Source organism: Nyctereutes procyonoides, unplaced genomic scaffold (genome assembly GCF_905146905.1).
Source record: "Nyctereutes procyonoides isolate TBG_1078 unplaced genomic scaffold, NYPRO_anot_genome, whole genome shotgun sequence".
Taxonomy (NCBI): Eukaryota; Metazoa; Chordata; class Mammalia; order Carnivora; family Canidae; genus Nyctereutes; species Nyctereutes procyonoides.
The window spans coordinates 66267118-66337916 of NW_026575126.1; the positions used below are offsets into that span (position 1 = coordinate 66267118).

A 70799-nucleotide genomic window follows, 5' to 3' on the forward strand; every position below is an offset into this window, starting at 1 on the left:
CATCTGCCAGGGTCCCACCTTCCTTTGTGTACAGGGGCTCTGCAGGTAGTAAATAAAGTGACAAGTAGAGCAAGTGTATTTTGTTATAAGCAGAAATAGCTATTTATGCAGACCAAAGGATTCTTTTTTTTAAATACATTTTTAAAGTTTTTATTTATTTATTCATGAGAATACACAGAGAGGAGAGAGAGAGAGAAAGAGAGAGGCAGAGACACAGGCAGAGGAAGAAGCAGGCTCCATGCAGGGAGCTCGACGTGGGATTCAATCCCGGGTCTCCAGGATCACACCCTGGGCTGTAGGCGGTGCTAAACCGCTGAGCCATGGGGGCTGCCCAGACCAAAGGATTCTTAACTTGAATTCCAGTGAGGTGTTTTGTTTTTTTTTTTAAGATTTTTATTTATTTGAGAAAGAGAGTGAAGAAGAGAGAGAGCAAGAACACGAGCTGGGGTCAGGGAAGGAGCAAAGGGAGAAGCAGACTCCCTGCTGAGTCAGGAGCCCAATACAGGGCTGGATCCCAGGACCCTGAAATCATGACCTGAGCCAAAGGCAGACACTTAACTGACTGAGCCACCTAGGTGTCCTAGTGTTTTAAAGATTTATTGGGGGGGGGGGGCAGAAGGAGAGAGAATCTCAGGTAGACTCAGCGCTGAGTACAGAGCTTGATATAAGGTTCAATCCCAGGACCCTGAGGTCACGACCTGAGCTGAAAACACGAGTCAAATCCTCAACCTTCTGTGCCACCCAAATGCCCTTTGAATGCCAGTGTTTTAAGAGTATTTGGAACCTGGACTTTTATAACATAAATCTAATTTCTGTACTGTTGGCAACTACTCCAAGATTTTAAAACACTGTTCGAGGGATCCCTGGGTGGCGCAGCGGTTTGGTGCCTGCCTTTGGCCCGGGGCGTGATCCTGGAGACCCGGGATCGAATCCCACGTCGGGCTCCCGGTGCATGGAGCCTGCTTCTCCCTCTGCCTGTGTCTCTGCGCCTCTCTCTCTCTCTCTCTCTCTCTGTGACTATCATAAATAAATAAATTTAAAAAAAAAATTAAAAAAAAAAATAAATAAAACACTGTTCGAGCTAAGCAGAACATATTCGCATGACAGGTTTAGGCCAAGGGCCTCCAGTTTGCAGTATAACTGTTTTATGACTCAACATTTAGGTTCATTTCAGTTTTTGCTATTACAAACATTGCTGCAGTGGAAATGCCTAAATGAGGTTCATTACATACAAGTAGCTATGTTTTTCTAGAGCAGCTACATGGACTAGAATGCCTGGGCTAAAGAATATGTAGGCATTTTAATTTTAATAAATACTATTAAATTGCTCTTCAGCCACAAATGTCTGAGAGTGTCTGTCTCTCCAAACCCTTACCAACATTTAAAAGATGAGTTCCTTTAATATTTACCATTCTAATAGATGAAATGACATTTTATTTACTTGCTTAACAAACATTTTCTTAGGGATTCCTGTGTTCCAAGGTACTGTGCTAAGGACTTAAAAAAATTTAAGCATTTATAATTTAACCTTTATAGGAACTCAGTGAGATAAGGAGTATTATTATGCCACTTTTACAGATGAGGAAACAGAGGCACAGAAAAGTTAAATTTTCTTAGGGAACTGGAAAGTATTAGAGCCACAACTCAAACTCAGACCATTGGGCTAAGAATCAGTTGGTGTTCTCAATTACTGTGCTGGGCTATCTTAATTACCACTGTCCAGTTTCTAGTGATGAATAGCTTATGTATTTGTTAGCCAATAATCTTTCCTCTATTGTGAATTGCTTAAATTATCCTTTGCCATTTTTATTTGAGTTGTTTATGATTTTCTTGTTGCTTGGTAATACTTGTTTATGTATTTTATGTATTTCTTAAAGTACAGGCTAGTTGCTGCTTTTGGTTTAGGGAAACACACACACACACACGCACACACATACGCACACATGCACACACAAAGCAAACTCCAAGACAAGGATTGGATATGAGTGGTTTGTTTTTGGAGACATCCCCAAGAAATATGTTGAGAGATTGGTGAGAAAAGAGTAGAAAGCCAAGAAAGCAGATGTTGATGAGTAGAGGTGGGCATCTGGGGCTCAAGTCCCACCAGGGATCCTCTAAGAGACTCCATAGGCTGTGCCTCAGAATTATTACAATGAGGGACAAAGCAGCAGGGGTCTTCACCCAACCACTCCTGGGGCAGTGATTCCCTAGTCTTTCTGGCCTGCCAGAAAAGGCCAACGCAGCCCCTAGCAGAGTACCCTCTCGGGCAGAGACTCAGAAAACCATCAACGTACAGGAACCATCTGCAGGTGGCCTCTATGTGGGCTGTGGGAATATAGGCGGCACACCTACCATGTCTGTATGCTGTTGTAATAGAGAGACTCCCAAAAATAATGGCTTAGATAGGAAAGATGTCTATAATCCAGAGGTAGGTGGCAGTCCAGCAGCAGTAGGCAGTTCTGTTTCAGGAGATCCACAAGATCACACAAAGACCCAGATTCTTTCTATCCTGTTCTCCACCACTAGGCACAGATTCCCAAACTTTTTCTGTACATAGCACCCTTAAGTGCCTTATAAATTTTTCCACAGTGGCACCTGGATGGCTTTGTCAGTTAAGAATTTGGCTCAGTTCATGATCCCAGGGTCTTGGGATTGAGCCCCACATTGGGCTCCCTGCTCAGTGGGGAGCCTGTTTCTCTCTCTCTTCCTTGCTTGTGCTCTCTCTCAAATAAATAAATAAATAACATCTTTATTTTAAAATATTTTTTCCACAAAGCTCCTCAGCCAAAAGAAATATCCAACAGTCCCATATATTAAATGATGAGCTCTAAACAACTTAATAAATATTTATGTTTTTTTAAAAAGATTTTATTTTTTTTAATTTTTATTTATTTATGATAGAGAGAGAGAGAGAGAGAGAAAGAGGCAGAGACACAGGCAGAGGAAGAAACAGGCTCCATGCACCGGGAGCCTGACGTGGGATTCGATCCCGGGTCTCCAGGATCGCGCCCTGGGCCAAAGGCAGGCGCCAAACCGCTGCGCCACCCAGGGATCCCAGATTTTATTTATTTATTAATGAAAGACACACAGAAAGAAAGGCAGAGATGTAGGCAGAGGAGAAGCAGGCTCCAGGCAGGGAGCCTGATGTGGGACTCAATCCTGAGACCGCGGATCATGCCCTGAGCCAGGGGCAGATACTCAACCGCTGAGCCACTCAGGCGTTCCAAATATTTATGTTCTAACAACTTCATGCTCCTGGCACAGTTGATCAAACTTTAAAATCAGACTGGAAATCACCCTTCTCTATTTCTTCTAGATAGATTTCTCATATCTATCAATATAGATACTCCAGTAGCAATTGCTTTCTAAATCCATCTTCTCGGGATCCCTGGGTGGCGCAGCGGTTTGGCGCCTGCCTTTGGCCCACGGCACGATCCTGGAGACCCAGGATCGAGTCCCACGTCGGGCTCCTGGTGCATGGAGCCTGCTTCTCCCTCTGCCTGTGTCTCTGCCTCTCTTTCTCTCTGTGTGTGACTATCATAAATAAATTAAAAAAAAATAAAAAATAAATCCATCTTCTCAAAGATGCGCTATTGGGAATTTAATAGTCTAACATTGAAAATGTGAACTGGTTCAAGCTGTCATTTCATGCACAACATAGATGTAGCCTTACTTCCTCAAACTGTTAGCTATCGTTCAGCACCCCTATGAGTTCGCTGTGGTACCCCACGGCACCTTGTGCACACTTTGGAAACACAGCACTAGGGTGGTGTCCGTGCCCCAAGGTCACCACCTTTGAGCCCCCGAGAAAAGGGAAGAAGGAAAGGAAAGAAAGGCTGTTTATCCTTGAGAATAGAGCTTGTAAGTTACACTTAGCTTTTCTTGGTCAGATTCCACACACACACCCCCACCTTCCCGACCCCCCCCCACACACACACACACAGGAACTTAGTCACATGGCCAAAGGGGAGCTGAGAAATGTAGTCTCTGGCTGTGCTGCCATGTGTTCTACTAACACTTGGTAGGCTGTTATTACCAAAAGGAAAAATAGACATTCTCTATCACAGTCTGAATATTAAACCTTTGTCTCTGACATGAATTCCAAATATGTTCTTCTGTATGTCACATATGTGTTAACTTGGCTCATGGCATCTTTGTCATACAGAAATTTTAAATTCTGAAATACATTTATCAGGCTTTTCTTTTGTGGCTTTAAAAATATTTATTTATTTATTTATTTATTTATTTATTTATTTATTTATTTATTTATTTATTATAGACATAGAGAGAAAGAGAGAGGCAGAGACACAGGCAGAGGGAGAAGCAGGCTTCATGCAGGGAGCCCGACGTGAGACTCGATCCCGGGACTCCAGGATCGCACCCTGGGCCAAAGGCAGGCGCCAAACTGCTGAGCCACCCAGGGATCCCCTTTAAAAAATCTTATTTTTAAAGATTATATTTATTTATTTGACAGAGAGAGAGCACAAGCAGGGAGAGTGGCAGACAGAGCAAGGAACCCAATGTGAGACTCAATCCCAGGACCCTGGGATCGTGGCCAGGGCCAAAGCCAGACACCTAACCAACTAAGCCACTCAGGCACCCTTAAAAATCATATTTAATTTTAGTATATGTGCTGCCAAAGCGAGCACAAAAATCATATTTAAAAAGATATTCTTGGGCAGCCCAGGTGGCTCAGCAGTTTAGCGCCGACTTTAGCCCAGGGCCTGATCCTGGGGATCCTGGATTGAGTCCCACGTCAGTCTCCCTGCCTGGACCCTGCTTCTCCCTCTGCCTCTGCCTCTCTCTCTCTCTGTCTGTCTCTCATGAATAAATAAATAAAATATTTAAAAAATATATATTCTTTACTCCAAAATTACACATACATACACACAGATACACACGAATTGACAAATATATTCTCCAATGTTTTCTCCTAGTTGATTTATACTTTTATCTCTAATTCATCTGGAATTTCTCCCTGTGATGGCTGAGATAATTTCGGAAGGGAAGGGGGGACACTTAAAGTATGTAACCAAGGCATGATGTATTTATCAAACTTTTAACTGCCTTCTAACTCACATCCCAGCTTTACATGACACTCTTGTGCACATACATGGTTTGATGAACACAGCTTTCTCACTCAATATGTAAGCCAGACACCTCCAAGCTCTTTGGGTAGGCACAAACTACCCCCAGCTCTAGGGGTGGGACTTAATTTGTATCAACCAATCAGGGTAGTCCTGTCCTTTCTAATCACAATAATTTTTCAAAACAAAAGCCAGCCTCTGGAATGCTAGGGACCCAATTAGAATGAAGTGAGGATTCCAAAGCAGTGATGGTGCTTCCTCTCCTCTAGATTGAATAAAGATATTAAAGAGGAAGCCTGTAGCTTCACTTCTCCTATCTTGGGACTAGAAGGAAAGCCAGTCCAAGGATGAAGCCTACCCTCTGGGGAGGGCAGACCTGAGAGAGGCACAGAGAAATGAAGTCAGAGCCCTGAGCAAACTGTACCTGAAGCTTACACTACGTCTGGACTTCACAGTTAGAGGAGCCAAAAGTCCCTTTTATTTTTTTAAAGAGGTTATTTATTTATTTTAGAGAGAAACAGAGAGTGTGAGTAGGGGGAGGGGTGGAGGGAGAAGGGGTGAAAGAACCCCAAAGAGACTCTGCACCAAGCACAGTGCCTGACCCAGGCTCATTCCCAGGACCCTGAGAACATGACCCCAGGTGAAATCAAAAGTCAGATGCTTAACTGACTGAACCACCCAGGCTCCCCAGTTCCCTTTATTTTTTAAAACCATGTGGAGAGGGGGGAATCCCTGGGTGGCTCAGCGGTTTGACACCTGCCTTCGGCCCAGGGTGTGATCCAGAAGTCCTGGGATCAAGTCCCACATCAGGCTCCCTGCATGGAGCCTGCTTCTCCCACTGCCTGTGTCTCTGTCTCTGTTTCTCTTTCTCTCTCTGTGTCTCTCATGAATAAATAAATAAAATCTCAAAAAAAACCACACCATGTGGAGTTACATCTTCTGTAACTTGCAACTTAAAATATCCTAATCCTAACAAAAACATGTAGTCATTCAGCTTTTTCCCCCACCTCATATTTTTCTTTTTAAACTCCTTTACACTTTATGGAAATATATAAATAACAGTAAAGGAAAAGTCTCTATTTGCTATCTGAAGTACTACTTTATTATTGTGCATTTCTATAAACACATGAATTTTATATATTCATTTAAATGGCTTACATAGAATTGTAGTATCCAGTTTTTGAGTTTTGCTCCTTTTAGTCTATCATAAGTGCTTTTCTCTATCTAGACAGTATTAATTATTATCCAGGGATGCAATAAAATGAACTCAATATTGTTGGACATTTGTATGATTGTCTACTTTTTAATATTATAGTTTTGCAAGTAGCACATTCATAGCTTTTTGTTTTCAATTGAATTACTTTCTCAGGATAAAGCTCTCGGTAGTTTGTCAATTCCCAAAACTCAAGTGTTTCTGGCATTTTACTCTTTCCCTCTGATCTTCAAAACCTCCAAGCATGAACCTTGACACTTATATTTTATAAATAGCATAGAAGAAAGCACTGCTTAAGTGCTTAAATCAAAATTTGAATTCAAATGTGATAGAAGAATTGTATCGCCTGTGAAACATGTGGCAAAGAATTTATCCTTGGAGTGTTCCTAAACCCTCCTGTCAGCCCCTGAAACTGGACCTGTGCTATCAGTTTTTTACCTGCTGCAATATCGGTTGACAGGATCAACCACCTTTTATACCATGATCTCTTGTCCCCAAGGGAATGACTGAGGCAATACTTTGGAAATGTGATGCAGGACTTCATAGCCACTGTTGCAACAGACAAATAGCCCGAGGCTTGTTCACAATCAGTGATTTATTGGTCAGGAGGAATTTTACAATGGAGGAAAAAAGAACAATTTAAAAAGGGACATCACACAAGTATTTTCATTGGAAGGCAAGAATTGGATCTTTATTGGTTTACTATTATATCAGTAGCAACTATTTAATGCCTAGCTCATAACAGATGCTCAATAAAAACTGTTGCAGGAATGCAAGAAAAAGGATGAAATCTACCCACAGGAAGCCAATATCCTGGACATCACTAAAACATGGAGTCCTCCGACCAGTCCCTAGGGCCATGTGTTGCACCATTGACCTGCTTAGAACACAATGTAGCTTATACTTTTAAATTTCCACTTGGCCTTTGCTACTTTGATTGCTGTCCCTTAAAGCAACTATGTTCAGCTACCAGGTCAAGGGGAATTGCCAGAGCAGAACCTCCATGTCCTGATCACTCTGAATTGGTCTTGACCTGGTACACTGCTCAGCTCTCCTCACCAAAATGCTCTGTTACTGTGCTCACCAATACCGCAGTTTACCATCAGCTGTGGTATCTCTCAAACAAGAGTATAAGTATACTTATACTCAAAAATAATCTCTTGCTCATCTGAAATTCAAATTTACTGGGTGCTTTATATTTCTATTTGCTAAATGTGGAGATCCTATCTCCAGCCACCATCTTAAAGCCTCTCAATAGAGATTCTAGTTTTCTGCTTTTGTCAAGGCTGAGAATTAGTCTCACAATTGGAATTGGAATCAGCTAGGCATGCTGAGCAAAAGGAGCATCCAGTCCTGGACATTGAGCTGGGGCTGAATTGTCTCAGGACAACCGCTGAGACATTTCATCTGACAACCTAGAGAAAAGGCAGACAAGCAAGAAATTACAGGCAGGCTGATGGAGGATGGCCCCTCCATATAAAGTACACAATCTGTGCTCCACTTGTTTTATTTGTATGTCACACATAGAGAGGGTGGAGAAGGACAAGGGACAATATTGTGAATGCTGTCTCAACTGTGGGGAAGAAATTATGATACTTCACGGTAATGAGACAGGGAAACTGAAAAAAACTGCTTTTTTTCCCCCTTTTCCTACTTCTGTTCTTGTTAGGACCTGTACTCCTGCCCTACACATGGCTTATAGTAATGACAACGTATGACTTATAAAGGTCAAGGAGTTAATGATTTTTTCTGGAGCCTTCCAGCAAAATAGATAACACCTAAGGAGTGACTGAGTGAGGTTGTCCTGTACATTTTCCAAGACCACTGACTCCAGACCCCTTGAAACCAAGACCCCTAGCTTCAGGGCATAAGTGACTTATGAAAGACACCTGAGCCCTCATCCTTGTTTTGACCAGTTCCTGGATGCCTGAGAGGACACGTATGCCAGACCCCCATCCTAAATAAAAACCTCAGGCCCCAAGTAAAGACAAGGCTCATCCTCCTATTCCATTCCAAGTGTCCTAGACTCTCCATCTGTATCCCCTCTATCTATATCTTCAATAAACTCTGCTCTCACTTCTCCCCGGCTTACATTTGATTTTTGCATGTCATCCTTGCACAGGGGCCACGCTAATCTTCTCTGTATCGTTCCAATTTTAGTATATGTGCTGCCAAAGCGAGCACTTACATTTGATTTTTATCCTGCACAAAGCCAAGGACCCTCTCAGCTGGTCCTGCGGGACCCCCTCTGGGTCCTCAAACCTGATATAGCCTGCCTATAAACTGATGTAGCCTGCCTACATCAGTTAGTGCCCCAGAGTCACTCTGGACACCAAGTGAATTGGGACTGACATTGGACTCTGTGAAGCATAGATATGAATGTCATTTCAGGAAGAAATTCAGAATGAGAATATTGGATGGGAAGTTGTGTAGGGGTTATGAGTATGAGCTCAGGAGTCAGGCTTCCTGAGTTCCAGTCCAGGATCCATCTCTTCTAGCTGTGTGGTTTTTAGGACAGTTACTTAACCTCTCTGTCTTGATTTCCTCATGACATAAGAGAATCTACCTCAAAGGGTTGTTGTGAAGATGAAATGAGATAATGCAGACATGTAAAACACATTCAATCAAATTTTGGCTGCTGGCATAATAGTTAACAAACATGATCCATACAGAAGAACAAAATGGGAAGTATTTCTGGCACAAGAGGTTTGAGGTATCAAAGTTCTTTATGCTGCAAGTAATAGTCCACCTCAAACCAGATCAAATAATGAAGGACTCTTCCTGGCCCCTGTGACCACAATGTTCAGAGATGGGGCAGGCTTCAGAAATGGTTTGAATCAGTGGCTCAATGGCATCATCAAGGTCAGAAGTTCTTTTTGTTCCTCACTCCGTCGCTCAAGTATCAGCTTCATTCCTCAGACCAGCTTTCCTCCTTGTGGTGGGATGGCTGCCAGCCACCCCTGGGGCTTCATGCTTCCACATTCACTTCTTTTTTTTTTTAAGATTTTATTTATTTGGGATCCCTGGGTGGCGCAGCGGTTTGGCGCCTGCCTTTGGCCCAGGGCGCGATCCTGAAGACCCGGGATTGAATCCCACGTCGGGCTCCCGGTGCATGGAGCCTGCTTCTCCCTCTGCCTGTGTCTCTGCCTCTCTCTCTCTGACTATCATAAATAAATAAAAATTAAAAAATAAAAAAAAGATTTTATTTATTTATTCGAGAAACAGAGAGAGAGAGGCAGAGATAAAGGCAGAGGGAGAAGCAGGCTCCATGCTGGAAGCCTGATATGGGACTCGATCCAGGTCTCCAGGATCACGCCCTGGGCTGAAGGCAGTGCTAAACCGCTAAGCCACCCGGGCTGCCCATCCACATTCGCTTCTAATAAAAGGAGAATGGGGTGGATTGCCCTGGTGTTCCCAGTAGGAGTGCTAAAATTCACTCTGACTTGAGTCATGGGCTCCCTCCGGAACCAATGACGGGGCCAGGAGGATGGAACGCACCATTTGGTGAGTTAAATGAAGCCCTCCTGCCAAAGCTTCAGGAGGAATCAGTTTCTCCTGAACCAGGGGCTGCTGTTCAGGAGAGAGGAAGATTCCAGATGCAGACCTGGTAATACTAGAAAGGGGCATGGATGCTGGGTAGGCACTCAGGAAGTGGGCATCTAGTAAGTTGTTGTATCTGGAATGATAGCAATATGTCAAAAGTGTCCCCCCCATATTAGATAAAGCCCCGAATGAATGAGAAGTGCAACCATGAAAACACCAGCTGCTTGGGACATGGCAGGAGTGTATGTTTGGTGGATGTCCTTCGTTTCCCAGACGCAAAGGCAAATCTATTAATAAAATTCCTTCCTGGCAGCTGTCTCCTGGTGTAGATTCAAGAAAATGTATATTCAAAGGAAAGGGGAGGAAATTTTAGTCACAAAGCTGCAGTCACTAGTGCTGCAAGGTCACCCAGAACGGATGCATTTCCTTAGGATGAGCAAAAAGGTGTAAAGAGAGAAGAGGCAGAGGCTCTCTGATATCACAGGCCAGAAGCAGAGGAGGAGCTGGCAAAGAAGGCCAAGTTAGGATGGTCAATCCAATTTGAGAATGAAGAAAGAGGACCACCATGGAAACCAAATAGAGGAAGTGTTTGCTAATTTCTTCAGGGAGGCTGGAAAAGCAGAGGGCTTTGGATGGGCCTGGAATAAGTGTCTCACTGGCTCCGTGAAATGTCCCTGGAGAACCTCTTATCCTGCCTTCAGTAATGACAGTGAACTAGTCCACCAGGTTCTGATGGCTCCTCTGGGTCAGGAAGCCACCAGGGCAACTCCTCTTCAGAGCCTGTTACCAATGGTGCATCACTGACTAGGAGCTCCAGAATGAGCAGGATTAGCAGCTTACAAACTTTGCAGCCTGGGACCTCTGTGTCTCCAGTAACAGGAGTGCTTCTGAACATTAGTCCAAAGCAAGGGACCAGAGGGAGAGGCATCTGGGACACACAGTTTGTCACACATACAAACAGTGACATGGTTTGTTACCATAGCTAGCATTAATTACTCTGACTCTGGGCAGCCCCGGTGCCTCAGCGGTTTAGTGCTACCTTCAGCCCAGGGCGTGATCCTAAAGACCTGGGATCGAGTCCTGCATCAGACTTCTGGCATGGAGCCTGCTTCTCTCTCTCTCTCTCTCTCTCTCTCTCTCTCTCTCTGTGTGTGTGTGTGTGTGTTTCTCGTGAATAAATAATCTTTAAAAAAATAATAATAATTACTTTGACTCTGATGGTGCTCCTAAGAGTGGGGTGGAGCTTGTGCAGCTGATAGGAGTTCACACTGTGCTGAATGTAACCTTCTTTGGTTTTCCATAACTGGATTTAGCTTGGCTTCAGTGACCCAGGTTCCAATGAGGCAGTGAGTCGCTCCTCCAAGCCTCCCTTGTGAGTCTCTCCTCCATGCCCTCAGCTCAAACTCTTTCTCTGGGTGTGAAAGAGGTTCTTGATCGCAGTGCAAGCAGTCCCACTCTGTGGTTTATAGTGTAAACCATAAGCTTTTGCAATTCTATTTTTTTCCTCTCCAAAGTCCCCAATTTGACACCAAAAAATTAGTTTGGCTTTCAGACAGTTGTCTTTTCAAAAGACACTGAAGTCTACATAGGAAGTTGAAAAACAGATAGGTGGCTCCTTTAGGGCTCAATCTCCCCCTCCACTGGCCCTCTCAGAGCTCCCTTCCCCCACCAATTACCTTGATTATTGGGGGAAGAGCAGTGGATAAAAGGAATGAGAAGAGCGACTTCTCAATATCACAGACTGTTCTCCACCACGTTTATTTACATCTCCCTAATTTATTTCAGATAGGACTAGAGATGGTTCACCTAGATATGCAGAACAAGATAAAGTATCTTCAATGTGAGTAGAGGAGAAACAGACAAAAGGGAAGTGAACATAAGAAAGATGAGGTGCTCCATGGGCTGATCTCACTTCTGTTGTGGAAGCAGGGTTCTGGGAGAGGCTCCCACTAGCATGTGGCTCACAAACTACCTCTACATTGCAACTTCAGGTCCAAGACCTGATGAGTGCTGAGCAGAGTCAGGCCTGCCTGGACCTGGACATAGCAGCTGCTTCGTTCATCATTATTGTGCTAACTGCTAACACTTCCAATGGTATGGCAGTGGGATTTACTAACCCAAATGCTGTTCACCATGCCACCCTCCTCTTCAAAGAATGCTCCCAACAAGCCTGCTCCTTAATTCACATCAGATTATAGTCAAGAAAGCCCCCAACTCTTGCCACTTTATTGCTAAGCCAATTCTCCCCCTGTCTTGTTAGATGGAAATGATGTCACAACCAACATCCCTGACTGCAGGGCTGAGTCTCCACCCATGGTCTTCCCCAGCAACCCAACATTTGCAAGCTGGGTAGAAAAATTCATGTCCTCATCTGTGGTAGAGACCATGCCAGATGTTTGCCACAGTATCTCCTTTTCCTAGGCACAGGGGAAGACTACATCTCTCAAGCTCCTTTGAAGTTTATTCTGGGTATTAAAAAAGTGGGCAAAAGAAAAGTAGGTCACTTCTACACTGGGCCTTAAAATATTCTTGCACAATCCTCTGGCAATCCCCTGCCCTTCTGCAATAACCCTGGAGAAGCAACCACATGTTTAAGATGTCAGGACAGGGCAGCCCCCATGGCGCAGCGGTTTAGCGCCGCCTGCAGCCCAGGGCGTGATCCTGGAGACCGTGGATCGAGTCCCACGTCAGGCTCTCTGCATGGAGCCTGCTTCTCCCTCTGCCTGTGTCTCTGCCTCTCTATCTCTGTCTCTATGAATAAATAAATAAAATCTTTAAAAAAAAGATGTCCGGGGGATCCCTGGGTGGCGCAGCGGTTTAGCGCCTGCCTTTAGCCCAGGGCGCGATCCTGGAAACCCGGGATTGAATCCCACGTCGGGTTCCCGGTGCATGGAGCCTGCTTCTCCCTCTGCCTGTGTCTCTGCCTCTCTCTCTCTCTCTCTCTCTCTGTGACTATCATAAAGAAATAAAAATTTAAAAAAAAATTAAAAAAAAAAAGATGTCGGTACAAGATGGAAGGATCAAGAACCCCGTGGACTTTCTTGGAGGAAGCCCTCCCCCCAACCGAGGAGAGCCATCCAACCCACACTGGACAGTGATGTAAGTGATAAATGAAATTTCATTATGTTAAGCCACTGAGATTTGATGTTGTTTCTTACAACAGCTAGCATTAATCACCTTGACTAATACACCACCAAGTTGCTGATGAAAGCCATAGCATGGCCCCATGGCAGTCATTAAAATGCCCTTAAGATGCCATTATGTCATCAGTCAACTTCAGTTCTCCTGTCATGGGTAGGGACAATCATCTGGTCCAACCCCACCATCCCCCAAGCAGGTAGTCTCTTATTCCCTGCCTCAGTCACCTGAGGATATTGTGCAAATATACTCAGAGGCTTTGAGTAGTAGGACATGACAGGACTACAAGATATTAATGCCTAGTTTGGTCTCTGTCTACTCAGTCCAAAGTGGCTGGATATGACAGGTGGACTTGGCATGGGCAAAGGACACCAGCTAATTTTAAACTTATGTCTGGGTTTTCCCAATCAATTCTTTTCTGCCTCTCCCCCCTCCAGTCTCCTTAGCCAAACCACTTACCCAGCTCCCAACACCTCCTGAAGGAGGAATCTTTTAGCCAAACTCTGATAAAATTTCACTGTGCAGTGCATTGGTTTGCTAAGGTACCATAATAGAATACCACAGACCGTGTGGCCTTTTTAAAAAAGATTTATTTATTTATTTATTTATTTATTTATTTATTTATTTATTTATGAGAGACACACAGAGAGAGGCAGAGACATAGGCAGAAGAAGAAGCAGGCTCCCAGTGGGGAGCCCGATGTGGGACTCCATCCCAGGACCCCTGGATCACGACCTGAGCCAAAGGCGGATGCTCAACCACTGAGCCACCCAGGTGCCCCTGAGTGGCTTAAACAATAGAAATTTATTTTCTCTCAGCTCTGGAGGTAGGAAGTCTAGCATCAAGGTGTTAGCAGGCTTGGTTTCTCTTGGGGCCTGTAGATGGCCATCTTCTCGCTGTGTCCTCACATAGTCTTTCCTGAGTGAATGCACATCCTTGGTGTCTATGTCCAAATTTCCTGTTCTTGTAGAGAAAGCAGTCATGCTGGGTTGGCCCCCACCCTAACAGTCTCATTTTTACTCCATTACCTCTTGAAAGGAGATAGTCACATTTTGAGGTTCTGGGGGTTAGAAATTCAACATCTGGACTGGAAGGGACAAATTCAGTCCATAACAATCAGGATCCATTCTATGGTGTTCACAGTCATATTTCTGTGGATTATTTAAGAGAAAAAAAAAAAGCCTGTTCTCATGGAAGAGTCAGATCAATGACAACACAGTCTTTACAGGGCATCAAGATTGGAGTGGATGTTTTCCACAGTTTTCTAGAAGAAAAAAAATGGGAGAAAATCTCTACCACCTTGGGTTTGGTGATGAGTTTCTAGATACAACAGCAAAAGCATAATACCCCCACCCAAATCTAATAAACTGGACTTTATTAAATTTAAAAACTTTGCTCTGTGAATAGCACTGTTAAGAGAATGAAAATACAAGTTACCTACTGTGAAAAAATATTTGTAAATCACACTGCAGATAAAGGACTTGTATCCAAAATACAAAGGTTTAAAAAAAAAAACAACTCTGATAACTCAACAATTACAAACAAAAATTTTAATAGACAAAATATCTAAACAGATGCCTCACCAAAGAAGATATACAAGTGGCAAATAAGTATATGAAAAGATGCTCAACATCATTTAACATTGGAAAAAAAAAAAAAAACAATGAGGGAATCCCTGGGTGGCTCAGCGGTTTAGCGCCTGCCTTTGGCCCAGGGCACGATCCTGAAGTCCCTGGATCGAGTTCCAGGATTGAGTCTCGAGTCTCGCGTTGGGCTCCCGGCATGGAGCCTGCTTCTCCCTCCTCCTGTGTCTCTGCCTCTCTCTCTCTCTCATGAATAAATAAAATAAATCTTTAAAAAAAAAAAGAAAAAAAACAATGAAAACAATGAGACACACACACACTAGAGTCCCAAATAACCTTTAGACCACCAATTGCCCACAACAATGTGGAGCAACAGAAACTCTTCATTTATTGCTGGCAGGTTGCAAAATGGTGCAGCCACTTTGGAGACAGTTTGACAGTTTGAGAAAACTAAACTTTGTTTAACTGTAATCATACAACAATTGTACTATATATTTACTCAACTGACTGGAAAGTTATGTCTGCCCTAAAACCTGTCTGTGATTTATTCATTATTGCCAAAAACTGGAAGCAATCAAGATGTCCTTTCATAGGTGAATGGGTAAAGAAATTGTGGTATATCCATACAATGGAATGATACAAAAAAAATGAGCTATCAAGACACAAACGTGGATGAATATTGCTAGGTGCAAAAAGGACAGTCTGAAAGGCTACGTATCATATGATTGCATTTATGTGACAATCTAGAAAGGGCAAAACTATAGAGATATCACTTTATAAAGAGATTGGTGGCTGCCAGAAGATGGGGGTGGAGCAGGGGCAGAGAGATTGAGTGGATGAAGCACAGAAACTATTCTAGGGTGATGACACAGTAATGGCAGATGAATGCCATCACACACTTGTCAGAATACATAAGCAGTTATAGCACAAAGAGTGACCTTCAATGTATGCAAATTTAAAAATCTCCTAGCAAGTTGGGGCATCCTAAGATGAAAGACAGAATGTGACCAAAAGAATGTAACTGCTTTACAAATGTCTAAGGTAACCTCAGTGAGGGGGACAAAACGAAAGGGTGCTGAACTGAGTAAATGTGGGACCAATTGGAGACCACATGCCTAGGGGGGCATGTGTGTGCTTCCATCAGTGACCCAGCCGAGAAGCAATGACATCCCAGAAGCAATGAACACATCCAGTGCCCAGAACTTAGTTTTGAATATTATTCCCTCCTCTTCCAAGTAAATCAAAGCACCTTGGAGAAATGGTTGATTCTAGGGCTGGGATGACCCTGGACCAACTTGTCATGCCAATTGTAAAATGCACATATGCACACATACCACACACACACACACAGAGCAATGGAGACTTGCCAAAGGAGCATAGGAGTGAGCTAAAAGAGACTCCCCTAGCCAAAGATGGAACAATATGAGCAACAAAATAACTTAGTGCTAGATTATAACCCAAAGTATAAAATAAATATCCATAAATCCATACTGATATAAATAAATGATCAAATAAATAGGGGAGAAGAGACATATCTCCCATGCATAAGGATTCCAAATAATTTATGTTGAGCATAACTCTACCTTCTTAAGTGTGGACTGCGCACAGTGACTATCTTCCAACGAAGACAGTATTAAGGAGTGGAGGTCACAGTACTTTACAGTGGAGAAACTGACAAATCCAACCTCAGATAGATGATCAAGGTTAATAGCATGTAAATCAGGGTTTTAGCATGTGCCATTGATAAGATGTGATGAGAATGACATTTTTTATTAAGATTTTATTTATTTGAGAGAGAGAGAGAGAGAGAGAAAGAGAGAGAGAGAAAGAAGGAGCAGGGGGGAGGGGCAGAGGGAGAGGGAGAAGCAGACCCCCTGCTGAGCAGAGAAACTGATGTCTGAGCAGAGAGACTTTTGTTACCAGCTTCTTTCACTTAGCATACTGTTTTTAAGGTTCATTCATGTTATGTGTATCAAGAATTCACTTATTATTATTGAGTAGCATTCCATTGCATAGATATACCACAGTTTGTTTATCCATTTGCCAATAGATCAATGTATAAATTGTTTCCAGTTTTGGGCTATTGTAATTGGTACTGCTATAAACATTCATGTCCAAGTCTTTAATGTATACATATGCTGTCATTTCTCTTGGACACATAAATACCTAGGAATGGGATGGGTAGGTTGTATGATAAGTGTACATTTAGCTTTCCTAAAAAGACGATTTTATTCATTTATTTTGAGGGAGAGAGAGAAAGCATGAGTAGAGGCAGAGGGAGAATCTCAAGTAGACACCACACTGCGTATAGAACCCAATACAGGGCTCGATCTCATGACCCTGAAATCATGACCCAAGCCAAAATCAAGAGTCCTGCGCTTAACCCACTGAGCCACCCAGGCATCCATAACTTTTATTTTTTTTCCCCATAGGCTCCATGTCCAGCGTGGGGCTCAAACTCATGACCCTGATATTAAGAGTCGAGTGCTGTACAGACTGAGCCAGCCAGGTGCCCCACGTTTACCTTTTTTTTTTTTAATTTTTATTTATTTATGATAGTCACACACAGAGAGAGAGAGAGAGAGGCAGAGACATAGGCAGAGAGAGAAGCAGGCTCCATGTACTGGGAGCCCGACGTGGGATTCGATCCCAGGTCTCCAGGATCGCGCACTGGGCCAAAGGCAGGCGCTAAACCGGTGCACCACCCAGGGATCCTCACGTTTACCTTTTTAAGAAAACATCAAGCAGTATCCCATAATGGATGTACCATTTTACACTCCCATCAGCAGGGTTGCGTGACGCTATTTTTTTTTTACCATGTAGAGAAACATCAGTTTATTAATCAAGAAGTCAAAAAAGCACACCAAGTAAAGCCACCCATGTGACTGTCACGGCTTATGCGTAATTACCATGCAGCACAACAATTACGCAGCCTGTTAAGCATTTGGAGGTATTGCTCAAAGATGTATTTTATTCCAGTATCAGTTGTTCTTCAACCATGTTCTGAGGACACTGGTTCACGCACAGTGTTAGGGTTTTTTCCCCCCAAAGAAGATATACTGTAACCTACCCAGCAGAGTTTGTAATGTAAATGAGACTAGAGAACACACATAGACACATCTACCTCTCTACACACATGCAGTGCATGCACTGCATGCACACACAATAATTTAGAGCATCTTTGCCTAAGCAAACTGCAAAACATCCAGCTCCATAGTGATGACCTATTAAAAATACCATCCGATCCATCTTTTTTTTTTTAAGATTTTATTTATTTATTAATGGGAGACACAGAGAGAGAAAGAGGCAGAGACACAGGCAGAGGGACAAGTAGGCTCCATGCAGGGAGCCGGATGCGAGACTCAATCCCAGATCCTGGGATCAGGCCCTGAGCTGAAGGCAGACACTCAACTGCTGAGCCACCCAGGCATCCCTCACCTGATCCATCTGATCCCCATCCCCCACATCCTCAGAAAAAAATTTAATAATAAAATTTTAATTTTAGAATACTGTTGGGTGTGCAAAAAAGCTGTTATGGTAGTTCCCTGTTGCCCCACACCCAACATCTCCTATTGGTGGTGTCTTACATTACTATGGTACATTTGTCACAACCGATAAATGTTGATCTTTATCATTAGTTCTGATTCCTTAGCTTTCACCTAACGTCCTTTCTCTGTCCCAAGATCCCACACTGCATCTAGCCATCAGGTCTCCTTAAGCCCTTCCAGTCTGTGACAATATCTAGACTATCCTGTTTTCGATGACCTTGGCTTTGAAGAGCCAAGTATGTTTTGTCTGTATCAGTATGGACCCGTGGATATTTATTTTATTTGGGTTAAGATTCAACACTCTCTTATTGACTTTGTTGCTCAAATGCTTCATCATTGGCCTCTGGGAGCTCTTTAGGCAGGTTCCTGTGTCCCTTTGACAAACCTCGTGTTTTAAGAATGTTCCTCAATTTAAGTATGCTGATGTTTCTCTTTCTCCTAATTGAACTGGTTATGGGTTTAGGGGAGGAAGTTCACGGAGGCAAAGTGCTCTCATCACATCAGATAAAGGGCACATGCCATCAACCTGACTTATCCCTGTTGCTATTAACTTCGATCACCTGCCTGAGGGAGGGTTGATCATTTTCTTCACTGTGAAGTACTGTGATCCCCACCCCTTAGTACTGTCCCTGTTGGAAGGAAGTTGCTACATGCAGCCCACACTTAAATGGGGGAAAGTTATAAATCATTTGAGATTCTTCTGCATGGGAGAGATGTCTTTTCTCCCCTACTTATTCAACCAGATGTTTACATCAGCATAGACTCATGGATATTTATGTTTGGGGTCATAACCTAGTACTACATTACTTATTTTGTTGCTCATATTGTTCCATCTTCAGCCAATGAGATGTCTCTCAATTTGCTCCTGTGTCCCTTTGACAAACCCCACCATATGTAGGTACATGCACGCGAGTGTGTGTGTGTCTGTGCGCGCATTTAGCATTTGTGTACTCTCTGGTACCAGAAGATGCTCTAGGATCCTCTTGCATGCTTCCTGCTCCAGGCCTAGAATCAGTCATTTGTCTAAGGATCCTGGACTCCTTTTATTGGAGAATATTAGAAGCCAAGATCTGGCACTAGATATGCTCATTGCTGCTGGGGTGTCTTGCTTCTAGGCCCTCTTGCTGACAGAATAAGCAGACATAAGTCCATATACTAACCTATGTATAATACACACAGTCATAAATATTTCTACATGTGTCTATCCACAGCTGTAGTAAACAAAACACGAGTTCATACTGACATCCCCAGCTTTGATCTAGTACCACATGGATTATTCTAGCTTCCCCCTTAGCTTGTCTATAGCCTCCCACTCCACTAGGGAGAAACCTGGCTCCTGCCATCCATTCACATAATCGTTCGATTCCAGTGTGCATGTGTGTGATTTCAGAATTGTTAACCTGCACCCCAGTGGGAAACAGCTTCACCTCCTAGAGTACAGGACTGTGTGCAGTTCCATCTGCCTTCAGTTTTACAGACTCCACTCATTTCCAAAGTTACTTAGGTGAGCATCTTTTTGCCCATCCAAACCGTTTTTTCTGGGCTGGATCTCACCTTTTTCTGAGGATAAATCTGACCACTGGGGCTCTGGCAGTGATATTCTCTATGGAGACTGGATCCCCACGCCCTACTGAGTCTCACCAACCCCCTCTTCCATCTTCCATCCCCTCATCTCAAAACAGCTTAGATGAACCCTATCAAACCACCCACCTAGTTCTATGACCTCATGGGTGTACCCAGCCCATGGCCCAGCTCTAGCCAGCCTCCACTCCTGCCTGAGTATAATTGCTTGCCCCCCAGACCACACAGCAGGGACCAGCCACTCTGGGCCCTGGCCAAGCTGTCCAGCCATCCTGCTGGTCTGCCTGGTAACTGGGGCCTTCTCAGGTTACTCAGAGGATCACTTTGCCTTAGAAACTCCAGCTGTCACCTCGGGCTCATCAGTAACTGACGCCAAGGTCATACTGTTCGTACAGTAGCAGAGGGCTGGCAACAAGCAAGTGTCCCCAGGCATTCCACAAGCCCTGTGCTCTGTCCCTGCAACCACTGAAATCACCAGTGAGGAAGGTGAGCAAACCTGGGAGCACAGGGTGGGAGAGGCACCCAATAATCTGGGATGGGTAGCCCTGAGATGCCTTCCTCTCATGCCCTGAGATAGCCCATCAGCCCTGTCAGGAGCCTGGATTTCTGTTTCTAGGTGAAGGTGAGAGGGAAGACTGGCTCACACAAGGAGTTCTGGGTGGGTGGGAGAGAGCTTGGGTGACTCTGCAGGGTTGGCGACACATAGGAGGGCTTGACATGGTGCAAAAGCCCAGTGGGGTCTGAGTGCTGGCAGCCACTTTTGCGCTGTGGGCTCCACAGGTTGGGTGTAGAGGTGCTAGGCATTGCCTGCTCTGGTCTCTGACAGGCAGCCTTGCCACAGGTATGTGGGCCAGAACAGGTGTGTACATGCATGGGAAACATGTGCCTCTGCCCCAAATTCAGAGTTTACAGCCAGCCCCTCTTTGATTGTGGAGGAGTTACTACTTCTCTCATGGTATAAGAACTGACCTCGGGCTCCTCTAAGACATGGTGATGCCCCCAACCCCATCTGGGCCCAGTGCACCCAGGAGTCCAGTGCTGCCATCAAGCAATAGAGTAAGTGTCCCTGAGGCCCCATGGCAGCATGGCCACCTGGCAGAGGAGGACCAGGTTCCCTGGAATGGGCTTGGAAAGAAGCTGGCCAGCCTTGGGGTGTGACAGCCTCCACCACATGCAAGGTGAAAAGTGTTCACACTGTCCTCTGGTGGCCAGGTGATACAGAGTCTCACTGGTGGTCACTTAAGACCATTTTTTACTAGTCCACGACGCTGCTGGAACCCTGGATCTCCTCCTCACCCCAACTCTCCAGCCGCTAAGACGTGTTCAGGCATCTTGGGAAAGGGAGCCATAAGAGGATGACTGACTCCATGCTGGGGAGCTCTGGGCATCTGTGGAGGGCCTTCAAATCCAGCCCTCAGAGGTTCTTTGAAACCAGAGTCAGGAAGTCCTCAGAACTAAAGACTTCCTCGGAAAACCAAACCTTCACACCACATATTGCCTACAGTTTCAGAGGCCATCCATGAGCTCTAAGCAATCCCTGCTCTAAATAGACATGTAGAAACACACCTAGATTGTTCCGTCTGGGACAGTCACCCTTTTGCCTCCCCAGGCTGTGTTTGTTAACCTTAAAAATAAAAGTTTTTTTTCTAGCAAAAATGGGTTAACCCAGGAATGGTAGAGAATAGCAATTCAGGACAAACAAGCTATGGCAAAAACCATAGGCAAGTCCAACAAACAAAGGAGAGGAATTTTATAGAGAAGAATAAGGAAGTTGGGAGGGATTATTTTGAATAAAATAATAATAATCACGGTTGCTCATTGGCTGAGTTGCAAGGGTGGTCCTCTTGTAGGAGAGGCAATGTGCGTCTTTTCCTGTTGGGCTTGTAATTGATTTTTTTCTGTTTGACGATTCTCCTGTTGGGCTTTGGGAGAGATAATCCTTATTATAATTGAGGTGGAATGGTATGGCTCCCCCCTCTGGCCTCCTGACTTGGGTTTAGTGAGATTTCCCTTTATTAATTTTCAGGTTTGTGTCTCGTCCCACCTCACCAGGCCACACAACGTGGCCTTTTTCGGAGGACAGAGGTTCCCCCTCCCCCTGAGTCTGTCCTAGAGTCAGGACCTGGGAGACCTCCAAATCAGTCATACCATGCTTCCCCAAGGAAGTCCAAAAGGAGAGTCCTACAACTCAAAGGGCAAATACCGGGATCCCTGGGTGGCGCAGTGGTTTAGCGCCTGCCTTTGGCCCAGGGAGCGATCCTGGAGGTCCAGGATTGAATCCCACGTTGGGCTCCCGGTGCATGGAGCCTGCTTCTCCCTCTGCCTATGTCCCTGCCTCTCTCTCTCTCTCTCTCTCTCTCTCTGTGTGTGACTATCATAAATAAATAAATAAATAAATAAATAAATAAATAAATAAATAAATAAGGGCAAATACCTGCCAAAGTCAGTAGGCATTTGTGAGCACATGGCACGGGGAAGTCCTTATTTTACATGGAAGCTGGTGAACTTAAGGCACAGCTGAATCTAGGAGTTGAGACACAATAGTGTCTTAACTTAAGCACTAATCCTCCACCTGGAGGCAGAGAGAAGTAGAGGCCCAGACTGGCGCATCTCCTGGGTCTTTAAGCAGCCTGCAGACCAGCAGACCAGGGCCTCGATGAATCCCTTGTGCCCTCTCTCCCTCTTCAGCTGCCCCGCCAGCGCTGCCATGCCTGCCACCAACCAGGGCTGGCCCGAAGACTTCGGCTTCCGTCTGGGTGGCTCGGGCCCCTGCTTTGTCCTGGAGGTGACAGAAGGGAGCAGCGCACACGCTGGGGGTCTGCGGCCCGGAGACCAGATCCTGGAGGTGGAGGGGCTGGCAGTGGGTGGCCTGAGCCGGGAGCGCCTCGTGCGCCTGGCCCGGCGCTGCCCGCGCGTGCCGCCCAGCCTCGGGGTGCTCCCCAGTCCCGACGGCGACCCAGGCGCTGGATCCCGCTGCGCATCCCCGACCGCAGCCCCGCGGCCCGCGCGCTGTGGCCCAGGCCTCTCCCTGGGCCGCGAGCTGCTGCGCCTGGCCCGCCGCAAGCGCCCGGATGCTGTGCACCGGGAGCGCAGACGCAAGGCCCAGGAGTTCAGCCGCAAGGTAGGAAGCGCGTGGGGTGGGGTGTGGTTGGCCGGGTACCCTTCTGGGGCCTGGTATGGCTCCCACAACCTGGAGCCGAGGAGTCTTCTAGGGACACATTTGCCAGAAATATAAAGACACGCGAGCTTCAAGGCTCTTTACCTAATTTTGTAATTCTGTTTGGTTGTTTTATGGGGGTTGCTTTTCTTTTTTACTGAGATACACAGGTGTAAAGTACATTAAGTGTACAGCTCACTAGATTTTACATGTGCACACACACTTGTAATCACCACCCTGCTCAAAATGCAGATCGACAGAATATAGGTAATGATAGAAAATGGAATGATTCCTTCACCCCCAGAAAGTTCCTATGTTCCCCTTTCTCTATTGGTTCCATCAAGAGGTTGCTGCTATTTGGGCTTGCATCATTAGAGATGACTTTTGCCTGTTTGTGAACTTTTTTAAAAAGACTATTTATTTATTTGATGGAAAGAGAGAGAGAGAAAGAGAGAGAAAGCAAGCAGGGGGAACAGCAGAGGGAAAGGGAGAAGAAGTAGGTGTCCAGCTGAGCAGGGAGCCCTACTCAGGGCTCAATCCCAGAACCTCAGGATCATGACCTGAGCTGAAGGCAGATGCTTAACTGCCTGAGCCACTCAGGTATCTCCCTTTTGTGAACTTCGTATTAATGGATATACAGGGGACACCTGGGTGGCTCAGTGGTTAAGTGTCAGCCTTCCGGCTCAGGGCATGATGCTGGAGTCCTGGGGATCGAGTCCCACATCAGGCTCCCTGCATGGAGCCTGCTTCTCCCTCTGCCTATGTCTCTGCTTCTCTCTCTCTGTGTCTCTCATGAATAAATAAATAAAATCTTTTTTTAAAAATGGATGTACAGCACATAACTCTTTGGTGCTGAGCCTCTTGTGCTCAACATTTTGCTGTGACTTTCATCCACATCGTGTGGCAGTGGATCATTCCTTCTATTGTCTGTCTGACTAACATAGTGTCTTAGTCTGTAACAAAATCCCAGAGACCAGGAGGCTTATAAACAACAGGAATTTATTTCAATTCATTTTTCACATTTCTGGAGGCCAGAAGTCCAGGATCTTAGCACCAGCGGATTTGGTGTCTGGTGAGAGCCACTTTCTGGTTCCTAGCTGGTGCCTTCTCACTGTGTCCTCACATGGTGGAAAGGGCAAGGAAGCTCTCTGGGGTCTCTTTTGTAAGGGCACTAATCCCATTCATAAGGGCTCTACCCTCGTGACGTAAGCACCTCCCAGAGGCCCCACCTCCTAATGCCATCATCTTTGGGGCTTAGGGTTTTAAGATATGAATTTGGAAGGAACACGAACATTCAGACAATAGCACATAGTTTTTTTGTTTGTTTGTTTGTTTGTTTGTTTGTTTTTTTAAAGAGCCACACTTGTTTTAAGCCCTCACAAAACTGGGATCTGGCTCTGCCTTACACAGTAGTCTGGCTGGCTAGTTGGCAACAAGAGGCCCTGATTCAAGTCCCCTGATCTTCCAAAGGCATCAGACTTTGGCACGAGCAGGCCCTAAGGGGTGGCTGGTGGAAAGTTAGGACTTCCCTGAGGACTGAGCGTCAGATCCTAGAATGACTAACATCCTTAGCCACAAGAGGAGCCCAAGGTCTAAGTCATCTACAGGAAGCAAGGAGCAGCCACCAAGAGAGGTAGAGACCCAGAGCTAGAAAAGGACTTCTGAGGATGGAGCTGGCCTTTAGACCTGAATCCCAAGTAATCCCTGATTTGCAGAAACCTGGATCTTTTCTGGAAAAATCCAGGCAAATCTAGGCAACCTGGTTGGGACACAGTCAGGGAGAAAGAGGCTGAGTAGTGTCATCATATCTACTGGGACCTACTGGAAGGTGTCAGTATAGCAACTACCTGAGACCTTCCACCCTCCTAACTTGTCCTTCAGAGCCTTCAGATGTGGATGCCCAATCCAACATCCTGGAAACTCAGTTTGGTGATTAGGACACTTAAGTTCACAGCACCCTCACTTTTCCTCCATGGAAAGGGCACTATTCATTCCTCCTTTTGGCAGAGCTTGGCCATGAGGTTTTGGTGGGCAGAGGACTAGGAGCCCTGCTATTAGAGAAATGACTCCCAGCCCACTGCCCAGGTACCAGATCTCCATCCACCTGGCCTTCTTCAGTGCCCAAGCATGGTCCAGTCCTCCTTCCTTCTAAACTGAATCCCCTCAGGAGCCTCATCCCCACCATGTACCCTGGCATGTCCCTGTGTCTGGGCAGGACCCCAACTTGAGCCTTTTAGCCCATGATCCTGAGCAGGCCAGCCTGTGTAGCCAAGTGTATGCAGTCACTCACACATACATGCAAGATTCAGCTCTCACCTCCCTAGGTCACCAGGGTACAACTCCTCAGAAGATGCAGTTTCTTTCTATCCCCAGAATAGGCTCTGCTGTTATAGCAAACAGCAAACATCTTGGGGCCTTTGCACACCCCACAGGTTTATTCTCCATCCACACAAAGTCCTCTAAAAGTCCAGGCAACTCTCCAGGATGGCTGACACAAGGCCTCAACATGCCAGATGCCCTCATCTCAACCTGCAGCTTCGGGAGTTTCTGTAGAAGAGGAAGAGAGGGTGGAAATGTGTGCATTGGCTCTTAAGGACTTCAGAGAGGGAGCAAAGCACTGCACCCGCAGCCCGTGCTCATTGGCCACAATTAGTCACGCCACTGCTTCCAAAGGGTGCCGGGAAATGCAGTCTTCTGTGCGCTCAGAGAGGGGAGGGGAGCTAGCAATATTGGTGAGCACTAGTGGCTTAATCCTTTCTGGCTGCTGTAACAGAATATCAGCCTGGATCGCTTAGAAACTGCAGGAATTGGGGATCCCTGGGTGGCGCAGTGGTTTGGCGCCTGCCTTTGGCCCAGGGCGTGATCCTGGAGACCCGGGATTGAATCCCACATCGGGCTCCCAGTGCATGGAGCCTGCTTCTCCCTCTGCCTCTCTCTCTCTCTGTGTGTGACTATCATAAATAAATAAAGAAAAAAATATTTTTTAAAAAAAGAAAGAAACTGCAGGAATTTATTTCCTACAGCTCTGGAGGCCAGAAGTCCATGATCAGAGTGCCAACATGGCAGAATGAGGGCTCTCTTCTGGGTTGCAGACCTCTCGTGTCTTCACGGGAGGGAAGGAGCTGGGAGGTCTCTGGAGTGTCTTTCATAAGGACACTGACCCCATTCGCAAGGAACCACCCTCATGATCTCATCCCTTCCCAAAGGTCCCACCTCCTGATACCATCACATTGGACATTAGGTTTGGGGCGGGGGGTGGGGACACCACCATTCAGACTGCAGTCACTAGTAATGTCTGCTATAATTCCAGATGACCTGCTACAGAACCAAAGGCGTGTCCCAGACTCCATCCAACCCCTGCAAAGTTGTAAGAGGGCATGCTCAGAGCCCCCAGAAGGGCAGGGTGGACATGCAGACCTGGCCACAAAGCAGGGCCAGGGTGGCAACTGCCAGAGGGAGGGAGGAATCTGACTGGCTGCCCAGGCCAGCCATGATGTGTGTTCTACCAAGGGGGAGTGGGAGTGGTGGGTTCTGGTTTGAGCTCACCATGCACCTGCAAAAACTGAGAGCAAATCCTCAGAAGAGACTGCCTGGGGACAATCAAGGACTTTCTGACAATTAGCTCCCGGGTTGTCGCCAGTGCTCTCTCTGCCCCAGTTTTTCCTCCTTGAAGATTCTGATATTTAATAGAAAATCCATTAGCGTCCCGTGATGGTGCCTCATGCTTAGATGTAGGTTGAGAGCATCTGGGTAATGGCTGACACCAAAGCCGCACTGTGGCACAGGCCCCAGGGGGGGGATCTATTTTTTCCTCTTTCTTACATAAAACGTCTTTCCAGCTAGCCATGTTCTCCTTTGAATTGAGGCTGCAGCTGACTTTGATTGCAAAACCCTAACCTTCCTTGGCACAGTGGATGTGTGTGTGGGGGGGTGCTGGTGCTGCAGCCTGCCCTACTCAATGCCAGGGAAACTGAGGTCGCCAGGGGAATCACAGGAAATGCAGTGAGAGAACAGCTGGCCATTTGTGGCTCTTTTTTTTTATTTTTTTAAATTTTTATTTATTTATGATAGTCACAGAGAGAGAGACAGAGAGAGAGAGAGAGGCAGAGACATAGGCAGAGGGAGAAGCAGGCTCCATGCCCCGGGATCCCGACATGGGATTCGATCCCGGGTCTCCAGGATCGCGCCCTGGGCCAAAGGCAGGCGCCAAACCGCTGCGCCACCCAGGGATCCCCATTTGTGGCTCTTCGGTTCAGTTCCATAAACATTCACTGAGTGCCTACTATGTGCCAAGCCCTGTGCTTGATGCTAAGCCGGAAAAAGACGTTAGGTCTGGGTCTCAGGCCATCATATGAGGTCATATCAGGTGGAGGAGACAAACAGTAACACAGACTTTGTGGGGTGCACGTGCTAGGACTCTGGCATGATGCCCTTGAAGTCCCATTTTATGGCATCACCACCTCTGGAAAGCCTGCCTTAATCTCCTGGTGCGACTATCTAGGAAGGAGTTGGACATGCCATTCTGAAGCTCTGGAGCAAGCATTGGGCTGAAGATTGAGCTCCAGAAGTCACCCTTTGGGGTCCTTGCCCAGAGAATTGCCACGGAGTGCTGCAAGTAGGGGGCGCACTGCAGTAGATCAGGGTAGTTGTATCGAAGCAAGGAGTGTAGACAGCTCTGGGCCAGAAGAATTAAGAGGTTGCTTGGGTTGCAGGGTAAGGGGACTTCATGTACTCATGTATTTATAGGAGAGACTTGAATATTTATACAAGCTGAAGGGAAGAAGGCAGGAGAGACACTGAAATCCACGTGTTTCACCATCATTGGTTGTGGATCTGTGATGCGCTGAGACCGGGGAGATGGCTGTGATGAGGACAAGCAGGGAACCTGTTGTCCCTGTGGGAAAAAGCCAGCGAGGAAGTGCACAAATCTATAAACAAGCTATCTGGAGATCATGATTGTGGAAGGAAGAAATGAACAGGGAGATGAGAGAGAAAGGTAGGGGGGCTGCTTGGCCAGGGTGGTCAGGAAAGCTCTGTGAGGAGGTGACTTTCGAGCTGAGAGCCGAGTGACAAGTAGATGGAGGAAAAGAAGGTGGGGTCGGGTGGGGCTGTGGGTGTCTGGATTGGAGGGTTGACCTTGGCCAGGGAGATGGGGAGCTCTTCATCCTCTGACAGCAGAGGGTGGTGGGGAAGGATGCTGTCTACGGACGTTGGGGGTGAATGGAAGGTGATAGAGGTGGTATCGAACAGCCCTAGCTCTGGCTAAGGTTGCATCTACTCTCCCCTGAAAGTGAGACACAGCAAACCCACACATTCACTCCACGCCCAGCCTCCCATCTCTGCTTCAGGGTCAGCTCAGGGCGTCAGCATTCAGACCCCCAGACCTCCTGACTATCACGGGAGGGCTCTCATGGAGTATGGATAGACAACGTTTAATTGTTGCGAAAACAAAAAGTAACAATTTCAGACACAAAAGTCACACACCGTATGATCCCATTCACAAGGAGTATCCAGTATAAGCAAATCCACGGAGAGAGAAAACCAATTAGTGGTTGCCAGAGGCTGGGGACGAGGGGAATGGGGAGCAAGTATTTCATGAGTACAGAGTTTCTATTTGGGGGGTATGAATATGTTCCGGAACAGGATAATGGTGATAGTTACACCACACAGTGGATGTACTTAATGCCACTGAATTGTACATGTTAAAATGGTTATAATGGTAAATTGTGTGTTATGTGCATTTTTACCACAGTAAAAATAAAGGAAAGGAAAAGGAACAATAATAACATGTTTCCCTTTTCTTGACTGTATAAATCATATAAGTTTGCTATAGAAAAAATGGAAACCATTGACTTATTTTAGAAAATCCAAATCACTATAAAACTTAGTGCATATTTCTAATTCATAGATATATGTGTAATCATATATATCTAAAAGTATAACACTGTGTATCCCATTTGTTTTTTTAAAAGATATTATTTATTTATTCATGAGAGAAACAGAGGCAGAGACATAGGCAGAGAGAGAAGCATGGTCAGTCCCAGGACCCTGGGATCACAACCTGAGCTGAAGGCAGATGCTCAACCACTGAGCCACCCAGTGGCTCAGACAACCCTGTGTATTCCATTTGTAAACTGCTCTTCTCACTTGCCTGTTCATCACATTTTTCTGCATATTTTATAACGGCCTTATTGAGATAGATTCACATATCATACAATCTACTCATTTAAAATGTACAATCCAGTGGTTTTGGGTATATTCATAGATTTGTGCAACCATCACCATGACCAGCTTTAGAATACTCTGGTCACTCCCAAAAGAACCTCCACACCCTTAGCCATCACTCTGCATTTCATAGTTCTATTTTTTTAAAGATTTATTTATTAGAGAGAGAGCAGGGGAGGCTCAGAGGGAGAGAATCCTCAAGGAGACTCCTCACTGAGCGTGGAGCCCAGCATGGGGCTTTATCCCAGGACCCTGAGATCATGACCTGAGCTGAAATCAAGAGTCGGACACTATCCACTGAGCCACCTAGGTGCACCTTATGGTTTTAAATAAAAATCCCCAGCATCATTCTTTCTGGCCAAAAAGTACACATTGCATCAAATTGAAAGCATGTTAATTGCAAGACACCCCGTTATTTTTTTTTACCACAAAAAGAGAAATACCTCTGGCAATAAACCTATGACACATGCTTCCTTATCACCTTACTTTTCACTTGATTTAGTAGTTATGCAAAAGGACTTTAGACTTATTTGAACATATTTAGTACCAGCAATGCAAATAAATCAGTGTAAGTAACAATATGAACACCCATGACTACATCCATATACATGCCCAGGAATGGCTACTAGTCATAAGATACATCCTGATTTCAGGGACGTTAAAATATGAAAAAATAAAAAATAAAAAGGTTAACCCAGAATCAACGATATCCTACAGTACTACAGAATATCAAACGGACTTGGCTCTCAAACAACAGAAGTTTACTCTGCTAACTTAGGCAGGAAAGGGATTTGATTTGTGGGAGGAACAGTTTGCAGAATCCCAGCTGGATATCCAGCCTTAGAACCAGGATGGGATGGGCAACCTGGAGCCCAGCTGTCCTAAATTACCCCACTAGGGAAGTCTGCTCAGGGTGCGCTGTGGGGCTTGACCACCACCCTCAGCAAGCTCTGCTGTCCCCATCTCTCTGCCTCATATTTTCAAGAGCCAAAACCCTGGACCAGAGCCTACAACTGCCCCCAGACTACCACATAACTGCCAGGGTCCTGCCTCCCACATAGTGTGGGGTTTCCTCTTTTCTTAGCCAAATAGCCGGGACTACAAATATCCCTCAAATGGATGAGCTAAAATTATCCATTCCATATTATCAGATATCTATATTGCTTCCAATATATCTGTTTTATGAACAATGCAGAGGTGAACCTTTTCACTCATATATCATCGTGCACCATCTTGTTTCTCAGGACATACCTAGGATCCATTTCTAGATCATTGAGTAAGATGATGGGTGCATTTTTAGGCTCTGGATACACTTTCCAAAGCTGCCCTCCAGAAACATGGTGCCTATTTGCATGCCCCTTTCCAATAGCTGCATGGACTCCTCTGAATAGATGTACCTTGATTTGTATCAGCTGGTTTGTACACAAAGCAGAAAAAAACAGAAGTCCAGAGGGGGCGCTAAGGGAATCCAAATTCAGAGAGAGGCACACACTCCAGGGCTTCTTTGTAACACCAGAATATTCTATGTGGGATCTCTCAGTGAACAGTGTGGTGGAAAGGAGTATAGTGTTATAATAATAGTAACTAGCAATTATTGAGTGCCTGGTGCATTTTAAAGCTCTTATATTGATTCCTTTGATCCTTATAATGCACAGTAGAAGGCCTTTCTCTTAGTATGAGTCCTGACCCCATGGCCTTGGGCAAGTCACTCCACCTAGACCAGCCTTGGTTTGCTTGGATGTAAATAAAGATACTAGCCCTGCTATCTTGTATGGCTGCCCTGAGGCTAGAAATGACGTCATTTGGGTAAAAAGCTTGCAACAGTGCTCAGGCAGGGCTCCCTTGGCAGCTGTCCTGTGGAGGTAAACTGAGAGAGGAAGGGAAGGAGGTGAGCAGGGTTCCGCTCTAGTCCATGTGGTCATTCACCAGACCCTTCCTCACAGGTGGATGAAATCTTGGGGGACCAGCCAACTGCCAAGGAACGGGTATTTGCTGCACTGAAGCAATTCGCAGCTGAGCAGCAGGTAGATGACCTGGTGCGGGCGCTCACCCTGGACCTGCCCCTTGAGGCCCGTGCACCACTCCTGGACAACCTCAGGTACCTCATTTGGGGGAGGAATAGGCAGGCAGGGTGTGCCTAGCTCAGAGGTACCCACTCTCCCACCAGCACCCCAGGCACTGCCGCTGCACATCCTGCTACTGAACTGGGCCCAAAACCGTCCCACTCCCAGGATGGGCCAGTGACCCTGAACGCTGACCCTGGTCAGGGTGGCTGTTGGCTCTGCTGGGTATGAGGGCATTGCTGTGGGTGAGAATGGATTGGCTGCTAGATGTTGGGCTGGCACAGGCTGCAGAGAGGACCAACCTCCTGCAGAAAGGACATCCCCATGCTACAAACAATGGGTACCCTCTGCCCTTTGATGATGCCAAGCCCTGTGCCCAGGACCTCATCAGGGCCTAGAGGAACACTCTCTGGATGAATCATCCCAGCATGATTGTTATCCCCATTTCTTGGAAGCAAACTGAGGCTCAGAGAGATTAAGAGGCTGGCCCAAAAGTCACACAGCAAATGAGCAGCTGTCACAGGACCGTGAAACCATCAGCTATGCACTTTCTGTTCTTCTGCTTAGCTTTGGAGCCCTGTACGTTTATCCTTTAGGAAAAAAAATTCATGGTGGTTTTATACCTGGAGTGGCCCTGACATTTTCCGAACCCCCCCACACTCGCCCACTTTCCTGCCAGGGCATCACTGACCTGTACAGCACAGCTTTGATCAGGCCCCCTCTGGGCCTTAGTGATGCCTTCACTGCCGGGATCCTGTGGGGGAGAGGGGGGTGTTTTCTCTCCTCACCCTGCCTCCAGGGCCTGCCACTGCTCCCCCCACTTCCTGGGCACAGCCCGCCCCCTCCCCTTGCTGCCATTCACCCTGCAGCCTGCCCCTCCCTCTGGGCCTGGCCAATGTCAGGGATGGGGCTGGCCAACACCCCCCCCCAACAAAGCCTGGGCGCAGCAGCTCAGCTCTGCAGCGGAGCACAGAAGGCCACCGAAAGAGGCCACCATGAGCTGCCTGGGGTGAGTTAGGGGCTTGCCCCTTGCTAGGAGAATCCAAAGAGGAAAAAAAAGTTATTTCTACAGCCTAATTGGCAGTGGAGATGATGCACTGGCACCGAGGGCTCCCTGGGGAGGTGATGAACGGGAAGCCCCCTACCCCGCCCAACTCCACCAGGGCTGGGCCAGGGGCGCGGGTGGCTGGCTGTCCCCTGGGAAGTTGGCACGCGTGTCACAAGGCTGCTAGCAGCTGGCCTCCGGACTCCGCTGGAGGCCCCCGCGGTTCCCCCCTCATCTCCCTTCAGAGCTGCTTCCATCTGTGTCGCCTCTGCCTCCCGGGACAGCCTGTCTCCCCACGCCTGCTTTCCTGTCTGCAGTTCATCCCCAAGCGACTGGCAGTGGGTCAAGAAGAGCCCAGGTGGGGGAGGCACCCCTTGGGTGCACTCTATTTAGAGCCTGGAAAGCCGGAAACCTGGACACCTGGGGATGCCCGGTCCCCCCAGCATCCCCGAGGCGCTGGTGGGGAGGATGAAACAGCAGCCTCTATTGTCAGCGCGTGTCAAGCGCGACATGAAAATTGGGGAGGATGCTGGAGGAAGGGGCGGCGCCCAGCTGGGCTCTGCAGGGAGCGGGGTACTTTGGTAGTGTGGTTTCAGCCACCCCAACCCCCAACTCATTACCCTCTACCTCCCCACCCCACCCCCAGGCTGTGGTGGGCCACATGCTGGGTTCCAGGATTGCAGTAGGGATCCTCATGCAGAACTTTCTATGGGAAAGTTCTGAGGGGGCATGGAGAAGTCACAGACACAGTTATCTGTGATTCTGAGGGCTGAGTGCCAGCAGCCCAGGGCTAACTCAGTGGGGGGCGGGGTGGGGGTTAATCAGGGCAGGCTCCCTGGAAGAGGCAACAGGTGCCAGTGCTCAACTCAGTGACCCTCAGAGTCTGGCAGTATGTCCTATGGGGGCAGAAAGACAGTCCCCAAGAAGAGTTAATCAGGGCCAGGCATCTAGCTACAGAAGTGGACCTTACCAAGGCAAGGCTGGTGCCACTTAGTACCCAACACTGCATACTCAACAGTACCGCGGTGTGAACCACCTTGCCTAGGATGGGTGGCCACAAAGAGCTACAGTGGTGGTCTTAGGATGCCCCATTGAGGAGAGAGAAGGTTTAAATGAGAGATTGAGTGCAAATAGGTGAAGCTGTGTGTGTGTGCATGTGTGTGCATGTGTGAGCATGTGTGTGTCTGTGAGCTTGGCAGAGGCTGGAACCCACCCAAGTCACTGTGTGACCTCTGAGAGGTGGTCTCCGTGGCCAAATCAGAAGGCTTGGGGAGGGCAGCCCCAGTGGCCCAGCGGTTTAGCGCCCCCCTGGGCCCGGGGCATGATCCTGGGGTCCCAGGATCGAGTCCCACATCAGGCTCCCTGAGTGGAGCCTGCTTCTCCATCTGCCTCTCTCTTGGTCTCTAAGAATGAATAAATAAGAGCATTATCAATTGCCTTTAAGAAAAAAAAAAAGAATACTTAGTGAGAAAGGAGAAGGAGCAGTGAGACCAGGAAGCACAGTAGCCACATGTGGCTTTTTAAAATTAAATTCAGTGGATATTAAATAAAATTTAAAAGTCAGTTTATCAGTCTCATTAGCCACATTTCCAGTGCTCAATAGCCCCATATGACTAGCAGCCACTGTGCAGGACAGTGCACATTTAGAACATGTCCATCATTGAAGGAAGTTCTCTTGGACGGTGCTGCCATAAGGGTAAAATTTGGGTCAGTGGTGGTAATGTAAGCAGAGGGTCTCATCTTCCTTCATGACGGCAGTTCATCCTGCAGCTCAGAGTCTAATTTGGGTCTATCCCCAAAGGGATCCCAGTTTGATGAAGTGATAAAATGACTTTCTAATTAGGACAGGCCAGGCAGCTTGGGAGGTGTGACGTGGTTAAGAGGGAGCAGCTTTGTGGTCGGCTGTATTTCAGGAAATCTGGAAGGAGAGGGAGGGGCAGGCAGTGCTGGAAGAAGTTAGAATCTGGAATCCTGACAGACCTAGCTTGGACCCCCCCCAAGGCTGCTCACTGGCTGTGCAACCTTGAGCAGGTTAATTGACCTCTATGGTCTGCTTGTAAAACGGGGTTGGTAATCCTTACATGTTCCCAGCAGGGATCTTGGTAGGAAATCACATAAACGAACACTGCCAACTGCAAGCAGAAAAGAGATTAGTTGAGAATCTGGGGGTAGGGTGTGAGGGAACACGTGTACCCCCTTCATCCTCTTCTGCTTTAATGACAAATGTCAGACACACCATAATGCAAAGAGATTAGGAGAATTCTATGAAACTGTGTAGAAGTACAAAGGACATACATAGTATGTGCTCAGCTAGTGTGGGCTTCCCCTAAGGAAGGTGTATTTCTCCGTCAAGCAGGTTTCTCAACCATGGCACTTGTGACATTTGGGGCCTGATATGTTGGGGGCTGGCCTGTCTGTTGTAGGACGTTTAGCAGCATCACTGACCTCCACCCATTAGATGCCAGTAGCACACTACCCAACCCAATTGCCATTTTGTGACAACTAAAACTATCTCCAGATAGTGCCAGATGTCCCCTGGAGGGCAAAATCACGAACTGAGAACTACTGCCCCAGAGTCATCTGCCTTTAGTAGCACCCTCTCGCTGGGGCAGGTACTTCAGCCAAGGCTAGCTGTTGCTTGACCTCCACCTCCCCCATGCTGTCTTGGGCTATCTGGCCAGATGCACCAGCTGCTGTCCCTTTCTGACGGCTTCACTGTGCAATGGGACAGAAGGACAGCATACAGTGTGGACTGACAGGGACAGGGATACAAGAATGCTGGGCCCCATGGAGATGTGCACTTCTGCCTCTGTCTGAATTTGAGCATGAGGATTCGCTCCATGCTCATGCCTCCTCTGCCCCCAGTGAGGTGGACAGCTGTCATAACCTTTGGGCTGGCCTGGTTCTGGATGCTGGGCCATTGCACTCAGAACCAAACTTCCGGAAATGTCTCTATCATGATGCACTGGCTGTGGCCCTGCAGATGTCAGGGAGCTGTACTCACTGTAGAGGTTTTCAGGGATCTCTCTCCTTGGCAGGGCTGAGGACAAGGCCTGGAAGGATGCGGCATGAGTGCTGGCTCTGACTTCCTAATGCTGCTGGGGAGAAAAGCAGCCCTGATTGGTCACAGGAAGGTGGTGGCCTCGCTGGGGCCAGGAACGTGGGGGCTGAGGTGTCAGGCAGCGTGGTTCGAACCCAGTACCAGTCAGACCATCAGGCCTGTAGGGGCCTCTCTGTGACCCGCTGCAGGAACCTGTAGGCAGAAACATGTAAGATGTTCCTTCCTTCCAGCGACTGAGACACAGGGAGAGTCCTAGGGTTTTCTGCCTCTCCAGCTCCAGTCTGTCTGGGTAGTGGCCAGTGCCTGGTGAGGAGAGAGCCTTGTATTAATGTCCCCCAAGGAGCCCCTCCTCAGGATGTCCTGGGCTGGTTCCCAGGTATCTATGTGCCCTTACACCGGCAAGCGGGACAGGACCACCGAGAAATGACAATGCAGTAGCTTCCCTGCGGTGAGCGCCTGCTCTGACTTCCACCAGCAGCAGGCCCAGAGCCAAAGGTCCAGACTCCCTTTCTTGTTATCACCCTCTTTTACCCTTAGCTGGTCCTCCCATCCTCTCTCCCAGGAGGAGACCCTCTGTCCTCCCCTACACCCCAGCCTGACTGTCCTTCCTCATTTTCACTCACTCACCAGATCTCATACATTTCTTTTCCTCTGTGTTTCTTAGAAGCTAGCCACTTGCCCCACCCCACACCCTTCCCTGTTCCCCTCTCAGCCTCACCCACTCCCCGAGTGCACCAAAACCCCTGGGGTCCCTCCTCCTCTCCTTAAATCCAGAGACCCTCCCCGGGCTCCTCAGTGTTCTCAGAGTTCAGCGATAGTATTCAAGGCCTCCCTCTCTAGCCACATCTTGATTGGCGCTTTGCCCTGGGTAGGTGAGGAGGGCTTCCCCTCGCGGACCAGCTCCCCAGCGCAAAGGCCACACCCTCCGGGAAGCCTTCGCAGGCTCTACAAAGAAAGTCGGGGCTTCTTCCGAACTGTGGGGTTCAGTCTCGCCGCAGCCAGGTGCCAGGGACTCGCCACGGTGCCGGTGCCGGGGACCTGGGCGCGGCGGCCCGAGAGGTTGGAGGCGAGACACCTGGAGGCGGCCGAGAGGAAGCGGCGTTGGCAGCGCTGAACCGCCCCCCAGCTCCCCGGGAGCTAGCCGGAGGGTCCCCCGTGGGGGCGGGGCGGGGCGGGGCCACCCGTAGGGGGCGGGCGCGGGGCCGCGGGCCCGGCCGGCTCGGGAGGGGCCGAGTGCGCTCGCCCGGCAGAGGCTCGCGGAGTCGCGCCCACGCTCTGCTCGCGGGCTTGGCCACCCATACCTGCCGGCACCTGCCACGCCGCCGTCGCCGGCTCCAGATGGGGAAGGACCAGGGCTTCTCTCGGCACTTTCGGTAGTTGCCCCTCGCGCCCCGCGCCCCCGGGAACTGTGCGCCCTAGGCGCGGCGACCCGCCTCAGGCGGCCTGAGAAGGGGTGGGGCTGGGGTACTGAGGTGGACACTCACCCGGCGCAAGGGGGGCGAGCTCCCCGCGTTGGATGCCTGGAACCTCCCCGCGCCCCTGGGGGTCGGGATGGGGGTCGGAGGGCACCGAGGGTTGGGACCGGAAAGCCCTCTTTCCTTCCTACAGTTGGGCAGGTCTAGGGAACTGGGGATGTGGTGGAGAGAGAGAGGACCCTAGCGCAGCCTCTAGGAAGACTCTGGACACGGATTTGCACCTGAACCCCCAGGCAGAGGGAACGGAGCTGGCTGACAACATTGTGTGGCCAGGGAAGAGCCCTGTGGTCTCCAAGAAGCCTGTTGGCATAGCAGGGACCTGGGCATCCTGGGGCAGCCGTACTGTCAGGGTCAGAGGCACAGTGATGTGCCACAGTGGTCCATGAGGCCCCATTGTGCCTGGCTGTCCTGGGGTGGGGGTGGGGGAGTGGATTCAGAGCAGACCCAGGGCTAGCCCAGACTGAGCTGCATGGAGGGCCAACACAAGCCAGGAAGGGCATCTGGCTCATGAAGCAGCCTTGCGCTTTGGCTTAATCCCAAGGACGCAAAGCAGAGAAAAGGCTACCAATCATCTCCCACCTGTGCACTTGGTGACTCACCATGGTTACCACTGGGGTGGGGGGGGTGAGGGGCAAGGCCTTTTTGAATTGCTGCTGGAGAGTAGAGCTGGGATGGTCATCTGGCCCCTGCCCAGGTTGGACCTAGGGCCTTCTGGAGCCTGAGGCTAGAGCCCAAAGCATGAAGTGGACAATCTCCAGCTTGTCATCCATCTTTGACTGGGCATGAGGCACATGGTAGATCTGGGAGGGTGTGGGGAATGTGCAGGCCAGGCAGATGGAGGTGTCAGGTTCCAGGGACCTTGAGTAACCATCTGGGGAATGAAGCCTAGGCTCTAGATTTTTGGGAATCACTGTGAATGGGTGAGGATGAGCATCAGGCCAGAATGCTCCTGGAGGAGTTGAGTAGCAGCTTATACTGCCTGCCTAGTCTTATTAAAATCCTGCCCATAGAAGTCAGGAGAACTGAGTGGAGGACTCCAGACAACCTCAGAGGAGTTGTATTTCAGTTGGCTGCAGAGCCATTGTTCCCATCTTCCTTCCTCCTCCCCACCATGCCCTTGGCACTGGCTCCTGGTACAAAGAGCATGGAAAGGAAAGTTGGGATGCAGTCAGGGAGGCCTCACTAGCAACCAGAACTTCAGAGGCCCTCAGCAGAGTCCTGCCACAGTGCTGAGGCTCAGAGGCTGGCCTTCTGTCCAAGCTGTGCCCAGGGCCAGCTGCGTAGCCCTGGCAAGTTAACAGATCTCCTCTGAGCCCCCTGATCCTCTGCCACAGAGAGTCCACTAGGATGTTAACTGCTGCCATTACTTGGAGAGGTACGCTTATGCTGCTGGCGGACCCCCCCCCCTTGTTTCCTGAGTCACTGAGTCCCTCCCTGTGCCAACCTCTGACTGGTCACTATGGCTCTCAGCCCAGCTACAGATCTAGCCCTCAGGGAGCTTCCAGCCTTGCAGAGGACACTCACAGGTACCAGGGAATCATGCCAGGGTGTATGCTCCGCACAGGGTCCATCCAAGCCTCCCCACTGCCTCCCATCACATCCAGGTGCCCTCTCTGAGAGGAGGAACCACAGAGCCTTCAGCTCTGAACCCAAGTGCCTGGCTGGCACAGACAACAGAGTCTTACTGAAGCATGTAAGATCAAACTCACAGAGGGCCAGCGCTGGGCGTTGAAGGTTGAGCCCAGTGTAGCTAGGAAGCAGAGAGAGGACCCTGGGCGAAGGGCTGCAGCCAGGGCAAGAGTGTAAGAGGTAGGGCTGGATGTGGCAGTTCTGGCAATTTCTGAAGAGGCAGCTATAGAAAGGGTTGGGCAGAGAAGCAAGCAGGACGGCTGGGAGTGTGATGAGTGTCTGGAGGAAGTCTGACCGTGGCCGGGCTGTGGTTTCAATTTCCTCCAGCAGAGCACTTGCGGGGAATCAGGTAAGAAGAAGATGGGTGGTGGGGGATCCCTGCTGGGGTTTGGCCTGGCAGGTGCAAGGGCATGAAATGAGGAGAAAGGCCAGAAGTGGGAAGGCAGAGACAGGAGGAGGAAAAGGTCCACGGATGGGATTGGGGGCCCTGAGTAATGGGGGCGGTCCGATTGTGACTTTTCCGAGGTGGAGAGCCGGGCACCGTGGTCCTTGTGTGCCCCCCCCCGCCCCCGCCGGTTGGGGCGCAAGTGCCAGCACCGCGGGGGAGAATGAGGCGCCGGCTGCTGGTTCCCCTGTTACCCCTCGGGAGGGGCGGGGGGAGAGCCTAGGTCGGCGCCCAAGACAGGAGACTTTAGGCCGCGGTTTGGCACGATAGGGCGCGGTCTGGGGGCGCGCCCCGACTCAGCGGTCCTCGCCGGCAGGATCTTCATCCCCAAGAAGCACCGAGCACGCTTCGACGAGGTGGTGTCGCAGGGTCTGCTGGGCAAGCTGTGCCGCGCTCGGCGGACGCAGGGAGCGCAGCGGCTGCGCCGGAGCCGCAGCGAGGAGCGGCCGGAGCGCCTCCTGGTGTCCACTCGCGCCAGCGCCGCCCCGCGCCGCCCGGATGAGCCGCCCCCGCGCAAGGCTGCCTCGCTGCTGGGCGGCCGCGCGGGCCCGGGGGGCGCGCGCAGGTACCCGGGGCGCGCGGGCACGGGCCGCGGATGCCTCCTAGTGGGCGGGCTGGGATGCGCATCTGGGCAGAGGGCTGGGGTCCGGCGTGGACACCTGGGGGTGGGGGTGGAGGGCAGGACGCGGGACATCTCTATCCTCTACCGCCTCCACACCCCCCTCCCGGCCCAGTCTCCCTCTCCCCATGCTGCCAGCCCCCCACCCCGCCCTTTCTTTCTTCCCAGGACAGTCCGAGTCTACAAGGGCAACAAGAGTTTCGGCTTCACACTGCGCGGTCACGGGCCTGTCTGGATCGAGTCTGTCCTGCCTGGTGAGGGGTGGGCGGGTTGTCTAGGATGGGATGAAGCCTGTTAGGCTGATATTCAGTAACACCCCCCCCACACACACACACACACACACTCTCCCCCTAGGTTCTCACCTTATTTAGCCTGTGTCCTCTAAGTGTCCCAGAGTCACTCTCTGAGTTGGGGCAAACTTCACCAAACTCAGGGTCACTGAGCTCAGAGAGCCAAATGTTCCATCCAGACCTTTCCTATGTCCACGGGGAGGGCTGGGGGCCCTGCCTCAGACACTGGATAGCCAGGACACACCTGATGCTTGCCCAGGCTGCACCCAAACAGCATGCCCTGCGTGGAGTGCCCACTATAAACTGGCACTTGCTGGGCAGGCCAGACTCTGAGAAGCATCAGGCCCTCGGGATCCCTGCCCGCTATATGGTCCCCTACCCCCAATCTGGACTCTCCTCCTACCCCCACCCAGCCTGCCTCTTTTTGATCCTGGAACAGTGATATCTTGAAGAAGGCAGAGCCTTCTCAGTGCAAGAATTCTTCCTGCCTCTCCAGGGTGGGTGGGGGGAGTCTGGGAAGAAACTCATTTCTTCCTGAGGTAGCACATTCCATTGTGGAAGGTCTCTGTGGGGCAGAAATGTTTGGTGGTGCTAAACTGAACCCTCCCTCCCGCTGACCGCCCCACAGGGCTGGGTGACCCGCTCTCTCTGTCCTGCACCCATATCCTCCCAGCACCTGAGGATGATGCTCCTGGTGATGCATCCCCATTGGTGGCCCTGCTCATGATGACTCCTTTCTACCCTTCCCCATCTCGCACCTCTCATGCAGGGATTTGTGGATTGGACACCTGTTCCCCAAGAAAGTGCCCTCCTGCCTTTGCATCATTGTTCCAGCCATCCGATCATTTTGAGACCAAATCCTTTTGAGACTGACATGTCCCAGTTCTTCTCAAATTTGTGCATTACTAAGTTGTCAACACAGTGTTGTAGGGAAAAGGCCCACGACTGGTCCTTTAGAAATGAGTAATCTCTCCTCTTTCTCCTTTCCAACTGTGCCACAACCAGCACTACTACCTCCCATCCCCTATAGGTGCAGACAGGGATACGAGCCTGGGGCCATGTTTCAAATCCAGCTGTGATGTTCTCCCCAGCCAGCCTCCAGGTTGGAAACCCCATTCCTTCCTTCTCATAGGAAGCCAAGTGGATGCTTCAGTGAGAGCTTTTACAGATTGGGAAACTGAGGCCTTTAGAGGCTCTGGCAAAGCAAGGACCAGAGCCTGGGATCTCCTGACTCCTGATCCAGTGATCTTGAATCCCCAGCTACAATCCCTCTGGCCCTCCCACCCCAGGCTGGCCCAAGCTTCCCGACAGGCCAGGTTGGATTTATCACCACCATCGTCCTCCCCTCTCCTTCTTTTCAGTCCCAGGGGAAGGATTCCCCTTCCCAGCAAGTCTTTCATGAGCTCCCTCTTCCTCCCTGGACAAACCCCACAGCCTCACCACAGAATTCCTCACAATCTGAGATTTTCTTTAGGCATTTGTCACTAGCCCCCCTTGCTTCCAAATCAAATTTATTTTTTTAAAGATTTTATTTATTTAATAGAGAGAGCCAGAGAGCACAAGCAGGGGGAACAGCAGCTGGGAGAGGGAGAAGCAGGCTCCCCACTGAGCAGGGAGCCTGATGCAAGGCTCAATCCCAGGACCCCAGGATCATGACCGCAGCCAAAGGCAGACACTTAGCCAACTGAGCCACTCAGGCACCCCCTCCCCCCAATCAAATTTAGACTAACAGCTGACAAAAGAGGCAGAAAGGAAAAACAAAAAATAAAAAACCCGACATCCACAGGAGCAAATCTACCAGTCCCCTCCCCAGGTGTTACATTACTCAAGGCTACCCAGGCAGAGTGAGAATCAGCTGCTCCCATGTGTATAAAATGCAGGTTTTATTATTATTCTGGTATGGTGAGGCCAACAGATCAAGAGATGGTTACCATTTAAAGAAGAGCTTGTCCCTCACAGTTCCCAAGAGCAGGGGGCATGCCACAGCACTCAGGGCCATAACACACAGGGCCATAGTGCATGGGGAAGGGAAGGATAGGCAAAGCAGGCTGAGCAGGTACAGGATTAGTCCGAGCCGGCTCTGAGGCAGAGGAGCTGTCCCCAGTTGGCAGGTACCTGGCCCTGGGAGATTAGGGGAGTATGCAGATGTGGCCCAGGATGTGAGCGCCCCATCGGGAAGGGGTGTGGGCGTGGGCGCTGGATCAGTTGGTGTGCATACAAGAAGACCTCTTCTGGGTCAGTTATTTACCATGTAGGAATTGGCTAGCCAGTTGGAAGGCTGTGCTTCCTGGTTCAGCAAGACCCCAAAATACCAAAGCCTCAGGAAGTACAGAAACAAATAAGCATGATTAACACGCCACGTTTCCCAGCCTGGGGGAGGAAGCTGCCTCCCTGTAGGCAGATGCATTTTCTCCCAATAACAAAGACACAGAGGAATCTATGATGTGAACTGTTACATGCAGGGCAGAGATCGGGGTTCTCAGCATGTGTACAGATGCTACAGAAATACGGCTCCCAACAAACTTCCTTGTTTCTGCTCTCCCGCAACAGCTCAGGCTGATCAGAGGTCCACACTGTGCCCCAAACCCTCCCACCCTTACCCAGGGGCTCACTCCCTGCTCAGAGCAGCTGAGAGCAGAGGGATGCTGGGTCTAATGTGGGATGTGCTGGCCTGAATTTGGCTCTCCTTTGCCACTCATCCTATTTGGCACCTGTAAAATGGGCTCACAGACTGCAGCCCTGCCTAGCTGACCAGCACACACTCTCTTCTTGCTTCTAGGGAGCCCGGCTGACAATGCGTCCCTCAAGTCAGGTGACCGGATCCTCTTCCTCAATGGACTAGACATGAGGTCAGAGGCTACTGGGGACATCAGAGCTGGGTGACAAACCCATCTTCCAAGACTCTTGACTTTTGGGACACCTAGCCCATGGTCCCAATCTCCTATGACCAGTTTGTCTCCAGGATCTACCCCTCTTCCTATGGGAACTCTTGAATTTGCCCCCTCAGACTAGATAGGATGTCACTTCATCCTTCCAACCAGAAAGTACCCCAGCTCCATGCAAGGAATACAGAGGGGTTTTTTTGTTTGTTTGTTTTGTTTTTGTTTTTAAAGATTTTTTTTAATTTTTATTTATTTATGATAGTCACAGAGAGAGAGAGAGAGAGAGAGAGGCAGAGACACAGGCAGAGGGAGAAGCAGGCTCCATGCACCGGGAGCCTGACGTGGGATTCGATCCCGGGTCTCCAGGATCGCGCTCTGGGCCAAAGGCAATGTGGGGCTTGAACTTACAACCCTGAGATCAAAAGTGACATGCTCTCCTGCCAAAGCCAGCCAGGTGCCCTGAGACACAGAATTACATGGACTATGAGTGTCTTGCCCTTTCGGGGGAGCCCTGCCTAGGGATGACATGGGAACAACCCCTCTGCACCCAGAAGTGTCCAGCTGGTCCTGGTCCTGGAGCTTCTCTTGCAGAGGAGATAAATAGGCAGGAGAGGCAGGGCCCTGGCTCCTGGTCCTGGCCCAGCCTCAGACTGCTGAGTGGCCTCTACAGGCAGGACATGGATAACTGGTGGGTGGCTGTGGACAGGTCTCATCCTGGTCAGGCCCTCCTGGGCCATCTCTTCTTGGCAGGAACTGCTCCCATGACAAGGTGGTGTCCATGCTTCAAGGCAGTGGTGCAATGCCCACACTGGTGGTGGAGGAAGGGCTCGTCCCATTTGCCAGCGGTGAGACACCCACTGCCACTTGGCTTCATGGCCCATGGAGACCCTGCCAGGGTCTCCACATGTGGGACTTACAAGTCCACAGAGGACTCTGCTTTTCCCCCACACCTGCAGCCTCCCTCCCCAAGTGGTACTGTAGACTCCAGTGGGACAGCCTCAGGGCCTTGCCTGGGGCTGTCCCTCTGTCCCTGTCTCCAGACTCTGGCAGTAGGTGTGCCTCCCGAAGCCTGGCACTCACCCCAGCTGCAAGAGAAACTGCATCTGACCTGGGGATGCTGGGTCACCCGTGCCTCTCCTGCCTGTGGCCCTGACAGACTCCGATTCTTTGGATTCCCCCAACCCGTCCTCGGCGCTCACCTCCCTGCAGTGGGTGGCGGAGATCCTGCCTTCCAGTATTCGGGTGCAGGGGAGGACTTTCAGCCAGCAGCTGGAGCACCTACTCACGCCTCCCGAGCGCTATGGGGTTTGCCGGGCCCTTGAGAGCTTCTTCCAGCACAGGTGGCTGGGCCAGAGGGGTGGTATGAGCTGCCCTGGGTGGGCCTCCAATCCTGCCTAGACTCACCATGCGGGTCTCCCTGTCTGTGCCTCCCGAGTCTCCTTCTCCTGGGAGAGACTCAGAGAAAGCAGCAGCTGGTACCAGGGCCACCAGAGTGGTGGTCAAAGTGCCCTACCATAAACCCTGCCTCTGAAACCCCCTAGCCACGTGACCTAGTCCCTGCAAAGTGAAGTGCTGACCTGCAACGTTGTTTGTGGGAAGGTCACAAGACTAGCCTGTGGGCATTTGCTACTAGCCGGCCAGGTCTGTTGGGGTTGGTTTGGGGTTTTCCTCTTTGTACCTGAGTGCCAGCAGCGGCCAGCATCTGTCACCCTCCTTGGTCCAGAGGGTCATTGTCATGGTCTGTGCAAACCCCTCACCTGTTCACCCCCTTTTCTTTTTTTGTTTAAACAGCTTTATTGAGACAAAATTCACACACCATAAAATTCACTCTTTTAAGTGGACAGTGCACAGCTTTTTCATTGACAAATCTGAGCACCCATCACCACACTCCCATTTTAGAACATTTTCATCACCTCAAAAAGAAACTCTGCACCTCTTCGCTGTCATCCCCTCCTCTTTGGCCGCCACCCCTCCCCCATCCCAAACAACTGCTAATCTATGTTAGGGTCTTTGAGGCTTTCCCTATTCTGGGCTTTCCTATGAACAGGCTCCTGTAGTATGTGTGGGATTTTATGTCTGGCTTCTTTCACTCAACATCATGTTTTCAATGTTCATCCAATACAGAACATCTACTTCTTCCCTTTATCTTGGCCAAATAACATTCCACTGTGTGTATGGACCACATGTTGTCTGTGCACTCATCCGTGATGGACACTTGGCTTGTTTCCACCTTTTGTTCCCTTTTAGCTCCCTCCCCCTTCTGTGTCCCTCCCCTGCCAAGGCCACCAGTCCCATGAGTTTAATGGACATCCTTTTCTCTGATGTATTCTTGAAGTGTGGGCATTGCTGTTTCATAGGATGTATTTTTTTAAGTTTTTTTTTTTTTAAGTAATCTCTACACCCAGCCAACATGGGGCTCAAACTCTCGACCCTGAGATCAAGAGTTTCATGCTCTTCCCACTGAGCCAGCCACATGCCCCCCCCCCCCATGATATATTTTTGTTCTACATCACAGTTGGGGATATTCTGTGCATATTCTGTGTGACTTTTTTTTTCACCAAGTGCTATTTGTTTAGATCTGCCCATGTTGCTCTGTATACATGTAAGATTTCACTGATTTATTTGACAGAGAAAGAAAAAGAGCACACAAGCAAGCACACACGGGAAGCAGTAGGTAGAAGGAGAGGGAGAAGCAGGTTCCCCACTGAGCAGGGAGCCCCATGCAGGACTCAATCCCAGGACCCTGGGATCATGACCTAAGCCGAAGTCAGGCACTTATCCAGCTGAATCACCCAGGAGCCCCCCTCTGTATACATTTAATACATTGTTTATAACTGTGGCCAAATTCCTGTGGACCAAGGGTGCAGGTCTAATCTATTTACCTGCCAGTGATAGAAACAGGCTTGTCACCACTCTCTTCCATCTTGATAGTAGTGATGAACATCATCATGCACATTTCCCCATTGAGCTGTGTATGATTCATTTGAAATTTATATCTAAGAGCAGCCTTGCTGGCTATTAAGGTGTTTGTTTTCTGATTTTGACTAGATCTTCCCAAATTGCTTCCCAGAGCACTGCTATCACTCATATCCTCGGGGCTCCCTCATCCCCATGTCCTCACCAGCATTTGGCACTATCCAGCTTTCTACTCGTGCTAGTCTTTTAGGCATAAAGTGACATCTTATTTTATTTTGGGTTTTGTGTATTCGTTTTTTTTTTTTAAGATTTTTATTTATTTGAGAGTGAAAAAGAGAGCGCATGAGAGAACAAGCACAGAAGGAGAGGGAATTCCCCACTGAGATTCCTCACATTCCCCACTGAGCAGGGAGCCCAACATGGGGCTGGATCCCAGGGATGATGACCTGAGCCGAAGGAGGACACTTAACTGACTGAGCTACCCCAAGTGCCCCTATTTTGGGATTTTATTTTATTTTTTAAGATTTTATTTATTTATTTAGGAGAGACGGAGAGGGAGACAGATAGAGGCAGAGATGCAGGTAGAGGGAGAAGGAGGCTCCTCGAGGGGAGCCCGGTGTGGGACTCGATCCCAAGACCCTGGGATCACGACTTGAGCCAAAGGCAGATGCTCAACTACTGAGCCACCCAGGTATCCCACTATTTTTGGCTTTTAAATTATTATTTTAAACATCTTTTAATAGCCTTGTTAGCTTTTTTTGTTTCTTTATCTATAGAATACCTTTTTAGACCCTTAATGCATTTTTATTTTACGGGCTTTCTGTTCTTGTTAATTTGGAGGAGTTCCTTGTATATTTTAGACACTGGTTGCTTGTTGATTTTAGACATTGTAAACATCTTCCACTTTTCTTGTTATTATTTCTTTTATATCTAATATCAATGTGCCAAAAGTGGGCTTCTTTGAACAGATATCCTTGATTTTGTAAAATCAAATTCAGTACATTTTGGGCCTTATGGCTTTGACTTTTGAAATTTTAAGAACTCTCTCTCCACCCCACCCCCCACCCCTGCCCAAAAGATATTTTCCTGCACTGTTTCTATTTATTTTACAATTTTGGCTTTCATATGTTGTCCTTTATCCACCTAGAGTTCATCCTTATGTGTGGTGTTACGAGAGGATCCAGTTTTATTTTCCCATATAGTCCAAGGATCAGCAAACTATTTCTACAAAGGGCCACATGTTAAATATTTTAGGGTTTGTGGGCCATATGGTCTCCACAGAAACTATTCAACCCTGCCATTGTAGCTCGAAAACAGCCACAGACAATGGATAAATACACAGTCATGGCTGTGTTCCAATAAAACTTTCTTTACAAAAACAGAAGGTGGGCCAGATTTTAGGCTGTAGGCCATCATTTACCAATCCCTGATATAATGAATCCACTTGCCCAATGCACTGTGTGTTTTCATCTTACAGCGACTCTATGGGGTAGATGCTATTTTTATCCATGTTTTACAGAGGAGGAAACTGAGGCACAATGGAATTAAGTATGAGAAAGGTCACTTGGTTGGTAAGTGACAGAGCCAGGATTTGAATCAGGGTGGCCCATCACCAGGGCCTGCATTCCTACCTTCCCTCACTTCTCTCTTTTGGCCGGGGTGGGTTCCATGGCCTGCAGTGCCCCCATATCCCTCTCTCCCTCCCCTGCATTGAGCCCCTGAGAAATGAACCCCTTGCTTCTGCACCCTTCCCCAGGAACATTGACACCCTCATTGTGGATGTCTACCCTGTGCTGGACACACCTGCCAAGCAAGTCCTTTGGCAGTTCATCTACCAGCTGCTGACTTACGAGGAGCAGGAGCTCTGCCAGGAGAAAATTGCATGTTTCCTGGGCTACACAGCTATGACAGGTAAGCAGCCTCTCCCCCTCTCCAGCCCACCAGGTGAAAAGCCAGACACCTGTTCTCAGATTACAGCCGACCTGGGCTTCTCCCACATATAAATGGACCTCCATATCATGCAGACCCATGCCGGCCGCACCCAGGCTGGTCCTACACTTGCCCCCACAAATGTGCCTTCTCAGTTTGATCTTTAAGTAGCACTGCAACATTACCTTGGACTCTAGACACCCTACCTATCCACCCGGAACCCCAGGCTCTCACCCACAGAATGGAAGTGACCTCAGTGGCTGTACATCACACACCAAGAAATATGTCACAGATCAAGAAATTCATGTGGTTTCTGTTTGCAGAGCTGGGTAGCAAGCACACAGCCAGGTCACACCTGATTGGTGAGCCTTGATGCACACAGATACACAGTAGGGCCTGCCAGACCATCTGCGGCCTCAGTTTCCAACTGCTTCATACCTCTTACTGTGGGCCCCAGGTGCCCATACCTCTTACAGTGGGCCCCAGGTGCCCATACAACCATGCATGTTATCACTGAGGCCACAGGAGTCGAAAGTGTGCCAAACACTGTGCATTTGTTCAAGGCACTCTACACCTGCTATGGTAAAGCTTGCAGATATCCTACATTCTGGCCCTTGTGTTCCACTGTCCCTAGTCCTGGGGACCCACAATTTGCTGGAAGAGGCTCGAGGGTTTTAGCAAGAGGCTCAGAACATAGTCTGGGTAGCAATGTTCCATATGTCTGCCTAGACCTGGAATCTGGCATCTTACCCCACATGCGAAGCAGGGCCTGGGGTCACAGATTGGTGCAGACAACTGCTGCCTTCACTCCTGTATTTGGAGGCCATTTGGCTGGCTGAGAACACAAGGGGCCCATCTCCTGTTCATGTTGCACAGCAGAGCCGGAGCCTGAGCTGGACCTGGAGCCTGAGCCTGAGCCTGAGCCTGAGCCTGAGCCGGTGCTGGAACTCCAGCGGCGGAGTTCCCTGAGGGCCTCCTCCATGTGCCGCCGCAGCCTGCGGTCCCAAGGTCTGGAGGCCAGCCTCAGTTGCGGTGAGGCTCTGGACCAAAAGGCGGGACTGGGTGTGAGGATGCCAGCAGGGTTCAGTTTTCCCACCTGCAGAATGGGGTGGGTGAGATGAGAGATCCCCGAGAACAGGTTAAGCAGGGCTGAGTGATGGCCCTCCTGATGGACCAACCACCAGGGCTTGCTGGTTCTTTCTCCATGGCTATGAACCCAAGCCTTAGAGCTCAGAGGGGTCACTAGACTGCTCCATGGTAGACTCCACCCTCCCCGATTCCCCTGGCAGGTCCCGGCGACTGCCCCGAGATGCCTCTTCCTCTAATCCCAGGCGAGCGCCAGGCAGGCGACGGCACGTCCCTCCCTGAGACCCCCAATCCTAAGATGGTGAGACCTCACTGCCCTCCAGGTGGTTCTGTGGCCACTGGGAATAGGTGGCTCATGGGGCTGGGGCAGATCCCTGCCTTCCTGATCACCCAGGCCTGACCTCTGAGGCTATGTGAGGGCCTCATGGGGGAGGTGAGGGTGGGCTGGACTCACCCTGGCCTCCTCTCCCTGAAGATGTCGGCCGTCTATGCAGAGCTTGAGTCCCGACTGAACAGCAGCTTCAAAGGGAAGGTGGGGACCTCGTCCAGATCCCGTGCCTCCCCACCAGTGCCCAGCCCGGCAGGCACAGCAGGTAGGGGCTCAGCCAGCCCCGGTTCCTGAAAGCAGCACTGGCCTGTGGCCTCTGGGCTACCTATCTAGGTGTTGCCCCCATCTGGGGCACATCCTTGGAGCCTCCCCTTTGTTCCATGACCATGTGACTGAGTTGTGGGGAACCTCAGCAGCCTCCATGGCAAAGGTCCCTCAAGGTCAAGGTCATCAGAGGCCTTCCCATGTCCCCTATGATCCTTACCCCTACTGCAGATTTAGAAAAGCAGAGGTCTTCCCTTGAAGGAGCCCCAGGTTAGCATGTGGCTGTTGGATAAACTATTAAATGCACGCATTGCTCTGTGAATGGCACAACTGGGAAGATGGTTTCTCTGCAGTTCAGAAGGCAGGACCCCTGGACAATGTTCCTGTCAGCCAAGGGCCTGGTGGGTGTGGGAACCACCTCATGATCCTTGATCTAGGGTCTGGAGAAGTCCCCCTCTGTCCTTTCAGTTGTGTTCAGTTGGTCCTAGGTGGGACCCCTGAGGTCCCTTCCAAGATAAGCTGGGGTCTGGCCTTTCCTGGGGCTAAGTAGTGCTCCCTCTCACCTGCTCTGACCTGTGATTTCCCTCAGATAAAGGCCTGGGGAGGCAGGGTCATCTAGGGTCTTCTTGTGCTGTGTCCAGAGAGGGAAAGGAAGGTACCCAGGGACACAGAGCCAACCTGCCCCCGGCCCCTACCCTCAGCCTGCACCTGGAACCCAGGTACTGACTGAAGAGGGGTCCTCACGCTTGATCCCCCACCCCAGGGCCCAGGACCCTGTCCAGCGTCTCGTGGCCCAGCGAGCGGCTCCTGCCCTCCCCCTGCTACTACCCACTGTGTTCAGGGGGCCTGGCCTCCCCCAGCAGCTCTGAGTCCCACCCCTACGCCAGCCTGGACAGCAGCAGGGCGCCCTCCCCACAGCCAGACCCTGGGCCCATCCGCTCTGACAGCCCCCCAAGCCCGGACCCTGCCCGCCCACCCAGCCGCAGGAAGCTCTTCACCTTCTCCCGCCCCGTGCGAAGCCGGGATACTGACCGCTTCCTGGATGTGCTGAGTGAGCAGCTGGGTCCCCGGGTCACTGCTGTGGATGATTTCCTGAGCCCTGAGAACGATTACGAGGAGGTGAGCACATGCCAGCAGATGTGGAGGGTCAGGGGCCCAGGGGTGACATGGGGGTCTGTAAGGGGAACAGTATCCCTGGGCTCCTGCAAGAATCCTGTTGCCCTTGGGATCTGCCCCAGGCTACTCCTCTCCCTGCTCCAGTCCATCCTGAAATCTGTCCCAGACTACCCCACCCCCTGGCTGAGCTATCCCACCCTTTAACTCAGCTATGACACCCCTCAATCAAGGTTCCCCCATATACCTCATCTCAGGTCACCCCATTCCTTTTCCCAGACTACTTGTCAGGCCATCCTACCCACAGCCTCAGGCTAACCCACCAGACTATCCAATCCTTGTCCCCAGGTTATCCCACCCCTTGCCCCAGGCTATCTCACCATCCCTCACCTTGCTCTGCCCCGGGCAGATGAGCTTCCACGATGACCAGGGAAGCTTTGTGACCAATGAGCGGAGCAGCGCTAGTGAGTGCATCAGCAGCAGTGAGGAAGGCAGCTCCCTGACCTACTCCTCCATCTCCGACCACATCCCCCCACCCCCGCTCAGCCCCCCACCTCCACCACCCCTGCCCTTCCATGACCCCAAGCCCAGCTCCCGCACCCCTGATGGTCCCCGGGGCCCTGCTCAGACGCTGGCCAAGCCCCTCGCCCAACTCAGCCACCCAGTCCCTCCACCGCCCCCGCCCCCCCTGCCCCCACCGGTGCCCTGTGCACCCCCAATGCTGTCCCGGGGCCTGGGCCACCGTCGAAGTGAGACCAGCCACATGAGCGTCAAGCGCCTGCGATGGGAGCAGGTAGAGAACTCGGAAGGCACCATCTGGGGTCAGGTAGGTGGCCTGGGGCCTGGGGTGCCCTGTACCAGGGGAGTCTGGCCTGGGGAGCAGCATTGAAGACAAGACCCTGGCCAGTTTCTAGTGCCTGGCATTTCCCTGCTTCCATTCCCTCAGCATCAGAAGCTCAGGGCAGCTCTGCTGAACTCACCCCCTGCAAAGGACCCCTCAAAACAGGGCCAGACCTCTCAGCCACCTCCGTTAGCCCCCTTGGTTGGCCTCAGTCCCTTAGCAGTCCCTTTATCCCCCTGCTCCACTGAAACTTGCTGCCTTCTGCTTGTGTGCATTACTGTCCTCACAAGGAGGCAGTTCACCACCCCATAACTTGGATGATTTAGCTTCTCCTGCAGTCTCCTCTGGTCCTCAGTTCTCTCCCAGGGCCTGATGAAGGCTCTCCCTTAGTAGTTCCCAGGGCAGCCCTTAGAGGATGTGTGGTGTGGGGGGTGGCAGTCCAGCTGCCAGTGTTCCTCCTCCCTCTGAATCTCTCCTGGCCTCCCCGACCCGTGCGTTGCAGCTAGGGGAAGATTCTGACTATGACAAGCTGAGCGACATGGTGAAATACCTCGATTTGGAGCTGCACTTTGGCACCCAGAAACCTACTAGTGAGTGGCCTGGGGGTCCTGGGGGAACCCTCATACCAAGCCATCTGTGGAAGCCCACCTGCTGCCTTCTGTGGCATCCCAGGGCTTAGAGTCCCAGAAGTCTGTGCTGACTGCCATTTACTTCCTGTGTCCCTGAGTTTACCTCCCAGAGCTTCAGTTTTCCCATCTCAAAGTGGACATAATCGTAGTAGCTGGTATTTATTCCATGCTCACCAAATGCCAGACACCCCCCTGTTTCTAAATTAATCCTGTGACAATTCTATGGGTAGAAACTGTGATCACCTTAACTTCCTCATGAAGATGCACAGAGAAGCTAGGTAATTTGCTCAAAGCCACACAGCCAGAATAAGGGTATCAGGAGGTAACCATATCTAGGAGACTAGATGTCCCTTCCATTCTCTCTGTCCCCTTGCCCTTTTCGGGGTATCTCCCTATAGTCATCGGGTGGGACTCTAGGCAGTGAGGAATATTATGTGTGGAAGGTGGTTCCAGGATGGAAGAGAAAGGCCTTTGTCCATCAAGGAAGCATCTGCAAGGTGGAGAGGTGGTTAGTTCACCTTCCTTGGACAGCTCAGCCCCAAGGACCCAGGGGAGAGAGGGTGGGGGAGGGGCACGCACTGCCCATGCTGAGAATGTTGCACTAACCCCGAGAGTGGGAGGGTGAGGAAGGAAGAAACTGGACCCCTGGAGCTGGACTGTGGGTGTGGCCAAACCCCTCCTGGGTCCTCCAACCAGCTTGGACTCCTATCATTAAACCATTTTGCCTTCCAGAGCCGGTGCCTGGGCCTGAGCCCTTCAGGAAGAAAGAGGTGGTGGAGATCCTGTCTCACAAGAAGGCCTACAACACCTGTGAGGGGTTGGGGAGTCCCAGGGGTATGGGGGACAGGAGGTGGCCCTCTGGGCCGCAGAGCTTTGGATCCACCTGTGTGGATGCCACATTAGTTCTTGGGGGCCCGACACCGGCTGGGTGAAGGCCCCTTCTGGGGTCCTAGATCCCTCCAAGGCGCAGGTGCGCGCTTGGGCTCCCCCCTCCTTGGCCTCCTCGTTGGCCCCCCCGTTGGCCCCGCCCCCAAGGGTCTAAGGCTCCCGAGTTCTGGCCACGCCTCGGCCATCCCCTATTCTCTCTCTCGCGGTCTCCTCCCTCGTTTCTGGCGCCACCGCCACAGGCCCCACCTGTCTATCCCTTCGAGAACCTTGTCCTCACCTCTGTTCGGCCGTGGGAAGGACCCTCTCCGTCTCTGGGCCGGCCCCGCCCCCGCCCAGGTTCCGTCCAGTCGCCCCGCCCACCATCCGTCTGGCCCCGCCCACCATCCGTCTGGCCCCGCCCCCGGCTCACGCTCGCGGCCCCGCCCGCAGCCATCCTGCTCGCTCACCTGAAGCTGAGCCCCGCGGAGCTGCGGCAGGTGCTCATGAGCATGGAGCCCCGGCGCCTGGAGCCCGCGCACCTGGCGCAGCTGCTGCTCTTCGCGCCCGACGCCGACGAGGAGCAGCGCTACCAGGCCTTCCGCGAGGCGCCCGGCCGCCTCAGCGAGCCCGACCAGTTCGTCCTGCAGGTGCTGCGGCCGTGACGGCCGCCAGGGGTCAGGGGGTGCTGCCCAGTGGCCTTGGCCGCCTCTGTCAGGGCCCTCGTTGTAACCGGGGCTGTGTGGGTCCCGCTCCCCTACGGCCGCTGCGCCCGTGCCTGAGTCCCATTAACGTCCGGTTCCCACCTGGAGTCCAAGGTAGATGGGATTGTGCTTCCTTTGGGGGCTTATTTTTTCTCGAGGGAATGCCGGTTTGCCGGCTGACCCCCACCCCAGGCTGCGGTGGGGCAGTGGGTCTCCTGGTGGGGCGGGTGAATCCTGGCTTTGCCTTCATGACAGATGCTATCCGTTCCCGAATACAAAACCCGCTTGCGCAGCCTCCACTTCCAAGCCACCCTACAAGAGAAGACGGAAGAGATCCGGGGCAGCCTGGAGTGCTTGCGCCAGGCCTCCCTTGAGCTCAAGAACAGCCGGAAGCTTGCCAAGATCCTGGAGGTCAGGGCGCACCCCCTCCCTGGTCACTCCACCTGCCTGTCTGCCCCCTGGGGCTTCCTGTCTGGAGGTCCACCATGATGGTGGTCCAGGGGGTGAGGTGAGGACCTGGGCAGGACCTGCCCACCTTCCTTTCCACAGTTTGTGTTGGCCATGGGCAACTATCTCAATGATGGACAGCCTAAAACCAACAAGACCACAGGCTTCAAGATCAACTTCCTGACAGAGGTGAGGGAACCAGCTGGCAGTAATCGATGAGCATGCTCTACCATCGAGGATGGGGAGGTCAGGCCCAACCCAAGTTGTGGCAGAGGAGAGAAGAGAATATCATGGCCAAGGAGGGCCCTTTCCCCAGAAGCAAAAGCTGGCTGCCTGCAGGCTGGAATGCAGCAAAGGTTGGGGGTGGGAGGCTTTTAAACGGCAAGGCAAGCCTCAGGATCTGGGGAAATGGAGTGGGGGGGGGCAGGGAGGGGAGACTCCAGGAGGAAGGAGAGAATCCCACTTGGTAGGTTCTGTGCCCTTAATAACACCACGATTGCCAGGCCATCCTAACCTTGAAAGATCTAGGATCTGAGAAAGGACAACTGGAATATCCAGCCTTCCCACTGTTTCTGAGACCTTTTACCGGGGTACCTTTTGTTGTTTTAAAAGAGAGGAAGAAATCTCCATTTGTAGACATGAATGTTTTAGGATGTCTGAGGCACAGGTGGGCCAGAGATGGTTCCAGAAAATCACAGGAAGGAAGATATGTGAGTGGTGCTCCCCTGGGGGTCAGAAAAATTTTGGTTTATATCTGCTGACAAGAGCACGCTCCCAAGGACAGAACAGCTGGTGGCCTCCTCTAGCTGGTGGCTATGAGCCTGGTTCCTGGGTGGTGGGGTGGGGAGGTGTCTCAAAGATCTGGGCTGGAGAGCTTTCAAACTCCTAGGGAGGCCCATGGGCATCCCAGCAGAGCCTCACAGTGAGGAATACTAGAAACTTTGGAGTTGGTGAGTGTCAAGGGCCAGGAACTGCTGCCACACTCCAGGGGAAGTGGGGCTAAGGGTACCCAGACCCATATGATCAGCAATCTGATGGGGTCCTTGAGGAGGTTGTATGTTGGGCATCACTTACAGCTGAATTCCACAAAGACTGTGGATGGGAAGTCCACCTTCCTGCACATCCTTGCCAAATCACTGAGCCAGCACTTCCCAGAACTGCTGGGCTTTGCTCAGGACCTGCCCACTGTGCCCCTGGCTGCCAAAGGTAAGCTGAGTGGATGGACAATGGATCAGGAAGCAGAGGCACTGCTGTCCTGGGCTGGGATGTCAGTGCTCATGAGGCTCTGTTGCCTTCCCAACAGTGAATCAACGGGCCCTGACCAGTGACCTGGCTGACCTCCATGGCACCATCAGTGAGATACAGGATGCTTGCCAGAGCATGTCTCCCTCTAGTGAGGACAAGTTTGCTGTGGTCATGACGGTATCCAAAGAGCTGCCTGTCCCAGTAACAAGGTGGGCCCTGGGGTGGCCAGGTAGAGCTGGCTTCAAGATCAACTCCAGTGGCCACTGCAGACCCTGTGTCCCAGCAGAGATTCTGGGCAAAGGCTCCTGTAAGTGGGTCAAGGGGTCCTGGCAGAGGGTCCATCCTGGTGATTTAGAATCCAGGTACTCACACCATGTCTGCATAACTGAAGAGGAGCTCTTTGGACTATCTGAAAGCCACTGCCTTGCCCCATCTGTCCTCATGGGCAGCCCAGGCTCAAGTCACAAGATACAAGGACAGACCTCTCAGGCCCTAACCAGCCAAAGGGAATCAGGAGAGGGTCATGTTGCCACTGAGCACAGATAGGGATGGATACTACGAGGGGAAAAAAAAGGAGAGATCAAAACCGAGAGAATGCCAGGAGGCTATTATATGTGGGTGTTTGAGGAGGAAGGGGTCATGGCATCTGAGAAGAGCCCAGAGTAGGGAGAGGGCTGCCTTACAGAGAAGACACATGGATGGCCTGGATGTTGTGGACTTCAGAGGCAGCTGAGGGAGCAGTGTACAAAGGCACTGGAGCCGCTGGACATAGCTGAGCGTGGGGCACGGGGCAGGCAGGAGCCAGGCAGCTTAGAGAACCTGAGGGTGGTTTCCTTAACAGAGGCTGATCAGTCCTTCCTAGATACAGCCCAGCCGGTGCTGCGGGCACTGGACGGGTTGCAACATGAGGCCATGGAGGAGCTGGGCAGGGCACTGGCCTTCTTCGGTGAGGACTCCAAAGCAACCACTTCTGAGGCCTTCTTTGGCATCTTTGCAGAGTTCATGAGCAAGTTCGAGGTGAGCCATCATGGGAGATCTAAGGGGCCTCTTAGAAGTCCCTCCAGGGGTCAAAGGCAGACGCCTCCATAAAGCCCAGATTGGGAAAGGGCCTCCAGCAAGTGTGATGCGACCCCCACGGGGCTGATAGGTCTCTTCCCTGGCTTTTTTTTGGGGGGGTAGAGAGGGGAATGAGGCAGGTCAGGGGTCAGGGGCTCCTGGGACCACTGACCAGCCCCTCCTCTTGTACCTCTTCCTCTCCAGCGAGCACTCAGTGACCTGGAGGCTGGGGATGGCCCACGCAGCTCGGGGATGGTTTCACCCCTGGCCTGGTGACCTGCGGAGTCCATCCTGCCTGAGGCCCATCCCAGTAGCCTGGAGCAGTCCATAGCAGCCTGGGTGTGAGAGATGGGGCCCGGCCTCCCCGTGTCTCCAGCTACCTCAGCTGTCAGGCTCTGGACACTGGGAAGGTGCAGGGTCAGCCTGGTTCCCCTCTGTGGGCCTTGGCTTTGGCTCCAAGTGAGCACTGGGGGGATGGGACAGAGAGGAGGTGCTAACTCCTCGGAGAGTGTGAACCTTAGCTGCCCACAGGCATGCTCACACTGGAAGGCCTGGCTTTGCCCGGCCTCTCTCTGGGTCTTGGAGAGGATGCTGGCTATGCACACCCTCAGGACTCTGGTCTGGCCCAAGGGAGGGGTGGCAGGGCTTCCACCAGTGAGTGGATTGTGAAGTGGCCCCCACCTGGGGGCAGTGTCTGCTGTCTGCCCCTCAGAGCTTGGCCAGAGCATTCTCTGTCCCAAGCAAGGACATCGGAATCTCCTTTCTGAGCCTGCTCCCAGTAGGCTGGAGGGACACCCTTGCAGAACATGCACTCTGGACCCTGGACAAAGTGACAGATGCCCTTGAACATGCCATGCCAGTGAGCATGACAGGCCTTGAGGTTCCTCACCCAGCCCTGGCCTCCTGGGGCTGCCTGGAAGAAACTGGAAGAAAGGATATCCCCAAGTGCAGGGACCTGGGGGCCTGTGTACCAAGCCTGGGTCTTGGAAGCTAGAAGCAGGGAAGGGAGGACAGACGCTGGGCAGGAATACAGGAGAGGACTGGATTAGGAAGACCGCGATGTCAGACTGTAGAACTGAGGGGTTTCAGACTGTAGAATTGAGGGGTTTTATCCAGCAAACAAATTTGAGTCCAGTTTGGGGAGCCCGAGAGTGGGATGGCGTGGTGAAGTAGGGACAGAGAGGATGGAAAGCTGTTTAGGTGCTGGGTGAGCAGGACTTGGTAGCTGATTGCCTGGCTGGGTCATGGTGATGTTCCCTGGAATGGGTCACATGAGCAGAGCGGACGTTGGGGTAGATGACACAGTGGGACATAGTTGGGATCCCAGAGGCCATTTCACATGTGTGTCTGGAGGCCCTGGTGAGGTCAGGGGTAGAGGAGACAGTTACCTGGACACCAAGAGCAGGGGTGCTGTGGATGGGGAGGATATGTTAATTTCCTCCATCCTTTTCATGTTCCAATTGGCAGTCCCAACATCAGGCAGATTCCTGTTGCCTCTTTCCTTAACTTTCTTCCAGAGAAGTCTGCAATGGGCTTTAAATTTGTCCCGGATTCTTTTTCTCTCCCTACAATCAAATGGCTAATGTTGCTTTTGGACAGTATCTGGGACCCGTTCAGTTCCTGGCAATCTCCCAGACTATTCTTTGAGGCCATGTATATATTCTTTCCTTGTCCCCCACTCACAGCCACCATATAAACTTGGGGCACCAGAGTGGCTCAGTCGGTTAAGCGACTCTTGATTTCAGCTCAGGTCATGATCTCAGGGTCATGAGATCGAATCCCATGTCGGGCCCCATGCTGGATGTGGAGCCAGTTTAAGATTTAAGTTTAAGATTCTCTCCCTCTCTCTCTGCCCCTCCCCACCCTCTTAAAAAAAAAAAGAAGGCTAACCAAAATGTATAATTCAGTGGGGGTGGGGAGAGAGATCCAGATGTGGCTAGAGGTGTTCATTTCTCCCCAGCAGCTTAAGCTGGATGATTTCATGAATGACCAAAGCCTGTGTCTCTGAGAAATATGTCAGTGAGTTAAAATCCCTGTGTGAGATCCATAGACATGATAGGCTCCACCCCCAACACCCTCTCCAAGTAAATCCAGCCCTATGCTGGGGAGGAGGGTATGGTGCGAAGGTACACAAGTTGGCAAGCCAGCACTAGCTCTGTTTTCTCCCTGAACACCTTCTAATGGGAACCTATGTGTCACATGATGTCATGTAGCAAACTGTCCTAAATCTTGGTCACTTAAAACAGCAGCCACTTACTGCTCATGAATCTTGGAGTCACCTGGGCAGTTCTGATCTGAGCTGGGCTCAGGGGACTCACAAATCAAATGTCATCTGTAAATCAGCTAGGCAGCTTTACTAGTCATGCAGGGAGGGCTCTCTCCCATGTCTGGGGCTTTGGCTGGGACAACTGGGGTGGCTTTGTGTGACCTCTCATTCTCCAGCCAAATAGCCAGGATGGTTCCCATAGTGAAGGCAGGGGTCCAGGAGAAACAAAGTCACAGAAGGCCCCTTGAAGTCTAACCTCAGACCTCAGACCTGGCACACCACCATTCTATCACAGTTTCCTGTCATGTAACAAGGCCAGCCCAGATTCTAGGGGCGGGCTAATTGGCTCCGCTCTGGATGAGAGATGAAGCCAAGTCACACTGCGTAGGGTGTGGATTCAGAGTTGGCTGGAGAATCAGAGCCATTTTTGCAATTGGTTTACCACCTGCCTGCTTGGCCAGACATCCTGGTACAGATCTCAGCCTCTTTAATTTTCAGTGGCCTCCATCCTGCCTGGACTTGGCTCAGCTCTGGTTATCATCTCCATGTGTCCTCCTGGTGGCATGCTTCCTCCTCTCTCTTACCTATTCTCCCATTACCTAGTCCCCTGACTCCACTCTGTCCAGTGGGCAGCAATGGCCTGTGCCTCCCTAGCAACTAGTTTCCCTGCTACAGGGAAAGCACCCTGTTTTTCCTTTGACAAATTATCTCTCCCCTACTCACAGGCCCTGAGCAGTGCCAATTGGACAAGGATGGTCTCATGACTCTGGCTGGGTGGCTCAGAGTCCAGTTAAGACTCAAGTTAGCACTATTTGAAAAGGGAGGCTCCCTCTCTTCTGGATGAATTGTTGGATGTATAGAGGGTGGAACCCCAAATGGGGCTGCCAGGACCACCATGTGGAGACACCTGCCTGGGTATAAACCCAATACAGGGAAGAAGAGAAGAGAAGACCACTCCATACATCTCTTTGTCCCTGGATCCAATCATGCCTGAAGCGGACTTCCAGACTTGTCAGTCTCTGAGCCAACAAATTCCCCCTCCATTTGTAAACTTTTAAAATTTAATTTTTTGGCTAAGGCTGGTTTGAATGGGTTTCTGTCACTTGCAACACTAAAAGGGTTAACTAATAACACCCAAGGTGGTTATGGATGTTCACTCTTTTCACATCCTCAGTGAACGCTCTTCATTCATAAATGCATTGGCCAATACATTTTGACTGCCTGCTTGTGCCAAGCACCATACTGAGTGCAAACATCTTATGGGTTAACCTCTCCGAGTTCAATTTTCTAGGGTTGTACTTCACAGTGGTTCTACGCCCAAGTCAGTACAAAGCCCTACATGTGAGCCCATATATGTGCCATATCCCCCCAGCAACTCCTTACCAAGTGACAGGCTGTGAATGCAAGCATTTATCCCCAGGAATTTACTTATTTCTCAATATTATGTCATATATATGTGTCCCAGAGTCACAGATGCTGGTGACTTCAACATAAAGCCCAAAGGCCCTTTCTTACCCCTTCTGTCTTTCCCTGCATTCATTTGCTCAGGCTACCATAACAAATACCAAGACAAAGTGGCTTAGACTCCACCAGTTTTCTGTCTCACAGTCTGGAGGCTCGGAGTCCAAGGTTAAGGTGTCCTCAGGTTTGGTTCCTCCTGAGGTTGCTCTCTTTGGCTTGCAGTTGGCTTTTCTCTGTGTGTACACATCCTGGTGTCTCTGCCTCTTATAAGAACATCAGTCCTCTTGCTTTAGAGTCCCACCCTTATGACCTCGTTTAGCCTTAATTGTCTCCTTAGAGACCCCACCTCCAAATGCGCTCACCTTCCGAGGTACTTTATCAGGTACCCTGGAGGCCTCAAAGATCTCTGGATGGAGCTGATGTTTCAAAGAGAAAGGCTGGCTGCTGTAACCAGGATGTTTTCCCCTTCCCCGTCTTCATCCCTTTGGTCTCAAGTCCAACTCAGAGTGAATTTTGTATGCTATATTCCTGCTCTCCAAGCTCCCAGAGGACTGAACACAAATCACTCTCCACTGGCTCCCTGCCCATCACCTATAAATATCCCTCCCCCAGCAGCCCTCCAAGAACCATCTAGACCCCAGCGCCCGATGCCTTGTCACTGCCCCCTTCAGAGCCAGTCTTTCAGAGCTGTGGCCCACTCTCCCTGCTTCTGTGTCCCCACCATCCACTCACCTCTCAGCGCTTGGCCACATGGCTTTCTCTCCCATCATCCCCCTTAGCCTGCTGTTTCCCAGACAGGAAGCCACAGGGCACGCTTTTTCTTATCTTAATTGACCTTTACTGAAGCAACACTGGGCACTGTTTGCCCTCCCTTGGCAAATTATCACACACCCAGGCTCGGGCTCCCAGGTGTCTATGCACCAATAACCCTGCCATCAGCTTGATTTCCCCCTGGCCCGGCTGCTTCCAGCCTTTATACGCAGCGAGTGCTCAATAATTGCCCATTAAATCAAGCTGAAATCACATCCAAATACCGGCTGCCAAGCTGCTCCAGAAAATGACCGCCTTCTTTCTGTAAGACAGTTTGGCTACGTGTACCCAAAGCCGTAAAACAAGGGTTGTAAAGTAGAAGTCCACAGAGGCCAAGCAAGCAGGGCGAGCACAGGAAGTGGGCAGGTGCAGGAGAATGATGCAAAGCCCGGGATGAAGGGGAGTTGACGCAGAATGACAGGGAGACCCTGGGGGCGCTGGAGGGCAGGTGCCCTGTCTGCAGGGAGACCTCCCCTCTGGCCAGTGGACCTCCCTGTGGGGGAGGCAAACCTTGTGATGCCCTGATCTTCAGGCTTTCTCAAAGCGAGTCAGAAACCCAGATTTTTTAAATTTAAAATGTCCTGGTGAAATGTTGGCAGCCAATGCAAAACTGTAAGGAAGATTATCAGTTATGAGCACCCCCCCCCAAAGAAAACATGTCTGTGAGCCAGATGGAGTCCATCTGTGAGATTGTAACCCCTGAAATAAGATGCCTGAATCATTTGACACATTCATACTACCCTGGGGTATAGAGGGGTACCCCATAAAAAAGACTTGAATCTTTTTTTTTTTTTTTACTTGAATCATTTTTAAATTTTAACAAGGGAACTGTGTTTAGGGCTAATTGGCAGTTCCGGGTTCTGGATGGAAAGATGCTATTGCCTTATTTTGAAGATGCCCTTTGAGGAAATTCACTCGATGAGTGCTTCATTCTAAGAAGGTGGGACCCACACTGTTCCGGGCGGGGGGGGACTGTGAGCTACCATGAAACCAAACGCTGGTTCCACAGACCAAGAGATAAAGGGTCTGTTTAGTTGAGCAAATGAGCTACATCTATACCTTGACAGGGTCCTGAAAGGAAAGTATTTTCTCTAAAGAGAATTTGATTAGATTCCCAATGTCGCCAACACTGAATTCACGCAGTGTGTTCTGGACCATGTGGGGATAGTGTGGGGGTTTCCACAGAAAGAAATGGATGCCCCTCACTCTGTCACACATCCGTGGGCAGGAAGGACAATAAGGTATAGAGGGGAGAGCCCACTGGGGTGGAGCTGGGAACCCCCCAGCAGCGAGAGGTGAGCTGGGCCCTGCCTTGTGAGAGCTACAGGGACAGAGGTCCTGGTATGAGATGAAAGTGTCATCTGGAAGTACACTCTCCCACCTGGGTGCTGGACAGACACCTTGATGTGGCCTTAGTTACATTGGCAGAACTTTTTTTTTTTTTTTTTTTTTTTTTTTTAAACATTTATTTTTTATTTATTTATGATAGTCACACACACAGAGAGAGATATAGGCAGAGGGAGAAGCAGGCCCCACGCACCGGGAGCCCGACGTGGGATTCGATCCCGGGTCTCCAGGATCGCGCCCTGGGCCAAAGGCAGGCGCCAAACCGCTGTGCCACCCAGGGATCCCTACATTGGCAGAACTTAACTGTGTTAGGAGGGGAATTGGTTCAGGGATACAAACAGGATGGGAAGAAATGACAACTCAGACAATAGGAGCCAGGCCAAAGTTCAGGGGCCCACCAGAACAGATGTGTGGCACATGGACCCATCCCTACAGAATCCCCTGGAATTGGGGTGCCTGGGTGACTCAGTGGCTGAGTGTCTGCCTTTGGCTCAGGTTGTTCCTGGGGTCCTGGGATCGAGTCTCACATCAGGCTCCCCAGAGGGAGCCTGCTTCTCCCAGTGCCTCTCTCTCTCTCTGTCTCTCATGAGTAAATAAAGTCTTTTTTAAAAATCCCCCAGAAGCTATTTGAGGAGGGAAACCCCAGGAGAAAGACTAGAACTCCCGCCAGTTGGAGCCATAGCAGTCTTAGAAGCATTGTGACTCGAGCAGTTAAAAACCCCACTGTGTCATCATATCCACCCCCCACCCCCGCCCCCTTACCCTCACCCCCATCTGGTGAAATGGGTGATATCCCATTTCAGTCACTAGGAAAGTCACCTCACCGAAACAGTCAGGAATGCAAATAGACATCCAGGCATACGGTTGGTTTTTTGTGGAGTTGATCTAACTTCCATGTGATCACCTTTCTGGGAGATGGATGTTCTTCTGATGGAAATATTAATTGTACCATCAGTCATTCTCAAAAAGGTAAATCTCAATGCTTGAATTGAATCAGAGCGAGCTTTATCCTGGGCTGAAGATGACCATTCTTTCTGGCTTGACCTCTAAAACCAGAAGATGCCTGGAATGTTTTCACAGGAGCCAGAGAGCCTGCCCTTGTCCCATGGAGTGTGCAGGGCAGCTCTCTTGGTTGTCTATGTAGATCCCACCCAATGCCCCTCCTCCCCATAAATCCAATGGACCCTTGGACCCTTGGCACACACATTTTCCACATTGTGTCTTTTCCACTTGGCTAGTATGTTTTGGACTTTGAGTGGAATCCTAGCCTCAGCTGAGCCAATCAGAACCCCTCCCAAGGAGATGTGAAAGAAGTACCTAGAGATTTCAGGCTCATTATGGCTGCTCTCTGGAACGAAAGAGATGTAAGCTTGCTGGTGGGCCAGAGAAGGAAAGACCAGTCTGCAGAGAGAGAAAAGAGCAAGATGCATGCCATTCAATCTGTCTTGCCATTTCTGTGTTCTCAGCCATTAAACCTAATCCATGAGAAATTATCTTTGGATTGTCAAGGGTTTTTAAGCAATCATTAATTTAATCCTCACTGGTGAAGGAATCTGCAGAAAGTTGTTCTCTTCAAATAATTTCATATTATTCAAAAGTATATGCATGCGTGTGTGTGTGTGTGTTGAGGCATATATGAATGTATCTGTATATATACACACATAGAAAATAATTTATCATTCTTCTGAAGACATGGACTCAGATACATAATATGCAGAAATAAATCTCAGATATAACCTCACTCACATTCAGAGATTTGCATTTTCTTTTTTTTAAGACTTTATTTATTCACAGAAAGAAAGAAAGGTATAGGAAGAAGCATTTTCTTTTTTTTAAGACTTTATTTAGAAACACAGAAAGAAAGAGAGGTATAGGAAGAAGCAGACTCCATGCAGGGAGCCCAATGCGGGACTCAATCCCGGGGCCCCAGGATCATGCCCTGGGCCAAAGGCAGGTGCTAAAACCACTGAGCCACCCAGGGATCCCCAGAGATTTGCATTTTCACAGCAAACTTATGTGCAAAAAAAGAAATGAGAGAGAAAATGAAGTACAATTTTGTGTCCCCATATTATGTAGTAAACTGAAATGTGTATACAAGGTTTTGGTGATGCTTACTTAAGGCTGAATCTTTATCTCATTAGCTCTACAGAAGAGTCAAAAGAAATTATAGATTTCTTAGATGTTACTGTCCATATGAGTTGAGGTGCCACAAGTTTTTACAAAAAAAAAAAATTCACAAAGCTGACTATACCAAAAGAGGCATGCATCCACTATACTCCAAATGGAAGCAGAGATGAACAGAGGAGACCTTTTTCATAGTATCTGGACACTTTCAGTGTTTAACTTTGTATTGCCCTGATAGGAGACTGTTTTATCCATCTGTGGCTAAGAATGAAAAATGGTTGTGTGCTTGCTCTGAATCTTTTTCACTACCCCTCCCCAAAAAAGGGTAATAGGTTATAGGACCCCAGTCACATTGCTGAAATATACAGGTGTATACTGTATGTGGATACAACTGGCAGCATCTCACTACAAATCAATTTGTTTTGCAATGCTTTCCAATGAGTGAGCCAAATAAGAAGCAACCAGGATATCAAAAAATAGGGGACCAGTGAAAAAATTATGTTTGCCCATGAGTGACCCAAAATATTAAAAGTGGTCTCAGATTTTTACTTACCACTCGGTAGAAGTAGTCGAAATACATAATATTGCAGAAAACACATGACTTCGTTACCAAAAACTATTTAAAGTTCCCAGAAATAAATGAGAATATTTATGACCATATCAAGAGCCATTTCTTAGGTGCTCGAGAAATGCATCCCAAAACCTTGGTTAGCCTTTCCTTCTACTGAGGACTGATATTTCTGAAAGAAGGTGTGTAAATGGACACTAATTAATGCAATGCTGAGTCAGGAGCTGAACTCCTGAGTCGCAAGGGATCACCGGTATAGGAGATGTTTTTAATTTTCTCAGTTTTCTCAGGCTTAGAGGAAAACTCCATCCTGGGAAACAATCGGGCCCATTGTCTCCTCCATGCAGAGCTTCTGCCTAATGAAAGGCTGACTGCTGAACCCTTGTGTTGTTCTGGGACTCCCAGTTTCCACCACTGAGGATTTCTTATCTTCACATTCTCCTCAATTGTTATTCCTTCTTGGGATCATTTTCACACTTCTCAAGTATATATCTTAATTCAGAACTTTTTTTTTTTTTATTCAGAGAGAGAGAGAGAGAGAGAGACAGGCAGAGGGAGAAGCAGGCACCATACAGAGAGCCTGATGTGGGACTCGATCTTAGGTCTCCAGGATCACGCTCTGGGCTGCAGGCGGCGCTAAACCGCTGCGCCACCGGGGCTGCCCTACTTCAGAACTTTTTAAAAAGTCATTCATTCATTCATTCATTCATTCATTTTCTAAAGATTTATTTATTTCTTTATTTATCATTGAGAGAGAAAGAGGCAGAGACACAGGAGGAGGGAGAAGCAGGCTCCACGCCGGGAGCCCGACGTGGGACTCGATTCCGAGACTCCAGGATCGCGCCCTGGGCCAAAGGCAGGCGCCAAACCGCTGAGCCACCCAGGGATCCCCAAGTTTTGATTTATTAATTTAAGTAATCTCCACACCCAACATGGGGCTTGAACTCGGGACTGCAAGATCAAGGGTCCCATGCTCCACCAACTGAGTGAGCCAGGTGCCCCTACTTTAGAACTTTATGTGGTGAGAGCCTGTCAGGAATAAATTCAGGTTTTGTATCTGAAAATGTCTTTTTAAAAAGATTTATTCAGGGGATCCCTGGGTGGCACAGCGGTTTGGCGTCTGCCTTTGGCCCAGGGTGTGATCCTGGAGACCCGGAATCGAATCCCACGTCGGGCTCCCTGCATGGAGCCTGCTTCTCCCTCTGCCTGTGTCTCTGCCTCTCTCTCTCTCTGTGTGTGTGTGACTATCATGAATAAATAAATAAAATCTTAAAAAAAGATTTATTCATTAGAGAGAGAGAGAGGGAAGAGCATGAGTGGAGGAACGGGCACAGAATCTCAGGCAGATCCTCCACCCCCATCCCCACCAAGCCCAGAGCCCAGCTAGGGACTTGATCCCATGATCTTTGAGATCATGACCTGAGCCAAAATCAGAAGTCCAATGCTCAACTGACTGAGCCATCCAGACACCCCTAAAAATGTCTTTTTATCACCTATATTCTTGAAAGATGATTTTAGTGGGTATATGTCTCTAAGTTGACAGTTACATTTTCTCATCAATTTGAAGATACCATTCTACCACTTCCAATCTTGAGAAGTTAGCTGTCAGTCTAATGATTTTTTTAAAGATTTTATTTATTTATTCATGAGAGACACAGAGAGAGAGAGAGAGAGAGAGAGAGAGAGAGAGAGAGAGAGAGGCAGAGACACAGACAGACAGAGAAGCAGGCTCCATGCAGGGAGCCTGATGCGGGACTCGATCCTGGGACTCCAGGATCACTCCCTGAGCCAAAGGCAGATGCTTTTAACCACAGAGCCACCCAAGCATCCCTAATGATGGTTTTGTTGTAAAGGGTAGACGTATTCATTTTCCAGGTCTGCTGTAAACAAATTACCACAAACTGGGTGACTTAAAATAATGGAAATGTATTCTCTCACAGTTTGGAAGATCAGAAGTCTAAAATCAAGATGTTGGCAGAGTTAGTTCCCTTTGGAGGCTCTGAGGAAGAATCCATTTCATGTGTCTCTCCTACCTTCTGGCGGTTACCAGCAATCCCTGGCATGCATTGGCTTATAGACATGCCACTCCATCCTCCACCATCAAATAGTGTTTTCCATGTGTTTGTGTGTGTTTTCATATGGTGTGTATGTATGTGTGTGTGTGTCTGTGTCCACATCTCTGTTTTCTTTCTCTTATAAGGACACCAGTCATTGGCTTAGGGCCCATCTAATCCCATATGATTTCATTCTAACTATTTACATTTGCAAAGATCCTATTTCCAAATAAGGTCACATTCTGAGTTTCCAGGTGGACATAAATTTGAAAGGGATGAGGGAACACTATTCAACTGAGCACAGTGGGTTCTATGTATTTTCCCTGTGGTTAATTTCAAAGTTTTTTCTTTCCTCTTGACATTTTTCTGTGTCTAGAAAGGGATTTCTTTATCTCACTTGGGATTCCTGAATCTGAGAATTCAGATATTTCATCTGTTTTGGAAAGTTCTCAGTAATTATCTTTCTGAATATTGCTTATCTCTCATTCTCTCCATTTTCTCTTCCTTATGAAATGCCAATTGGGTATTTTGTTTCTTTTTTTATTTTTTGGGGGGGGGTATTTTGTTTCTTACTCTATTCTCTGTCTCTTCCAAACCCTCTCTTTCATGTTTTTCATCTATTTGCCCCATAAGTTGTTTAATTTCCATATCTAACTTCTAGTTCATTAATTCTCTCTTTAGCTGTGTTTAATCTGTTTGCTTCATCTATTGAATTTCTAATGTCAATTATTATGGTTTTTATTTATACAAGTTCTATTTAGGGGGTGCCTGGGTTGACTCAGTCAGTAGAGCATGTGACTCTTGATTTCGGGGTCATGAGTTCAAATTCCAGATTGGGTGTAGATGGATTAAAAATAAAATCTAAAAAAAAAAAGTTCCATTTCAACTATGCCTGATAATTTTTTATAGTCTCTGGCTTCCCATTCATATTTTTTCCTCCTTTTATCTACATAAACATGTTAAACACATTTAATTTTTTATTCTGTGTCTGCTAATTCTAATAACTGAAGTTTATGCAAGTCCAATATCATAGTGTCTTATTTCTGCTCTTTCTATCTCTCAGTGACTTTCTCCTTGTGTGGGTTTTTTGCTTTTTGTTTGTTTGCTTTTGCAATATTTTATTAAGAACTCTTATTCTTGGAAACTGGCCTGTGGTAATTTTTTTAAAGTGTGGATTTAAAATGCATTTGTGGGGCACCTGGGTAGCTCAGTTGGTTAAGCATCTGTCTTTGGCTCAGGTCATGATCTCAGGGTCCTGGCATTAAACCCTGTATTGGGTTCCCTGCTCATTGGGGACCTGCTTCTCCCTCTCCCTCTGACCTTCCCGCTCCCCTCATGCTCACTTTCTCTCTCTCAAATAAGTAAATACAATCTTAAAAAAAAAAAGAATTCTCAAGAGAGGGGTGCCTGGGTGGCTCAATCAATTGGGCATTCAACTCTTGGTTTCAGCTCAGTTTATGATCTCAGGGTCATGAGATGGACCCTTGTGTAGGGCTCTGTGCTCAGTGTAGAGTGTTAAGATTCTCTCACCCTCTCCCTCTGCCCCTCACCCTGCTCATTCTCTCTCTCTCTCTCTAAAAACAAATGAATAAATATTTAAAGAAAAAAATAGAATTCTCAAGGGAAGGGCACCTGAGTGGCTCAGTTAGTTGGGCATTCTGCTCTTGGTTTCAGCTCAGGTCATGATCTCAGGGTTCTGGGATCAAGCCTACATTGGGCTCCAAGCTCAGAGAGGAGTTCACTTCAGGATTCTCTCTCTCTCTCTCTCTCTCTCTCTCTCTCTGCTCCTCCTTCATATAAATAAATCTTTTAAAAAATTCTCAAGGAGACTTTTTGTTTTTTGCTCCCTTCACCTGGACCCAAGGCTGAGAGAACCCCTTCACTCTCTGGGATTTCCACCCTAGTCTATGTCCTGAGGTCCCAGCTCCTGAGGGTCTCACCTCCTGAAGGTCCCACATCCTGAAGGTCCCAGCTCCTGAGGGCCCCCCCTTCTGAGGGTCCCACCTCCTAAGTGTACCACTTTACATGCAAGTCTGCTACACTAACCCTCTCCCATACTGTACAGGCTTTTTCTCCTGTGTCCTTCTGAACCAAGAACCATCAACACAAACCTCCAGGCTGATTCTAGATCCAGGGCTTTTCTTCTCTGGATTTTTGCTCTTTTGTCATTTCGGTTTTACCTTTCTTCCAACTTAGCCATGCTGTGTAGGTCTCTCCTCACAGCTTGGCTGCCCCAGCAGGGTAGCTGGGGTCCTGGCAGAGCAGTCCAGAGTTCCCAAAAACACATTTCCAAAGAGAGAGGACTGAGAAACTGCCAGTCCCCTTGAAGTCCAGGTCCAGAGCCAGAACAGCATCATTGCTGCTTCATTCTGAGTTAATGTGAGTCACAGGCCCATCCCAGAACCAAACAGAAGAGGATTCACAAGCACATGTCTACCAGGTGGTGTGGTTATGGAGGGTGACCACACGTGGTCACCCTCCCCAGTCTCTCTCCAGTGCTGAGGCTCCATCTGCTGAAATCCCAACACCACAGATGCCAGTCTGCCTTCCCTCCTATCAGTTAGGCTGGGTGTGGGGGACAGAGTCCACAGAGGTCTCCAGCCACATCCCCCAGCCTTATAGCCACTTGGCACTCTATTGTGAAGGAGAAAAGTGAAGAACTCATCTTGCTCCAACCGCCTGCCCCAGATCTTGCTCTATCAAAGAGATGCAGAGCAAAATGTCTAGGACCCCAATTACAGACTCCAGTGGTGCAGCCGCCTCAGGCCTTCAAGCTAGATCTTCCTGCTAGGATAACTAAAGTTGTTCTAGTACCAGCCACTCCCTCCTCTCTCTTCTCATACAGGGAGCCCCCATTGGGGGCTCACAGGATTGTCTGGAACTAGGCTTCCGTTGCTTCCCCAAGTCTTCCCAAACAGGTCCATATTTGAGGAACACCCAGTTAAGACACAGTTTAAATTCCCCCCAGCCCACCCCACAGTTGGCAAGACTCTGAAACTCTGGCTGTTCCCTGGGAACTGGGTTGTTGTCATGAGGGGGGTCCCTTCTCAGCATGACACCTTCTTTGACCTTCTGCCATAGAGCAGACAAGGTCTCCAGTGACTATGATTATCTAAGTTGTGAACTTACAGGTGATTTTGTTCCCCTGTCACTTTTACCTTTTTATATTTTCAAATATCCTATAATGAGCATGTGTTCCTTTCTATTATAAAAGGGGTACAATAAAAGCTTAAGTTCCATGGAACAGTGATGTTCAGAACGAATTAATGATGAGAAAGAATGATTATACGGTTTTAATCTATTAAAAGCAAGATGCAGTTTTACATTATATGTGTGGTACATACAAAAAAACAACAGGACAAAGTACCCCCTGGCCATCTGTTTACCATGAGATTGAGTGAAGCTGAAGCTCCAGAGCCCTGCCCTCACTTACCCAGGCTACTTCCAAGACTCTGGCAGGGGCTTCTAACACTGCATTCATGGGGACATATGCTTTCAGAAATTTTATAAAAGTGGAATATTTGAGGTTGCTCCTATTTGCTTGTTTTCCTTCCCTCACATTCTAAGTGTTAATGGAGAGGCCACAGGCACTTTTGTGGTCTGGCTAACGGGAAGTTGCACAGGGTACATGTTTGGTTGAGGTTCAGTGGGAAACATGTATGGGGCCCACAGTCCTCTGTATGTATAGTTATGTGACTGCTAGCTGTCCCCGCAGGGAAATGGCTTCCAGGAACACCTGTACCAACTCCCTTAATATAGGGACAAGCCCATGACATAAACATTTGAGGAGAGGAGGAGCACCTGAGAGGAGCACATGTTACCTGGCATGGAGAGGTCTTTGCATAGCCTTCTAGCTCCAGGGAGTGCTAGCTCTTGGGGGAGGGTGAGGTGTGGGGGCATTTCTACAGGCTCAGAAGTTTCACGGTAGCCAGGGAGCTAGAAATGGTTGAGGCCTCTGCCCAAACACCTCCAAACTGTGTATGTGGATTCCAGGTTCTTTCAAGCAAGGTCCTGATCTTGGACATAACAGACTTGTCTTGGTTGGGCAAGTTCATTAAGTTTCTTTCACGGTCATCTCCAGGACTATGATGGTTTGAACTTTAGCCTTGATTCCCGACCTCCCATTATGCTGGAGGACTTTCCTGCAGGCAGCCATTGTATCT

The 70799-nt window shown here is 49.5% G+C and overlaps 1 protein-coding gene and 1 non-coding gene across 4 annotated transcripts; one reads left to right on the forward strand and one right to left on the reverse strand.

Annotated features, from left to right (window-relative positions):
- Nucleotides 1-8377: 8377 nt before the first annotated feature.
- Nucleotides 8378-8484, reverse strand: LOC129520324 (U6 spliceosomal RNA). Its single transcript, XR_008666561.1, has one exon. It is a non-coding gene; the product is annotated as a U6 spliceosomal RNA (small nuclear RNA).
- A 13916-nt stretch (nucleotides 8485-22400) lies between these two features.
- Nucleotides 22401-59288, forward strand: GRID2IP (Grid2 interacting protein). 3 transcript variants are annotated; one of them, XM_055339219.1, is made up of 22 exons: nucleotides 22401-22814; nucleotides 31019-31173; nucleotides 39110-39358; nucleotides 39581-39666; nucleotides 42482-42551; nucleotides 43335-43429; nucleotides 43741-43924; nucleotides 47257-47411; nucleotides 48306-48461; nucleotides 48719-48816; nucleotides 48991-49108; nucleotides 49871-50226; nucleotides 50630-51046; nucleotides 51564-51651; nucleotides 52423-52500; nucleotides 53008-53204; nucleotides 53514-53669; nucleotides 53808-53894; nucleotides 54782-54911; nucleotides 55009-55127; nucleotides 55803-55967; nucleotides 56211-59288. In XM_055339219.1, the coding sequence occupies exons 1-22, from the start codon at nucleotides 22401-22403 to the stop codon at nucleotides 56280-56282; spliced, it is 3645 nt and encodes a 1214-aa protein (XP_055195194.1). In that variant the 3' UTR covers nucleotides 56283-59288. The 3 variants fall into 3 exon arrangements, with proteins under 3 accessions (XP_055195194.1, XP_055195196.1, XP_055195195.1); XM_055339221.1 differs by lacking the exons at nucleotides 22401-22814; nucleotides 31019-31173 and adding an exon at nucleotides 32134-32147 and having other exon boundaries at nucleotides 48309-48461; XM_055339220.1 differs by lacking the exons at nucleotides 22401-22814; nucleotides 31019-31173 and adding an exon at nucleotides 36583-36617.
- Nucleotides 59289-70799: the final 11511 nt, after the last annotated feature.

Bases quoted from the DNA above. Each gene is read 5' to 3' on its own strand.
- GRID2IP (XM_055339219.1), top strand. From the start codon at position 22,401: ATGCCTGCCACCAACCAGGGCTGGCCCGAAGACTTCGGCTTCCGTCTG. The intron at 43,925-47,256 runs GTGGCTGGGCCA...ACCCTTCCCCAG, and splicing joins GAGAGCTTCTTCCAGCACAG to GAACATTGACACCCTCATTG. The intron at 51,047-51,563 runs GTAGGTGGCCTG...CGTGCGTTGCAG, and splicing joins AAGGCACCATCTGGGGTCAG to CTAGGGGAAGATTCTGACTA.